Raw genomic sequence first — 72089 nt, forward strand, 5'->3', positions numbered from 1 at the left:
TCTCAATGTGAAAGTAGAACCTCACCTTGTGCAAGTTGTCATTGGTTTCCTTGTCTGTTACCAGCCACTTGAGGGTAATGCTTTGTCTTTGTCTTCCCAGCCCATACTAATGGGCCTATCACTGAGTAAAATTCTCATTAATCACTTGTTGGATGAATGAATGGCTTGCAAAGGAAGTGAATTGCAGGAAGGTGACTACCACCCAAAAGTTGACTTGTACCATGACACTGACATGAGAGAGTTTTCCCGAAGGAGTGCTTAGCCAGCCAGGATTGGAACATCCTTGAGGTGCCAAACTCCATGGTTCCAGAGATTAAACAGCTCTGTGCTTCATATCACCATCTTTCCTGGAATAAGAATTATCCACCCCAGTTGTTAGATTCTGGCACAACAAGTAGGGTGAATTGTGGCAGCTGGATCAACAGGTGACAGACAAACTAGGCCAAATGAGATATCACTTCTGGTCCATAAAATAGAGGGATGCTTTTGAATATTCGATATTTCACCCAGCTCACTACCTTCCACGACTGCTGTCATGTAGGAGCCAAGAGTGTACATTGTATATTATAGAAAATATTCCCCTATTATAAGAGGGAATACTCACTATTGATTAATCCACTTACCAAATTTTTGTTGAGTGCCTGCTATGTGCCAAGCATTGTATTGCTGCTGGAGTACACAGGTGGACAAACCAGACATGGTTCTTGCCCTTAAGAAGCTCAGCCTTTGGCCGGGTGCGATGGCTCGTGCCTGTAATCCCAACACTTTGGGAAGCCAAGGCGGGTGGATCACATAAGGCCAGGAGCTTGAGACCAGCCTGGCCAACATACTGAAACCCCATCTCTACTAAAAAATATAAAAGTTAACCAGGCGTGGTGGCACACTCCTGTAATCCCAGATATTCGAGAGGCTGAGGCATGAGAATCCCTTGAACCAAGGAGGTAGAGGTTGCAATGAGCTGAGATCGTGCCAGTGTACTCCAGCCTGGGCAACAGAGCGAGACTCTGTCTCAAAAAAAAAAAAAAAAATTATGGTAGTTTTCATACCATAGCTAGATTTAATATGTTAATGAAGCATATTTATTACTATATCATGAACATTTGTTTTTAAAAAAATATTTGAAAACTACATTTCAAAACTTTCAGTTTTCTTTGCAATCCTATGTATTTTATTTTATGCATTTCAAAACATGATTGTGAGAAGGGGTCTTTAGGCTTCCAGACCACCAAAGGGGTCCCTGACACAAAAAAGGTTAAGAGCTGTCAGACTTATTGGACACAGTCTTGCCAGTTGGATGTAAGAGGAACGTTGGGGACAAAATGCCCACATATCCACTTTCATATGAGACTTTTTTTGCATTCTGACTGAGTAGAAAAAGGGAAAAGGCAATAAGTACTTAACCTCATGCTTGCACAGAAACACATACATAACTTTGTCCAGCTTGTAGACTGAATTTCTGAGAAATAAAAAGACAGTAATAGATCTAGAGAGCTTAGAGAGAGATCTGCGAGAACAAACCCACAATCTTGGGTACATATTGTGCATTTCCATAAACCTTCCCTAAGTAGAGATCTGGGAAAAGAATGGACATAATTTTCTCGAAACTCTGACCTCTAGGACCTGGAGAAAGTCCATTCAGCCAGCCAGAGCCCTCCCTATTCCCTTGGGCGGTAGCCTCAGAGTCCTCTGGGACAACATCTGCAAGCGGAATGCAAATCACTAGCCTGTCTGCCACCCCTCATTGCTCAGCACCTTATGGATGCTATTTTTAGGAAGTCCGAATTTCTCAATAGAGACACAGCATCACCAGCAAGCCCTGAGAAGTTAGCCTTGTTTCCCAAATGTCTGAGGGTGGACCCAGAGTAAACACTCCACCTTCACTCCCTTCTGCTGAAATTAAAATGCTTCTATTTCTGCAGCTTGAAGGGAGGAAAGAGAGAGGGAAGAAGAAATGTTTGTTCATTTCTTCAGGTGTTTTAGAAATTGAACTTGCAAGCAGGGTCTGTCTCCAGTTAATCAAATAAAAACTCTTCTTAGTATCACAAGACAATTTAAAACTAGAAAAACTCAGAAACTGCATCTGACAAAGGTCTAATGCCCAGAATCTATAAGGAACTTAAATAATTCAACAAGCAAAAAACAAACAACCCCATTACAAATTGGGCAAAGGACAGAGACTTCTCAAAAGAAGACATACATGCAGCAAACAAGCATGTAAAAAATCCTCAACATCCCTAATCACAGAGAAATGCAAATCAAACCACTATGAGATGCCATCTCACATCAGTCAAAATGGCTATTATTAACAAGTCAAAAAATAACAGATGTTGGCAAAGTGGCAGAGAAAAGGGAACACATACACTGGTGGCAAATGAGGCCATTCACTCACCCCCTTCCTCCACTTCCCACCCTCCACCACACAAACCGAACGATGGTTTCTGATAATGCCCCTTTCACTCATTCACACAGTCTGGCGGAAGCTCATTCTGAAGTGATGGTTTAATCGCAAAGAGCAAGAAGCCAGAGTCAAAGAATCCATCAGCTTTTCCAAGATTACAATCTTAGACTGGAAGGATTGTGTTTGAATCCTTTTCTGCTACTTACTAGATCTTTCCATCTATAAAATGGAATAATAATAATTACTCCTATACAGTAGTTCTATGAGATAACATGTGTGAATTGAAAAGTGCCTGATCAACGCTAGTTAATGTATAACTGCTATAACTTCTGTTTTCCTAGACAAGTGTGATAGTCTCAAAGGAAGCTTGCTCCTGTTTAATGAATGCTAAAGTATTAGCTGGCGTCCTAGGGCCATTTCTCATTGCCTCGTTTTTTTCTCCTGCAGATTATCCTCTACTGCTTATGTCTTCAGTCTTTCTCCCTCTGCCTCCTGCTGCCACCTGCTCCCACCTTGGGGACCTGCCTCCCTGCAGAAAGCAAGCGTCCTGCTCTGGGCCATGTGGTAGCTTAGTGGTAAAGACTCTCTCCCTGGAGGTGGGACCTGTGGTTTCTGGGCAAGAACTGTGACGGGTGGGTAGGTCTGCCTAATAATTCTGGGGTGCTTGTTGTGACTGCACGGCTCAGCCACGTTCTCGGGTAGCCCTCTATCAGCGATATTTTCCTCTCTGTCTGCCTGACTCCTTTGTCTTTCTTGGTCTGTCTTATAGGATTTAGAACTGAATTAGCAAGTAGGAAGGAGTAATTTGTTAGCCACCTCGAACTCCAACAATGGAAAAATGCCAAGATTTAAGGGACAGGTGGGGAAGAGCAGCCTGCAATCTGATCTGGGTTCATGGCTTTATTCTCACCCTGACCTGGGAGTCCCAGGAGTACCATCTCTTATGCGCCTCCTCCCCTTCCTATGCTCCCATTGAACTGATATGAAGTTTCAGAAATCCTGTTCAACACAGTGAGTCAGACAGCTGATTTCAATCCGTTGGAGCTGCTGTAAGAGATTCAACCTATTTGAAATCCTGGCTTTCATATGCTGCTGCCTCTTAGATCTGTCCTGGCAACCCAGACCTGTGTGCTGACCCATATCGTGAGGGTTCTTCATTGCTCTCAGTACGAAGGGCAAACTGCTTAGCAAGGCATAAAAGGTCCTTTGTCACTGGCCTCAACTACCTGTCACCTCTGGGCCCTTCCTCAGTGTCCTTTCTGTTCCAGCCACACTGAGCTCCTTGTGGTTCCCTTAACAAGCCATGCACTTTAAAACTTTTCCAAGTAGTGTATACTTTACTTGGAAGGGAAGGCCCTCTCTTCGCCATGCTGATCTGGCCAGTTTTCGTTATCCTCCAACTCAGCACCTCTGGCCAGAGAAGCCTCTTCAGGCAAATTAGGGCCTTCTTACTGCCTTAGTCTCTCCTGGCATCATGGTGTAGAGCAACACCTGCTGTGTCATAGTCACTGAACACAGGTTTTTAGGTAAGCAAGTGCAGTTTCAAGGCCGTTATAGGCCTTCCTACTCTCATTTTTTTCTGCCTAGAGGCCAGTTACACAATTCCAATTTTCCAGAAGAGTTCTATAACAATCTGACATAGCAAAGCTGGGTGAATTTCATATAATGAACAACAGTGCGAGAGGTCAACCTAGATTAGATTCCTGAAAGGGATGAGATTTCCTTGTGTTTCCACTATTGACTCTGGCCCCTCAATGAAGATAATGATGAGCCAAGTACCAGTCATTCCAAATCTGAGCCATCTGTAATATAATGGAAGCTAAATTCTGTAAGAACAAGTTTAGCCTGGAATTTTCCTCAAGACAATGTATACATGACATCATATGCACTGCGGTGTTAATGGGTGTTTCTGGATGGATTCTCAGACAAATATTAGATTTGTTTGGACCTTGTCTTGGGCTGTAGCCTCTTTACTTTTGCTCTTTACCTTACTATTGGATATCTTGCAACATCTCAGATTCAGGTATTTTTTTCTCCCCAAGTTCCTTTATTTTTCCTCCAATATTTCTAGGAGAAAGCACACAGTCTTCAGTTTTATCGCCTGTACCTATGAGAGGTTAATAAAGGCTTTGTGTGTGTGTATATATTAAGATGTGGAAGTATAGTCACTTAGGGAGAAAGAAAATTACTGCTTTTTCTAAAACTTAAAGGAAAAATTAAGGCTTAAAAACTTGGGATGCTTTTAGCTTTGTGCTATATCTAGCATCTAACAAATGCTTGATAAAGTTTGGCCATAATTGTTATTATAATTATTAATATTATTAATAGTAATGATAGGATTTGGTACATGAAAACAGGTTGTATTTATGCCAATGCCAAAAAGCAAGTGTGGGGAGTATACTCTGCTGGCCCTAAGTTCCCCATAGGAAGTAGAGATTGCATATATTAGCTGGAACTCGCCCAAGCTACTTTTGGGACAAACAGGATAATGTGTTCGGAACAGAGGTCAACAGCTGTTACTCTTCTGTGACATTCCGGAGATGTGGACAGATGTATTCAGATTGACCTTCCTTATTTAGTGAGTGTGGGAACTGGTGGGAAGGGGTAGGGGGAAGGGAGATACAGCGAGGGGGAGGATGAGAAGGTTCCCATGGGGGCCTGGTAACATGAGAGACCACTGAGAGCAATATTGAAGTTAACAGTTCTATTTCCTGGAGGTGCTGTACTAAACAACATGTTAGGGGAGGAAAGCCCTTAAAATTGTTCCGAAAGGAGGAAAACCAAGCATGACAGTTTTCCCAAGGCTAGGACAAGATTGCAGTTCCTGAAGGGGTCAGAGGTTTCTTCCTTACCATTCCACTGATTGCACAGTAGGGAATCAGAGAGGGTCAAATCAGGTTCAATACAAGATGTGGAGTGAAATACATTCCTTACCTTGCCCTCTCAACCCTGGTCATATTTAATGAACATTCGTGTTTCCAGAAAATATCCAAGTGTCCTAGTGGCTTCAAAAAAAAAAAAAAAAAAAAAAATCAGCCAAACACAGAACTGTTGATACCTTTGTGGAATGTCAGCAACAAGGCAGGTAGCTGGTCTTCAGTGAACCCAAAAAAAGCATGGCTCAGTGAGACCATTAGATCTTTAGAATCACAGGATTTTTGAGAAGTGTAGATTTCCCTAATACCAATCTCTTTGGGTCCTGAGACTTATAAGTTTACCCTATCATGATAATTTAGATGGAATATGATTGGTGATAGTTTCCCCCCGCCTTTAATGACGGCAATTGACTTTTTTTTTTTTTTTTTTTTTGAGACGGAGTCTCGCTCTGTCGCCCAGGCTGGAATGCAGTGGCGCGATCTTGGCTCACTGCAAGCTCTGCCTCCCGGGTTCACACCATTCTCCTGCCTCAGCCTCCGAAGTAGCTGGGACTACAGGCGCCCGCCACCATGCCTGGCTAATTTTATGTGTTTTTTAGTAGAGACGGCGTTTCACCATGTTAGCCAGGATGGTCTCGATCTCCTGACCTCGTGATCCTCCTGCCTCGGTCTCCCAAAGTGCTGGGATTACAGGAGTGAGCCGCTGCGCTGGCCGCAGTTGACTTTTTTTATATCTGTCATTCCCTCTCTGCTTTTTTTCAGATGATCAAGTGAGTGGGCCTTTTGTCATGGAGCTGTCCTGAAGCTCAGATCAGCACTGACTGGGTTCATGATGTATCTCTCTTGCTGACAGTACACAAATTCATGGTCTGGTCAGGATTAATTTCTCCAGATGATGTCACAACTACACAAGTTTTGCATCTTCTATTGTCTGGATCTACGTGAATATAAAGTCAGCAGGGAAGTAATAAGAACCGCATCATACCCTGGAGTAAAGGAAGACTTTGCAAGTCACACATAGACTTCTAGCTGAATCTTTATAAAGTTGGTGGCTGAAGGTCAGATTTGTTTATTCAGAAGGTACATTTCTCTGTAAAAACCTTGCTCTTAACCTCTGTACTATCTATCAATCACATGATCAAGCTGCTAGTTCGTCAGGACCGTGTCTATCTTTCACATGATGCTCAAATCTAGAGTTCCATTTTTTGAGTCAAAGTTGAGTTCAAATCTCTTCTTTTCTACTTGCTGTATCATTGTGGACAAATTACTTAAGTTTTATAGGATTAGATTTGCTTGTCTGTAAAATGGAGATAATAGTAGTACCAACTACCTAGGTTGTTATCAGGATTAAATGAGATAATGCATGCATAATGCTTAGCACAGTACTTGGGGGCAGGATGCCTCTAATAAATGATAGCTGTTGCTTTTATAACTTGCAGTAATAGGCCTGTCTGTCTAAGTGATCAAAAGGTTTTTAAGTAATTGTTTTAAGCTACTTTTAACCACATTTTTCATGTAACACCTTATTTTTCATGTAATCCTTGATAAAGCCTCATGGATTTTTCCTGCAAATGTGTCTTTTTGCAATATTTGTTTATTCAGTGGGATTAGTCAATCAATATGGCCATTATTTCTGATTTTTCTTTCTGTTAGGCTTAGCATAGTGTTTTTTTTTTTTTTCAGGCTTCAGTCCTGCTGATTTGTGATAATATGCATGACTTTCTTAACTTCATCGTTGTCTATTTTTTTTTGACAAAGTTTTTCGTAGCAACAGCTGGAATAATACCACACAGCTCAAACAGAAAGTCTCAGGCTTCATTGTTTCCCCACAATCACCATGTGACAATTCGAATCTCTGTAAGGCAGAGCTTTGGGGGAAGATTAGAAACTGAAATGAAAGGCAAATTTCTAGCTGGAATTTAGATCAAAGAAGATATTATCCTGGTAGGCTTGCTGTGTACAAGAGAGAGCCATGGGGCTTCTCATTGACCAGCTTGACCACAATAATTCTTAAAGACTCTTCAATGATACTTTGCAGTTTATACTGGTATATGTTATTAAAGGATTGTACATCAAGGAGGAATACTATGCTAATGTAAAAATCGGGTTCTGGTAGCATTCATGCTGTAGAGTAAAATCAATCCACATAAATATATTGAACCTATATTCAAGGATCCATTCTGGCTGTTCCAACAAAGATTTATTGAGCCCCTACAGTAAGTGTGAAATGGAGATTCATCAAACTTTCTTTGTGTCTTAAAAGCAAGGGGAGATTTACACTTTGTGTGAGATATGGACAATATATTGAGTGAGGTATTGTCATCCCTATTTTACACATGAGGAATTGAGGCTGTGACTTTATGAGATTATTATATAACTAGAAAGTGGTCCAACTACATTTGACCCCTAAATCTGTGGGACTTCAAATCTGTGTGTTAGCTACTGGAATTCCCAAGTCAGTTACCTTTCCTGTTCTGCATTCTAGATGGTAAACTGAGTATGGGTATGCATTCTGTGTGGGAAGCTCCTCATCTCTCAAGGTCCAGATGGGAACCACAGGGGCCCCAGGGGAAAGAGGAGGGAGATGCTGAGTGGCTAGGCATGACTCTGGCCTTGGCTGTAGGAGAAATGAGTTGTGAAGGTGTTAGGTCTTTGAGTCTTCTGTATCATTGAGCACAGCTCAGACAGGAATATAGGGTAGAGAACAGACAGGAATATATATGTCCCAGCTAGTGGCAAAATGCTATTTTCAGCAACACTATATCTAGTATTATATCCTTGGGAAACCAGGGATGGGAAGATTACCATGGCCAGAGTACCAGAGAGAAAAAGGTTCACAATTGCAGGCATATTGATTGGAGGTCAGAGAGCAATGGTGGAGTGTTTCATTCCTTCAGTAAATGCCTTATTGAGCCCTTACTATGAGCTAGACACAGGGGATACAGCTGGAAATGAGAGAGACATGGATTCACCCTCATCATGTTTATAGTCTACTGGAGGACATAGACATTAAACACTTAATGGCACGAACACATCTGTAGTTACTTTTTCTTCTTGGCATTCCCAGTACGCTGTATAAAGAGTGCAATGGAGATTATAGCAGGGAGACCTGGTTTAGATGGGTCAGAAGTGGGGAGTGTGTGTGTGTGTAGCCAATAGTGGCTGGAGACAGTATCTTTGAAGAGGTTCTGTTTACTCTGAACCTGGAAGAATGAGGGCAATTTACTCAGATTGGAGATAAAAATCCTGACCAGAGAGCAATAAGTGGTGAAGGCCCTGAGATTCATTCCTCACTCAACTCCCTCACAGGATCTTATTTTCAGCCTTAGTTCCTGTTACGTTTCAAACAGCCTATAGAATTTGGTCACCTGTATTATATTTTTCTCTAACAAGCAATGTGGTCGGGACTTCAATCTGCTCATTGATTGATTAAAGTTGTTTGTTTCATCGTGATGCATATGTCTTTGAATATCAAGGGCTTGTGTGGATTTAACAAATCTGGAATTTCTCTAGAAAAATACAGGTGCACTTTTATGAAGCACAGTTAATTATGACTTCCCGGAGCCGTTTGGGCCACTCCACGGTTTCCTAAGTGACTCCATTTAAGCTCTAAAGAGATACACCATGTTAGATGTCTTGCAACTGAAAGGTAATGAATACCCTTGTTTTTGTCCTGATAACTCTTAAAATTAAAAAAAATATATACTCAGGAGGAACAAATACAGGTTTCTTTTTTTTTTTGAGACAGAGTTTTACTCTTGTTGCCCAGGCTGGAATGCAATGGCGCAATCTCAGCTTACCGCAACCTCCGCCTCCCAGGTTCAAGTGATTCTCCTGCCTCAGCCTCCCAGGTAGCTGGGATTACAGGCATGTGCCACCATGCCTGGCCAATTTTGTATTTTTAGTAGAGATGGTGTTTCTCCATGTTGGTCAGGCTGGTCTCAAACTCCCGACCTCAGGTGATCCGCCTGCCTCAGCCTCCCAAAGTGCTGGGATTACAGGCATGAGCCACTGTGCCCGGCCACATACAGGTTTCTTACATGCATATATTGCATGGTGGTGAAGTCTGCGCTTTTAGTGTACCCACCACCCAAATAGTGAGCATTGTACCCCATAGGTAACTCTTCAACCCTCACCTGCCTCCCACCTCCCACCTTTTGGTGTCTCTAATGTCTATTATTTCACTCTATATGTCTACGTGTACATTGTTTAGCTTCCTCTTTTAAGTGAGAACATGTGTGTTTGACTTTCTGTTTATGAGTTATTTCACTGAGGATAATGACCTCCAGTTCCATCCATGTTGCTGCAAATGATTTCATTATTTTTTTGGCTCTGTATTATTCCATGGTATGTGTGTATGCATTGCTGCAAATGATTTCATTATTTTTTTGGCTCTGTATTATTCCATGGTATGTGTGTATGCATATGTGTATGTGTGTGTGTGTATAATGTATACACACACACACACCACCTTTTGTACGTGTGTGTGTGTGTATATATATATATACCTCCAATGTATAGCTATAGCCCATATTCTTTATTCAATCCTCTGTTGATGGACTCTTGTGTTGATTCCATATCTTTGCCACTGTGAATAGTGCTGTGCTAAACATACAAGGGCAGGTATCTTTTTGACATAATGATTTCTTTCCCTTTGGGTATATACCCAGTTGTGGGAGTGCTGGATTGAATGCTAGTTCTATTTTTAGTTCTTTGAGAAATCTCCATACTGTTTTCCATAAAGGCTGTACTAATTTACATTCCCACCAGTGGTATACAGGCATTCTTTTTTCTCCTCATGATTATTGGCTGTTTTTAGACTGTTTATTAATAGCCATTCTGACTGGTGTAAGATGGTATCTCACTGTGGTTTTAATTTGCATTTCTCTGATGATCAGCAATATTGAGCATTTTTTCATATGTTTGTTAGCCACTTGTATGTCTTGTTTTGAAAAATGTCTGTTTAACAAGCAAATGCTGAGGGATTTTGTCACTACCAGGCCTGCCTTACAAGAGCTCCTGAAAGAAGCACTAAATATGGAAAGGAAAAACTGGTACCAGCCACTGCAAAAACACACCAAAATATAAAGTCACCATGAAGAAACTGCATTAACTAATATGCAAAATAACCAGCTAGCATCATGATGACAGGATCAAATTCACACATAACAGTATTAACCTTAAACGTAAATGGGCTAATGCCCCACTTAAAAGACACAGACTGGAAAACTGGATAAAGAGTCAAGATCCATCGGTGTGCTGTATTCAGGAGACCCATCTCACATGCAAAGACACATAGGCTCAAAATAAAGGGATGGAGGAGTATTTACCAAGCAAATGGAAAGCAGAAAATAGCAGGAATTGCAATCCTAGTCTCTGATAAAACAGACTTTAAACCAACAAAGATCAAAAAAGACAAATAAGGGCATTACATAATGGTAAAGTGATCGATGCAACAAGAAGAGCTAACTATCCTAAATATATGTGCCCTGAAAACAGGAGCACCCAGATTCATAAAACAAGCTCTTAGAGACCTACAAAGAGACTTATATTCCCACACAATAATAGTGGCAGACTTTAACACCCCACTGTCAATATTAGACAGATCAACAAGACAGAAAATTAACAAGGATATTCAGGAGTTGAACTCAGCTCTGAACCAAGTGGACCTAATAGACATCTACAGAACTCTCCATCCCAAATCGATAGAATATACATTCTTTTTAGCACCGCATAGCACTTATTCTAAAATCGACCACATAATTGGAAGTAAAACACTCCTTGGCAAATGAAAAAGGACGGAAATCATAACAAACAGTCTCTCAGACCACAGTGCAATCAAATTAGAACTCAGGATTAAGAAACACTCAAAACTGTGCAACTGCATGGAAACTGAACAACCTGCTCCTGAATGACTACTGGGTGATAACGAAATTAAGGCAGAAATAAAGAAGTTCTTTGAAATCAATGAGAACAAAGACACAATGTACCAGAATCTCCGGGACACAGTTAAGCAGAGTTAAGAGGGAAGTTTATAGCACTAAATACCCGTATCAGAAAGCAGGAAAGATCCGAAATTGACACCCTAACATCAAAAGTAAAGTAACTAGAGAAGCAAGAGCAAACAAATTCAAAAGCTAGCAGAAGACAAGAAATAACTAAGATCAGAGCAGAACTGAAGGAGATAGAGACATGAAAAGCCCTTCAGAAATTCAGTGAATCTAGGAGCTGGTGTTTTGAAAAGATTAACAAAACAGATAGACCACTAGCCAGACTAATAAAGAAGAAAAGAGAGAAGAATCAAATAGACACAATAAAAAACGACGAAGGGGATATCACCACTGATCCCACAGAAATACAAACTACCATCAGAAAATACTATAAACACCTCTATGCGGCCGGGTGCAGTGGCTCACGCCTGTAATCTCAGCACTTTAGGAGGCCAAGGCGGATGGATCACGAGGTCAGGAGATTGAGACCATCCTGGCTAACATGGTGAAACTCCATCTCTATTAAAAACACAAAAAATTAGCCGGGCATGGTGGCAGGTGCCTGTAGCCCCAGCTGCTTGGGAGGCTGAGGCGGGAGAATGGTGTGAACGTGGGAGGCGGAGTTTGCAGTGAGCCGAGATTGCGCCACTGCACTCCAGCCCGGGCGACAGAGTGAGACTCCGTCTAAAAAAGAAAAAAAAAAAAAAAAAAAACACCTCTATGCAAATAAACTAGAAAATCTAGAAGAAATGGATAAATTCCTGGACACATACACCCTCCCAAGACTAAACTACGGAGAAGTTGAATCCCTGAATAGACCAATAACAAGTCCTGAAATGGAGGCAGTAATTAATAGCCTATCAACCAAAAAAAGCCCAGGACCAGACAGAGTCACAGCTGAATTCTACCAGAGGAACAAAGAGGAGCTGGTACCATTTCTTCTGAAACTATTCCAAAAATTAGAAAAAGAGGGATTCCTCCCTAACTCATTTTATGAGGCCAGCATCATCCTGATACCAAAATCTGGCAGAGACACAACAAAAAAAGAAAATTTCAGGCGAATATCCTTGATGAACATTGATGCCAAAATCCTCAATAAAATACTGGCAAACCGAATCCAGCAGCACATCAAAAAGCTTATCCACCATGATCAAGTCGACTTCATCCTTGGGATGCAAGGCTGGTTCAACATACACAAATCAACAAATGTAATCCATCACATAAACAGAACCAATGACAAAAACCACATGATTATCTCAAAAGATGCAGAAAAAGCCTTTGATAAAATTCAACACCCCTTCATGCTAAAAACTCTCAGTAAACTAGGTGTTGATGAAACATATCTCAAAATAATAAGAGCTATTTGTGACAAACCCATAGCCAATATCATACTGAATGGGCAAAAGCTGGAAGCATTCCCTTTAAAAACCAGCACAAGACAAGGATGCCCTCTTTCACACTCCTGTTCAACATAGTACTGGAACTTCTGGCCGGGGCAATCAGGCAAGAGAAAGAAATAAAGGGTATTCAAATAGGAAGAGAGGAAGTCAAATTGTCTTTGTTTGCAGTTGACATGACTGTATATTTAGAAAACCTATCTGTGTGTTTAGAAAACTGTATATTTAGACTGTATATTTAGAAAACCATCTCACGCCAGTTAGAATGGCGATTATTAAAAAGTCAGGAAACAACAGATGCTGGCGAGGCTGTGGAGAAATAGGAACTCTTTTACACCGTTGGTGGGAATGTAAATTAGTTCAACCATTATAGAAGACAGTGTGTCAATTCCTCAAGGATCTAGAACCAGAAATGCCATTTGACCCAGCAATCCCATTACTGGGTATATACCCAAAGGATTATAAATCATTCTACTATAAAGACATGCACATGTATGTTTATTGCAGCACTATTTACAACAGCAAAGACTTGGAACCAACCCAAATGCCTATCAATGATAGACTGGATAAACAAAATATGGCACATATATTGGCTGGGTGTAGTGGCTTACGCCTGTAATCCCAGCACTTTGGGAGGCCAAGGCAGGTGGATCACCTGATGTCGGGAGTTCGAGACCAGCCAGACCAACATGGAGAAACCCCATCTCTACTAAAAATACAAAAATTAGCTGGGCATGGTGGTGCATGCCCGTAATCCCAGCTACCTGGGAGGCTGAGGCAGGAGAATTGCTTGAACCCGGGAGGCAGAAGTTGCAGTGAGCCAAGATCGTGCCATTGTACTCTAGCCTGGGCAACAAGAGCGAAACTCTGTCTCAAAAATAAATAAATAAATAAATAAATAAATAAATAAATAAATAAAATTAAAAAAAAGAAAATATGGCACATATATACTATGGAATACTATGCACCCATAAAAAGAATGAGTTCATGTCCATCGTCTCAGCCCAAAAACTCCTTCTGATAAGCAACTTCAGCAAAGTCTCAGGATACAAAATCAATAGGCAAAAATCACAAGCATTCCTATACACCAATAATAGACAAGTAGAGAGCCAAATCATGAGTGAACTCCCATTCACAATTGCTACAAAGAAAATAAGATACTTAGGAATACAGCTTACAAGAGACGTGAAGGACCTCTTCAAGGAGAACTACAAACCACTGCTCAAGGAAGTAAGAGAGGACACAAACAAATGGAAAAACATTCCATGCTCATGAATAGGAAGAATCAGTACCATGAGAGTGGCCATATGGCCCAAAGTACTATTCAGTACTATTACCATCAAGCTACCATTGACTTTCTTTGCAGAATTAGAAAAAACTACTTTAAATTTCATATGGAACCAAAAAAGAGCCTATATAGCCAAGAGAATCCTAAGCAAAAACAACAAAGCTGGAGGCATCCTGCTACCTGACTTCAAACTGTACTGTAAGGCTACAGTAACCAAAACAGCATGGTACTGGTACCAAAACAGATATATAGACCAATGGAACGAAACAGAGACCTCAGAAATAACACCACACGTCTACAACCATCTGATCTTTGACAAACCTGACAAAAACAAGCAATGGGGAAAGGATTCCCTATTTAATAAATGGTGCTGGGAAAACTGGCTAGCCATATGCAGAAAACTTAAACTGGTCCCCTTCCTTATAGCTTATACAAAAATTAACTTAAGACGGATTAAAGATTTAAATGTAAAACCTAAAACCATAAAAACCCTGGAAGCAAACCAAGGCAATACCATTCAGGACATAGGCATGGGCAAAGACTTCATGACTAAGACACCAAAAGCAATCACAACAAAAGCCAAAATTGACAAATGAGATCTAATTAAAACTAAAGAGCTTCTGCACAGCAAAAGAAACTACCATGAGTGAACAAGCAAACTACAGAATGGGAGAAATTTTTGCAATCTATCCACCTGACAAACGTCTAATATCCAGAATCTGCAAGGAACTTAAACAAATTTACAAGAAAAAAACAACCCCATAAAAAGTGGGCAAAGGATATGAACAGACACTTCTCAAAAGAAGACATTTCTGCAGCCAACAAACATATGAAAAAAAGCTCATCATCACTGATCATTAGAGAAATGCAAATCAAAACCACAATGAGATACCATCTCATGCTGGTTAGAATGGCAATTATTAAAAAGTCAGGAAACAACAGATACTGGCGAGGCTGTGGAGAAATAGGAACTCTTTTACGCTGTTGGTGGGAGTGTAAATTAGTTCAACCATTGTGGAAGACAGTGTGTCGATTCCTCAAGGATCTAGAACCAGAAATACCATTTGACCCAGCAATCCCATTACTGGGTATATACCCAAAGGATTATAAATCATTCTACTATAAAGACATGCACACGTATGCTTATTGCAGCACTATTTACAACAGCAAAGACTTGGAACCAACCCAAATGCCCATCAATGATAGACTAGATAAAGAAAATATGGCACGTATATACTATGGAATACTATGCAGCCATAAAAAAGTATGAGTTCATGTCCTTTTCAGGGACATGGATGAAGCTGGAAGCCATCATTCTCAGCAAACTAACACAGGAGCAGAAAACCAAACACCACATGTTCTCACTCATAAGTGGGAGTTGAACAATGAGAACACATGGACACAGGGAGGGTAACATCACACACTGTGACCTGTCAGGGGGTGGGGATCAAGGGGAGGGAGAGCATTAGGACAAATACCTAATACATATGGGGCTTAAAACCTAGATGATGGGTTAATAGGTGCAGCAAACCACCATGGCACACGTATACCTTTGTAACAAACCTGCATGTTCTGCACATGTATCCCAGAACTTGAAGTAAATTTAAAAAAACAAAAAGAAAGAAAAATGTCTGTTCATGTCATCTGCCTACTTTTTAATGGGATTGTTTTTTTCTTGTTGAGTTGTTTCAGTTCCTTGTAGATTCTGGTTATTAGCCTTTTGTCAGATGTATAGTTTGCAAATATTTTTCCCATTCTATAGATTGTCTACTTACTCTGTTGATTGTCTCTTTTGCTGTGCAGAAGCTTTTTAGTTTATTTAAGTCCCATGTGTCTATTTTGTTGCCTTTGCTTCTGAGGACTTGTTCATAAATTCTTTGCCTCAGCAGATGTAAAAAAGAGTTTTTTCTTGGTTTTCTTCTGGGATTTTTATAGTTTCAGGTCTTACATTTAGGGCTTTAATGCATATTGTGTTAATTTTTGTATATGGTGAGAGGTATGGGCCCTGTTTCATTCTTCTGCATATAGCTAGCCAATTTTCCCAGCACAATTTATTGAATAGGGAGTCCTCTCCCCAGCATATATTTTTGTTAACTTTGTTGAAGATCAGTTGGTTGTAGATATGTGGCTTTATCTCTGGGTTCTCTATTCTGTTCCATTGTTCTATGTATCTATTTTTATACTAGTACCATGCTGTTTTGGTTACTATAGTTTTACCATGTAATTTGAAGTTAGGTAATGTGATACTTCAAAGCTTTGTTCTTTTTGCTTAGGATTGCTTTGACTATTCAGCTCTTTTTGAATTCCACATGATTTTTAGGATTGCTTTTTCAAATTCTGTGAAAAATGACATTCTTTTGTTCTGACAATTCTTAACCCCACTTCAGACCAATTTTCTCATCTGTAAAATGGAGATAATAATAATCTTCCTCACAGGTTGTGTATTAAATGAGATCTGGAATGTAAAGTTCTTAGTATGGAAATGCTATTATTTTTACTGAAAATGTTGTAGGGTCTCAGTATCCTGTGTATTGCCGGATTTAAGGTCCTTATTTTATTTCTGTCATTTCTACCTCTTGGTATATGTGAATGCTATTGGATTTCAAAAGCAAATGTGAAAGGATTCTAATGAAATGGTTTGCTTCTTTAGTGTCATACATGTTAAAACATAGGAAGGCAAATGTCAAAGTTTGTGTTTCTTTTTATTCTATGGAATGAAAATTAAATATGGCTGGTCAAATAATAAGGCCAATAATATTTAATTATTGTTTTGTGAATTTGTATAAGTCAGCTGACCTCTCTGGGCTGCAGCTTCCTTCTCTGCAAGGTAAGGGAATTAGACCAGATGAGAGAACTGTTTCTTTTTCAGCTAAGTTTGACCCGATTACTACTATTTACATAGTATTAACTAGATGCTATGTAGTCATCTTTAATATGCTTGAAGACAGTTATTAGCCCACTCCTTAGCCTTTTGTTGTTGATCATGGAAAACTACTGGGTATCTTTGTTTCTACTGTGTATATTCTCAGTATGTATAATGAGTCTCAGAGCCTCTTGTTTTAAGATCTGGGTAGTCTGGTGGCTCTAGAATATGGATGACCTTTTAGGAAAGGTCACCTTGTCATCTGTAAATTTTCCCCCAGATAGACTTCAGGCCCTGGGGAAGGCATGGGTTCCCCTAACTGGATAGAGGATCAGAGCCAGGAAGGCTGAGTCAAATTCTAGAAGTGAATCTTCTCCAGGACTCAGGGCATAGCTTTGTCACTTACCTATAGTTCAGAAGTGTGAGTGAATCATTTCCAAAGACAAATTTCTCCAAAGGACCAAAAGATGTGTTAGTAAGAGGGGTTCACAAAGACTGTGTTTGTGGGAAAATTGAAGTGTGAACAAAGAAGGTCTACCAGGAGAGGAATACTTCTGATCTGTCATTTATCAGATCAGGAGGGAGGGACATGAAGCCTGCCTCCTCTTACAGCTAGGTCATCAAAGAGTTTGACTATAGCATTTTAAAATAGCGAAGAAAAAAAGGTAACAACACTAGGGGTTTGTTAAACAATTTATGATATAATTAGAGAATGGAATATTATGCATCAATTACAAATAATGTTTATAAAGATACTTAAATGACATGGGAAAATGTTCAAGATATAACAAATAATAGTACATATCTGATGAAAACTATAAGTAAAACATGATATTAAACATGTAAAAATCTTAACAGACAAACAGGTGGAAGGCAGTGGACCAGAATATTAGCAGTGTTTATATTAGGGTGGTAAGAATATGGATGAATCTTGTTTTAATGCTTATAATTTTCCTAAACATTCTCAATGAAATATGCCTTACTTTTATAGTCAGAATAAAAAGCAATACAAGTTATCTTTTAAAACAACCCACATACACAAAACCCTCAACTAGAGTAATTGCACAAAGCTTAGATTATCAAAAAGAAGAAAAAAATTACTGGAAAAGTTTTGAAGAAGTCATTGAGTACAAGATACTGATGTAGGTGCCGGAAGAAGAGAGCAGTTGGCCGTGCTGGTGGAATAACCCTCTCTGCAAAGGGCCTGGGAGCTGAAGAAGGGTGCAGTCGGGTGGTGGTTATGAATCTCAGAAATCCTGCCACGGAGCCTCCTTTTGTGCCCTATTACTTAACCTTGAGGGACATAGAGAGCATGAGACACCAAGGGGCTTTTGGTTGCCTTACTGTCCCACTAAGAACATAGAATGTTGTTTTGACTTTCCCTTTGCTTAGGGAACCTCCCCCAGATACTCAGCTGGCTGGCTGCTTGCACGTAGAATGGGTTTTGCAAAGTTCCTAGAAGTGAGTTGGAGGAGGCTTGACATAAATCAAGCACTGTGTGCTAAATGCTCCAGAGGGCTACCTTATGTCCTACACAAATGTTACATTTCTAATATTTGTAACTCCTTTAAACATTTATGCAGATGTTTCCCGATTCCTCAGTAGAATTCTTACCATTATCTTTTTGACACAACCTGTCCCCATCCTATGAAAATCTCTCCTCTGCTAGAGACTTTATTCTTTCTTTCTCTCTCTCCCCCTTCCTTCCTTCCCTCCCTCCCTCTTTCTCTCTTTCTTTCCTTCTTTCTTTCTTTCTTTTTCTTTCTTTCTTTCTTTCTTACTTTCTTTCTTTCTTTCTTTCTTTCTTTTCTTTCTCTTTCTTTCTTTCTCTCTCTCTCTTTCTTTCTTTTTTCTCTCTCCCCTTCCTTCCTTCTTTCCTTCTTTTCTTTTCTTTCTCTCTTTCTTTCTGTCTTTCTTTTCTCATTCTGTTGCCCTGGCTGGAGTGCAATGGCATGATCTCGGCTCATAGCAGCCTCCACCTCCTGGGTTCAAGTGATTCTCCTGCCTTAGCCTCCCTAGTAGCTGGGATTACAGGTACCCACCATGATGCCTGGCTAATTTTTTGTATTTTCAATGGAGACGGGGTTTCACCATGTTGGCCAGGCTCGTCTTGACCTCCTGGCCTCAAGTGATCCACCCACTTTGGCCTCCCAAATTGCTGGGATTACAGGCGTGAGCCACTGCACCCGGCCTGTTCCTTCTTAAGAACACTTTGTCTCCCCTTTAATCTCTGCTGGATTTCAAGAACCCCTTTTACACAACTCTTGATATCCATCAATAAAGAATAATTCCCATAAGCCCATCATGTAGTGACCGACTATTTTTCAGTGACAAAAAAAAAAAGTCTTTAAAAATAGAAGTAAAAGTCTAAAGTCATCAAAACAACGTTATATCCTGTGTGAAATGCTGCAGTCAGGATGCCTTGTGGTTTGAGTGCCTTGATCATGTGCCCTAAGGGGATGGTGGCGGTGGTGGTGGCCGTGGATGACGGAGACTCTCAGGCCTTGGCAGGTGCGTCTTTCAGTTCCCCTCACACTTCGGGTTCCTCGGGGAGGAGGGGCTGGAACCCTAGCCCATCGTCAGGACAAAGATGCTCAGGCTGCTCTTGGCTCTCAACTTGTTCCCTTCAATTCAAGTAACAGGTAAACAATGTTAATGTCTTTCTTTCTGTAAATATTTTTTGAGGTCTTCCAATTGGCTTAGTTTATTTTAAATTTCTAACAATGTGTGAAATTTGAACATTTGAGGTGTAGTTTTGCTGTAATAGGGCAATGTGTTATTTTGAAAATCATTGATTCTCAGACTACAATATAGTATCTTAACAAAAGTCCCTTGGAAATAAATTTTCTAAGCTATTAGTTTCTCTAGCTATTAGTTGATAGTGTCCCAAGAATTTATTATTATTATTATTTTTTAAATTGAGATGGGATTTCACTATGTTGCCCAGGCTGGTCTCAAACTTCTGAGCTCAAGCAATCCACCTGCCTCTGCCTCCCAAAGTGCTAGGGTTACAGGCATGAGCTACCATGCCCGGCCAAGAATTTTTAATTTATGTATCGTTTTTCTTTCTTTCTTTCTTTCTTTCTTTCTTTCTTTCTTTCTTTCTTTCTTTCTTTCTTTCTTTCTTTCTTTCTTTCTTTTTTAATTTAAGAAAGCTGCTGTAAGTAGATTGGTTCTGGAAGCTCTGAATTTAGGTTGCCTATGTTCCTAACACAGGTCCAATTCTCACTAGCTAAGCTTAGGCTTAGCTATTATTTAAACTCTCCAAACCTCAGTTTCCTTATCTGTAAAGTGGGAATAATAATAAACCTCACCTCAAGGTCATTGTGAGGTAAAATGAAATAATCCATGTGAAGGGCTTAGCTCAGTCAGTGCTTGGCTTGCAAGATAAATGTGAACTGTAATCACTCTATCTACCGGAATTGAATGAGTTCCAACATGAATCCTGGAGTCACCACAGAAGCTGCTACAACACCAATATTAATAAATTAGTTTTCTTTTACAATTGGCCAAAATGTATTTTCTTAGATTAAAATTCTTTAAGTTCCCAATGACGATGATGAGGAGGATAATACATCTAGCACTTTGAGCAGCACACAGTTCTCGTAACTAGAAGGTAGGTATTACAGTTAACTTGATTTCAGATGAAGAGACTGAGGGGTAGGCACATTAAGGGATTTGCCCAAGGATGTACAGGTGGCAGCTATAGGAGGCAGGGTCTGAACCACCTTAGTCTGACTCCAGAGCCGGTGTTGCTGATTATTATGCTATTCCATCTAACATGGTGTGTTTTGTAATTTCATGGACTCAGGTAAATCCAGGGTTAAATTAACTTCGGAAAATCACTAGCACAATTCCTAACAGAAAGAATTTGTTACTTGGGTGGGCTGGAGTAAGATGCTCATTTAACTTGTTCTCAGAGTTAGAAAAAGGCCCCTGCTTGGTTCAAAAACTGGACTGAGAGGGGTCAATAGTCATGCTTAAATAAGGACAGTTATTTTTCCCTGAAAGATACATTGAAAAGCCAGTATCTTCAATTTTCTTTCTTATTTTGGCAGTACAGAGACTGCATTATTTGTTGTTATTCTTAAACATTAAGTGTACATAGCCCAAAGAGTATAATTTCCCAATCTGCAGAGGTACAGTAGTTGCATATATACCCGTTTATTTTATGGTCTGACGTACCAGTGAGCACAAATTGTGTATATTTATAAAACGTGTTGATATAATGAAAGACATGAGTTGGCAGTGAGATCTGGTACCAAGCGTTTACAGCTACCAAATATATTCTACAAGAATCTTTAACATTTATTTTAAAAAGGTCTAAACCTTATTTTTAAGAGATCTCTCAAACTTAAAGAATATTTAAAATTTCTTAATTTGTTAGACAGTCAAGGGAAGCCCACCCTGACTGAAAACTATTTAAAATTGGTAATTGTACACTAAATACTTTTCTGATGTGCTTTGTGGACACCTATCTGTCATCAACTTATTCACTCTCTTTTGAAGAGTTTTTGGTAAGACTCAAAACTTTCTATGTTTTCTTTAGAACATTTATTAAAAGGGGACTAGCTAGATAAGTGGTTGTAGAGTTCACACACATAGGGCCTTTGTTTTCTACTTTGAGATATATTTACTTTTCAAATGCCAATTCACTTTTCTAATAACTTTTAGCATTTGATACTGAGTGGCTATCTAATGAAGAAGGAAAGAGATGGGAGTGAAGGGGACACTTTTACAGTCTTTTCTAGTAAGAAAACTTACAAGCAAGAAAAGAATGACCACATAAAAAATGTATGATTTGGCCTGGTGTGGTGGCTCACGCCTGTAATTGTGGGACGCTGAGGCGGGTGGATCATTTGAGGTCAGGAGTTGGAGACCAGTCAGGCTAACATGGTGAAATCCCATCTCTACTAAAAATACAAAAAAATTAGCAGGGTGTGGTGGCATGCGCCTGTAATCCCAGCTACTTGTGAGGCTTAGGCGGGAGAATTGCTTAAACCCGGGACGCGGAGGTTGCTGTGAGCTGAGATTGCACCCCTGCACTCCAGCCTGGGCAACAGTCTCAAAAAAAAAAAAAAAAAAAAAAATTATGCTGCATTCTAATCAAATAGTGCAAAGCTTCTTGTGTGCTTTGCCTTTCTCTGTATACACCTTCCATTAAGAAATTATAGATAGGGAAATTCTCTGGTCAAAGTGTAATTGTCCTTCCTAGGTCTGAGAAACCACTGTTATGCCTGTGTTGAGATGTGTATCTGTGTGCGTGCATGTGTGTGTATGTATGTATATGAAGAATAGTTCTTTTTTCCATTAATTTAATAATGTGTGTGCATATATGTATATGAAGAATAGTTCTTTCTTCCATTAATTTAATAATGTAACTTATTTGTTTATAGCATAGCTTAAAATATTTATTCTATAAAGGTTAAGTCTAACCTGATTACTTACGAGTTGGATGACAGTGTAGAGAGATATTTATGGCTAAGTTAAAGAAGTGTGATTTAGGAAGAGTGAGGAAACCTTAACTTAGATAAGCCCTTTGCATGTTTTCTACTAGACTTGGATAATTGTGCAACTGAGATCCACAGAGAGGATTTTGCTGGACTTTGGGATAGGAGTCCAGCCCAGAACTACAGAGCCTTAAGAGGGAAATGCTCTGGGATTGATGATAGAAGGATGGTATGCACAAAATACTTGACATTGGTCACATGTTTCAGGCCATATTGGCTATTTTTTAGCAAGCCTAATCATCCAGTATGAAGAGAAAAATCAGCATATTACCACTTATTTTTCCATGAGATCATTCCTTTTCACTTCTTCAAAACTTGGGCAAAAAACTGTCAAAATGGCCAGTTTGGACAAAGCTAATTTCTCCAGCGCCTTCCCTTAGCACTTATTTTTCTGAGAGAGGCATGGAAGGCAGGAAAATAACTGACATTTAATAAAAAGTCATCAGCAAAGCAATTAAAAATTTTATTTGTACGCTAGTCTTCAGCCAATGACTCCCCTGAGCTGGTTGTATACGGAAAGAAGTAATTTGTTTCTCACAGTTAAGTGTTGCTCTGAGACTGAGCTTGGGAAAGTAAGGTGAAAAGATGAATGTCAAAAAATCAACAGATTGCCGTATTTACATGACTTCCAATATGCTGTGGCCAGTTTTTCTGTTAAAAGAAATTGACTGGATGTTTTTGTCATTTCAAGTAAATTTGATGGATATTTCAAAAGTATAGGCATTGCTTAAGGATTTGTTTTACTCTACTACCGTGCCCTAGTTAACACATTGTGTTTTTTAAGGCAACCATCCAGCAAGGACGTTTACAGCAAGGACTGCAAAATTAATATCAATATATCAATACCAGGAAATGGAATGAGTCATTGCCACAGATAGATTAGAAATAGAAATGAATCTGTGATTGTAACTCCAAAGCTCTCACATTCAAACTTTTACTATGGGTGGGGAGAGGATCTCGCTGCCTCCCCTTCTTTAAGACATAGACCCTCCTCCTTTTTAACGTCTTATGCCTTTTTTCAAGGGTGGAGAAATGCCATATGATTACCATTTGGCTTTTATCTTGTGTGGATATCTTCCTCCAAGTATTTCCTGCAAGCAGTGTGCTGACATTTACAAAAGGAAAATTTTTATGCCACCAACATCCCAGAAGAAAATTTGTTGTGGTTTATCATCTCTAACACAAAAGCCCTTTATTAACTAATGTAGGCATTGATGAGGATACGCAATTCATGTCAGACTTGGTTGTCTAAAAATCAGAGGACGGACACTCCTTCAAAGCACAATTGTTTCCCAGCAGGTCATGGCAAGGGATAGAATCTTCTTCTCTTTCTCATGTTGGTTAAATTTTTGTTTGCCTTTTTCTTCAAGAAATTTATTATTTATGGAACTTCACAGAGGCTGGAACTTTTCTTCTCAGTACATAGTTGAGCTGAGCATCTGGAAAAATTACATCTGGGTGGTTTTGTGACTGACTGAATGGCTCTCTGGTTAAGCTGTGTTAAGATATCTGTGTCTCTTTTACGGTGATTTATTTGGCCGTTTTTGGCCAATTACAGGGTGTTAGCACCAAAAACCCAAAACCAAAAAAACCAAGACAATTCACTCAGAGCTTTGAGCCTGATAATTATAGCATGAGAATTGGTGCCTGAAGCTGGGGGGAAGGTAACCCAGGCCCCACAGAGAGGTGGTTGCATGCAAGTGTCTACCTTTTTCCTTGTTAATCTCATTTTGAGGACTCCAAACACTAGAAGAGAAGTGCACTGGATAGGATCAAGAACTACTCAGTCATTTGGTAGAGGCTTGGAAAAAAGAGTTTAGACTTCTCACTATTTCAATGTTAATTTCAAAGGCATGTTTATTTAGTCTGGTGTCACCATGCAGGTTATATGTGCTTCTGTTTTCATTGCTGGAAGAGAACCTGCAAGGTGGTGGAGAAGTTCTTACTTAACTTTGAGCTGCTCCCTTATCTCTGCATCACCATTACTGTCATCTTTTTCTTTGTCATCATCTTCATTATCTTGGGTATTGTGGCTGACAATACAACCAGGTTAATGGTTCCTGATGGTATCATTCAGAATTACTCACTCATAGTTCACTTTGGCCTCTGATCTAATTGTGAGCCCCTTTCTGCAATATCTGAATCACCTCATTGGCTCACAGTCCACCATGTAATCTACTTGTCTTTCATGTTAGACTTTTGGTGAAAGATCCACCTCCTCGAAGAAGCTTCTTGATACTTCAGCCTTTATTGTGGTCTTGGAAGAGGAGTTCTGATGGAAGTGTAGCTCAACTTAACAAATATTTATTAAACCTCTCATATTTTAATCTCCATCAGAGTTTCAGAGAATATAAAAAGAAATATAGGCCGGATATGGTGCCTCATACCTGTAATCCCAGCACTTTGGGAGACCAAGGCAGGCAGATCACCTGAGGTCAGAAGTTTGAGACCAGTCTGGCCAATATGGTGAAACCCCATCTCTACTAAAAATACAAAAATTAGCCAGGCGTGGTGGTACACACCTGTAGTCCCAGCTACTGGGGAGGCTGAGGTAGGAGAATTGCTTGAACCTAGGAGGCAGAGGTTGCAGTGAGCAGAGATTGTGTCAATGCACTCCAGCCTGGGTGACAGAGCGAGATTCCGTCTCAAAAAAAAAAAAAAAAAAAAAGAAATATAAAATCAGTACACAAGTATTGTGTAGTATAAGTAATTAGGTAGTTAACTGAGTTCTCTCTGCTTTTACAGCCCCTATGATTTAGTTGAGTAGGTTATATATAACAGGAGGATGTAACATCTGGAAACAGATAAATAACACTTGGCAGTCACTACCTCACCATGCTATTTGATGACTTAAGGACTTTGGTTTGCATACATTATTTTTATAATCTGAAATGTCCTCTATACCTCTCACCTGAAGAAGCCTTCTCTGAGACCCCAAATGGCAAAGAGAGGGACTTCCTTCCCTCTCAAGTTTCTCCAAATTATTATTGTGTATTGACACATTTATTTTCTTTTCCACTAGACTATGAACTCCTTGAGGGCAGAATCATGTCTTATTCATCCTTCTAACCTCTTTATTAGGCACAATGCTGTAAGCATATAGTTACTCAATAAATATTTGTTGAAGAAAGAAATGAATGAATTAGTAACAAAATGAGGAAGCATAAAATAAATACTCTGGTAAGATTAATGTAGAAAGGTAAGCCTTTATGGAGAGTTGGGAATTAGACTGGACAGTAGACAAGATTTGAATGAACATTGTTATTAATAATAATTGCTAGCTAACATTTATTTTGCATTATAATGTGCCAGGTAGTGTTCTGCCTGGCTTTCCCTGTATTAAGTCATCTAATCTTCCCCCAAGTCCTATGAGGTAGTTACTATGATTGCTATGATTATACTATTTCATAGATGGGGAAACTGAAGCACAGAGTGGGTAGAGCATCTTGCTTATGGTCACAAAGCTACTAAGTATGTAAATCCAGATGGTCTTGCTCTGGGGTTCACGTTCTTACCAATGCTGTGTTGTCTCAGGAAGGAAAAGGTGGATTAATAAAGAAATTAAACCAGGAATACTGTTTCATGTTCTCAGAACAGATGGCAAGTCTGAATGTGTGAGGTTATGGAGAAGCAGCGGAGAATCCAGTTAAGCAAAGGATAGAATACTGATAACAGAAATTCAAACTTTATTTTCAAGTCATTTTGAAGTAATGGCCTGGGTAAGAAGAAAATATTTCAGAATCCTTATCTTTGGAATGAAGCTGGAGTTATGGGAATGGATGGCTAGTCGAAAGGAGAGGGCATAACTGTAGAAAAACAGAGAGTGGAGCTGAATCTGGAAACTGGCTCTGATGGGAGTCAGCTGAAAAGGATGGTTAGCTAGTGAAGGAGACAGAGAAAGTGGTGAGAGAGGCAGGGGGACACAGTGAGGCTAGTGGAATGCCACTAAGCCGATGAGGGAAAGAGTTTCAAAAAGATAGTGGTGAATAGCATTAAACATAAGAGGGAAAGGAGTGAATAATGGCTTGGGATTTGGCTGAAACGCCAGCTGGGACTTTTGAGTTTAGGCAGAGACGTGGAGAAGGAAGATAAGACTTCACAGGATTAAGAAAAAGTGGAGGGGGACAACACAGAGACAGTGAAAAGGAGAGGAAATAGATAAGGTAAAGACAATTAGGAACTTATATCACCTAAAATGTCTACCATGGTATTTTGTGCATGTAATAATAAATGTTTGCAAATGGCTGAGTGACTTAAGTATGTTTGACATGTGGAAGGAGCCAAGTGCTGGACCTGAGAAAGAGAGAGAGAGGGAGAGAGAGAGAGAGAGAGAGAGAGAGAGAGAGAGAGTGTGTGTAGCATTGCAGGGCTTGAGGGTAGAGAAGGCTATTATTAGGAAAGAAAGGAGGAGGAGGGAGAGGAAAAAAAGAGGGTGGGGGTAGTTTTCTCAAGGAGATAAGGAGGGAGATTTGTTGCATAGGAGATGGGTGTATTAGAGAGAGGAGGACAAATCTCTAAGAAGATGGGGAGGAAGAGAAGAGACTTATAGGGGTAGAGATAAGTTAGAATGAAGCTATGGTAGATGAGTGATTCTATACTGGTGAACCTGAGGTTAAAAACAAACAAATCTCTCAGAGTAGGTCATGATGTTAAACCTATATCAACAAGGGCTACTGGGTAATACACGCCTTCTCTCTCAAGACTTTGCCCATGTGTACTTTAAATTCTTGCTTGAGTCCTCAACAATGCACACTATGGCTAGGCTTGACCTCAGCTCACTGCTGAGATCACAGGGTCACGGGGTTCAAACCAACCCTGCCCAACATTATGGGCGGGGCTCCAGTTTCCAGTCAGGGATGTTAATCTTAGCATTTCCCTGTGTGTTTTGGAACAAGGATATGGTTGCTTGACCTTGGCTTGGGGAGGCCAGTCCGCTATTCTTTTGCCCTCTCTTTTTTCAAACTCAAAAGCTAATCCCAGGGATTTCTCAAGGTGGGGGATGTGATTAGGAGTATTAGTCTGTCATACTGTGACAGAACTTTTCTAGGCCTCGGTTTCTTCATCTGATACATGAAGAGTTTGGGCTGGATGATATCTCAGGTCTACTTTCTGGCTTAAAAGTGCTTCTGAAGTGGAATTTTTAAAAAAGCTAACTTTTGTCGGGTCTAACAAGGCAGCTCAACTACCCCATCCCCTTGTGGATGCTCTTATGACCTGATAGAGCAAATACAGGAAATTACAAACCAGCCATCTCTGAAATCCCTTGCAGGGATTGCTAACCAGGATCCTAGATGCTGCTAATGTGCTTAGAAATGACTGCTGGACTTCGAGGGGGCAATGCTGCCTTTGCTGTCTCCTGTTTTCCTATGCAATGTTAAGGTCCAACACAGTAATTATTTAAACTTCTGGGCCATGACATTTACCTGGAGGTTCTGTATATGACAAGGTGATCCTGAGCAGATTCTTCAGAGGTATGTGATTTAGGCAGAATGGAACAGACAGGAAAAATGTACTGTTGTCTTCATTACAGAGTTGTTTTGAATGAGGGATCAGGATAATTGTGGCTCAGGAGGAAAATATGGCTCTCAAATCTGGTTACTAGATTAAAACATATATTTAGAAAATAATAAATTAATAGAGGAGGTCTCTTTGTACCTGTGGGTTTTCTTTTGATCCGTTAACTGAATTACTATAATAATATATATGTACAGAAAGCTATAATTGCCTGGTTACCTCCTATTTAGACTACAGGCAACCTTTTAGAATAGTAAGATTTGATTTTGGGGAGTTGTTTGGTGGCTCTTGGTATGGGTTCCACTTTCATGTAAGTTAAGGTGCTCTTGCTATGTTGTCCCCTTAGATTGTCTTTCTAACATTAGGAGATCAGAGGAAAATTGCAGAGCTGACCTGTGAACGGTAGGGATTGGGTCACACTGCATCTGAGTTTATGTTGCTTTGGGTTTAGGAAGTTTTGGTCCCAGAGCACTCACATCCTGCACTGCTGGGTGGCGTCTCTGAGTGGTAGGGATGGGTTACAGCACAAGTGATGGTTTTTAGCAATTTTAATATTAACTGTCATCCTGATACATATGAACTTCCTAATGTACATTTCTATCCCCAACTGGCTTCCTCGAACTCTAGTCCTATACTTCTAACTCCTTCTGGATCTTTCCTCCAGGATGAACAAATTTCCTCTTAACTTACCTCATTTTGTCAATGGTGCCTCCACTCATACCCTTACCCAGTGCGTGAACTCCGGATCGGTTTCCATTCCTGTTCACCATCAGTCTGTAAAACTGAGCACCAATGCCTTGTTTGACCCTTTCATACCAGCTGCCACCTCCGCAGCTCAGGCCTTATGAACTCACATCAGTGCTATTGCATCAGCCTCCTGATTGGTCTCTGCCTCAGCTCTTCCCTTGCTCCAAGCCAAGGGCAGTCAAGATTGCTTGCTGCACTCCTCAAGGCTGTGCTAACCTTCCCAAAGCAGCATGTACCACAACATTCTCAACTCAGACATCTTCAGCATCTCCCATGGCCTTTCTGGTAAAATCTATGTGCCTTTTCTTGGCTTCCCATGACTGGTATCGGCCATCTTCATCTGTTTCCATCCTACATAAATGGAATACTCTGCCAGTTCCAAATAAACTCTCACACTAAGGTCATTTCCATGATCTTAGCCTGTCTAAATTTGCCCCAGACCTTATGGCCCAGCTAAATGTGAAGTCTCTACAAAAGCCTCCAGAATCATCCTGTGTGGAAACAAGGCCTCTTTCGCGTGCCTGTCAATGACCCTTTAAAGGGTTCATGTACCACAGATGGCTTCGGAGAGTAGCTAATTGTGTACCTGCCTTCGGATTTCTCCTAGAATGAAACAGCTCTGTCTTTTACATCTTCCCATCTCCTAAGAATCAAGTACATTAGGTCCCTTATTTATTTGATGAATAAATGAATGAATGACGCTGTCACAGCAGAAGTCAGAATACCAAAGGACGATTCTGTGACACACCAAAATTTCTTCTCAGAAAGTACTCATTGATTGTTTTTGATAACTTTTCCCTCTCAAAAATGAATGCCTTAGGTCTTGGTGCTCAAATGGGACTTTTTGCTACTGAACTATCTGACCTTTGACTTACTTTCTGACAGTTACATGTAGCACAATAATTTTTTTAAGACGACAAGAACAAGTGTCCTCTACATTATAGTGTCTGCCTGTGTAGGAACACAAATAAAGGTTAAAGGTGGGGCTTAGATTAGTGCTGACCAAAAGCAACTTCTGTAGTAAATTATTTATTTATTTGAGATGGGGTCTCACTTTGTTTCTCAGGCTGGAGTGCAGTGGTGCAATCACCACTCACTGCAGCCTTGACCTCCTGGGCTCAAGTGATCCTCCCACCTCAGCCTCCCAAGGAGCTGGGACTACAGGCACATGCCACCACAGCCAGGTACCCCCACACCCAGCTAATTTTTGTATTTTTTGTAGAAATGGGGTTTCGCCATGTTGCCCAGGCTGGTTTCCATCTCCTGGGTTCAAGTGATCCACCTGTGTCAGCCTCGCAAAGTGCTAGGATTACAGGTGTAATCCACCGTGCCAGGCCTTTAGTAAATTTATTAATCAGGATTCTATTTCTATTTCTATTGTTACCTATAATCATTTGTCCTTGTTCAAACTAAAACCTCTTTAGATTTTGTTTTAAAACCATACTTTCTGTCAAGAACAGTTAATGTGCTTGGTATAACTGATAGTTGTGATATACACAATCTTGGCCAAAGCTGGTTGCTTGGTCTGCTTCTCTTGATGGAAGTCATTGCTTCTGTCATGGTGGCCTCCACTACACAACTCTCTTGCCTTCTGGTTCTGGTAACTTCGCTGTCGCCTGGTCTCTTTCGACCTAAGGGTGGTCATAATTCTGCTGCTGCAAGTCACAGGCTCTGGCACTACCCCTCGTGGTTCTGCTATTGCCACACCTTTGCCAACAGTCCTTTCATAAATAACCTTCCTACTCTTGCCCAATTTTGTGTGTGCCATCTGTTTTCATTTGGGATCTGGAATGAGACAACATATAGTTGGCCCACCATATCCACGGGTTATGCATCTGTGGATTCAATCAACCATGGATCAAAAACAGTATTTGTGGGATGCAGAATCTATGGATACAGAGGACCAACAATTGCATGACTTGAGCTTCCATGGATTTTGGTATCTGCAGGGGTCCTGGAACCAACACCCCATGGATCCAGAGGACCACTGTATATGCATGTTTATCAAGCTTATTCAAAGCCCCCTTTTTTTGTGTGAAGAGATTTTCCTTAAATCTTCATTTCTTGTGAAAATGGGAAGACTTTCAAGATAACAGTCAACAGAAAACTGGATGAAATGACCACAGAATTATTTTTAAACCATAACCTGCATTATTATCATTATTATTACCATTTTTTCATTTTAACATGAATTTCTGGGAGAGAAAGGCTGGGTTCATTCAAAGCATGGTAGGTCATGAATAGCTTTGTTTTTATCTTCATTGCAGCTCAGAGAGGATGGTGAAAGGTGCTACAGTCTGGTGAATGTTTTATACTTCTCTTTCTCTTATCAGAAGGAAGCCAGGCCACCAGCTAAGGTTATCAGAGCCATAGACTGTTGAGTCCCCCTTTCTTCTCAGGGAGCACAGTTTGTCTCACAGTTTCCTGAGCAACCACCGGGTTGTCTTGTGGGGGAGCCTACCCCTTACAGAGCCTGAAAAGGAGCCAGTGGTCAAATGGTCACGTGTTGAAGGGCATCCTGGGCCTGAACAGGAAATATATTCAGAGGAAAGTTACAGTAACTTAACCAGCTCTGTGGTCAGGAGGGAGGTGCTCTTCTATGCCAGGGAAATCAGCATCACCTTCACAGTATGCTCACAAATATCACAGGGCAAGATGGCTGAAAGTAGAAGCTTTCATTGTTTTTAGTTCCTACCTAACATGTGAAATTCTGTTCAGTCCGAATTTTTAAAAGGAAACAAGATAATTAGAATCTTACAACCTGATTTTTCAACTGCAAAAGAAAGTCAGACTATGATGTGCGTAAATGGAACCTGATAAAGTTCTTAAAGATTCTGGAGGAAAATCACATTTTGCTAATTAATCATGTATTCCAGCTCTCTAACTGCTTCTTTAGCTTCCCAGTACGTTTTATTTCTCTATGGTGCTACGATAAAGAAAAGGAAAAACTATGACAAACAAATGTAATTCACAAAAGCCCTGAAGTTAAGGATTTTCCTAGTGAAGTTCAGACTGAAATGTGACTTTATGTGTTGACTCATGTCTATGTTCAATCCCTTTTGTACACTTGGGTAAGCTAGAATGGAAGATCTCAATGGTATAATTATTACTTGTGCATCAGAAATAATTTGTAAGATCATTTGATGTGATCATACTGTCTGTAAGCCTTATCTGGGATCCATCTATGACCTTCAGGAAATCTTCAAAATTGTAAGCAAAATGTTTTGTATATGTGCATTAGAGGCAAAAAATTTGGAAATGTATTTTTTTCTAGATATGAGCATGAAATAAATTCAGTCTTGCTGAATGAACAAAGTTGTTTTTCTGTCCATTTATGATTTAAAACATTACTCCTAGATGTCTAAATAAATAAATTACATCTTAGCTCTTCCATTATTTGTGTGACCTTGTTTGAAAAGTCATTTACTTCTTCTCTTTTATTCCCCCCAATAGCCTCTTCTTTAAAATAAGGAATTGGCGTAGATCATCTCCAAGTTCCCTTCCAGTTGAGTGTGTTTTTTTTGCAGGATAAGACTCTAATAAAATAGTGGGGAAAATGAAATGTATTTTGTTCTGGTCCTCTTCCCATTCCATTCACTCCCCTACTTAATGGTAATCTCCTCCCTAACCCTCACTCCAGACATCTAGTACCATCCTCCCTATCAAGTCCAACTCTGAGAGGATCTAGAACCAATCACTGCAATTGTGTTGAAATTTTGATGCAACATGGCAGAAGGAAATGAACAATAGATTAGAAGTCATAAGTTATGAGCTTAAATTTCAAGGATCACTTATGTTTCCTGTAACCTTGGACAACTCATCTACCTCTTTGACCTCAGTTTCCCCATCTGTAAGATGGGCATAAAGATGACTGTCCTGCCTATTTACTTCACAGTTGAATATAGAGTTCGGATGAGATAAGAGACAGCATTTTATAGCCCTGTGAATGTAAGCCATAGATACTAAATTACGCCAATGTGTTTCCCATATTGCATTTTGGGTTTCATTTTCTTTGGAAATCTAAGCATTAACTGAGCTGGTGGGATGGTCCTTTTAAGGTCAGGGTTCTTTGATGCTGGGAGCCACACCTTAGAGGTGGTTACCACCCCACCTATGCAGAGGGTTGACCTCATTACTAAATATGGTAATTGACCCGTTTATAATAGGTGTAAATGGCAAGAGTTGTTTTTTTTGTAACCAAGCTTCCCCACCACCCACTGCCATTCTCATGGAAGTTCAAGCAACTTTCAATTTTCCCGAAGTCGGCTGTATCGCAAGATTCACAGATTATCTGTGGGAAATCTTTTAGCTCTCAGTACCTTGCTCACAAGCAGCAGATAAGTACCTTCTCACCTCCAATCTCACTCTTCATGTTGCCTGTTGTTAAGCAGGAGCTGTGAGGGAAAGAGGTTTGAGGTTAGTGCTTCCTGTCTCCACACCTTTAGCTGGTTTAGCTGCTAGGAAAGGCTTTGAAAAGCAAAGCACTAAATTCATCTTCAAAACAACTTGTCAATTCAGTTAGAGAAATGTCAGTCAGACCAATCTTTTGATAACGTAAGCAAAGAAAATGGATGGGTTGACAATGTTTCTTTTAACCTAGTAGGTTTGACCTAGGTAGACCTTACCTGAACACTCACAAGAAGTAAAATCAAATATTCACAGGGAAAGGGCTGGGTCTCCTAATACCCAAGTAGCCTAAGAAGAATGCCTTCCACTCCTAGCATGAAATGGAAAGCAAAAAGAAATCAAACACAAGTTAGGACGAGGGAGCTACATATTTGGGTTTCTTCTGAGTCTAGATATGTCCTTACATTTGTAATATGTCCTTACATTATTTGAAGTACTGTGGATTTTCAGAAACTCAGAGACCGAAAATACATATCAAAGCCAAATGTCATCTGATATTCTGATTATCAGCTACTTTGATTTCTCCATGTTTTTACTTCATAGAGCAAGGGGTGTGCATTTTTACACATGCCCCATTTTAAAAGAAAATAAGAGAAATCAGAATTATTGTGTTTACTCAAAGTCACAATGATCACACATATTCAGTATCACTTAGAGTCACTGGTTATCTTTTTCTAGCACCAAAAGTAAATTTCTCTCATTTACTGTCTTGCAAAGCATATAGAGATTTTGAGGTCCTGTGAGATAGTTTCCCACTTAGGCTTCTCTGAATTATTGACATGAACCAAGGTGGGACCAAATGCTATGAGGATATAAATATTGAGAAACGAGATTTTATCAGCCAACCTTGAACTCAGCTTGAACTCTAAACTAGGAGGCTGTTAGCTACATGTTAACACATAGTAAGCAAACGATTTCAAGCATAGTATCTGTGTTTGAGAGCCAGCTAATTTAAAAATGATCTATGTTGACAAAGAAGAGGGAGGAAAGTAAACATGAACAATAAATTGGATGGCTTTTCCTCAAATGGCCTTATCGAAAACAAATAGTTTTCAAGCTCTTTTCCAGCAAAATCTTAGCACTTTTCCGCATAAAAGCCTTCAGTAGATCTTCATCACCTTCAGAAGAGAGCCCAAGCTCTCTAATGGAGTGAACTATGCTTGCTCTGACAATCTTGTCTTTCATAACTCATGGCCCAGCAAAAAGAAGGTAGCTGTAATTCCCCAAGTCGGCCACACTCTTACCCTCCTCATCTCCCTTGCCCAGACTACTCTTTTTCTCTCTTTGTCTTATCCTCCCCACAGTCCCCTAACTCACCCCAGCCCAAACACACACTCTCCCACCTCACCCCAGTCCCCAACACAAAGACACATCTTAGCCAGGCTAACTTTTACTTAGTAAAAGTTGGTCAAATCCATGTATGCATACTCCTTCAGGACTCAGGTCAGCCGTCATCTCCTGAGATCCTTAGCTGGTTTCCCTGTTGCCCCTGGAAGTTTTGTGCAGATCACTGTGTCACTATGTTTAAAGTAGGGTCTATTTATATCTTTCTTCCCCATCAGATCATGAGCTGCCGTAGGACAGGAATTGAGTGGCATTCATTTTTGGGAAATCAATTCTTCTCTCCCATGTGCATCTTAGGAACATGTCACACCCTGAGTTAGACAGGACATATTCAGCAAACCACTGGACTCTAGATGCCACAGCTTTTCTTCCTTCCTCTCTCTCCCTTCCCTCTCTCCACCTCACTGTGTGTGTTGGGAGAGGGAGTCAAACTGGGGAGCCATCTGGGGTTTCTCTCCAGCCCACCCACACTCCCTTTTTTGTTTCCACAAAGAAGTCCTATTCTCATTCTCATCTTTTTCTTTAAATCAGCTCACAAAGGCAGATCAGGAAGAATTTGAATGTGCATTAAAACAGAATCCAAATAATTAGCAATAGAAACACAATTCCCAGGGGGGTGAGCAAGCAGAATACAAATGCCTAACCTGCACTCACTCTCTGAAAAGGAGGAGAGATGCAGGCATTGCTTGCTGGAGTTGGTTGCTCTTCCAATTAGAACTGACCTAATGACTCCTTCTAAGTAAAAAAAAGGAAACAAACAAAATAAATCAAAAACAAAAAAACAAATTGGATGTTTGTATTAAGACAGGTCGAACTTTTTGATTCTTTGCATGTCTATTTTTCAGTGCTTTTGCAAAATATTTGTGGAACAAATAATAAGTGAAGTTAAAGTTGTTGACACAGGTTTCCAAAAAGGATTTAATGAGATGGTAGTCAAACCTAGCCGCTGATAACAACAATACAGCCGAATCACCATCTTTCATTCAACAATTATTTAATGAGAGTCTATTAGTCATACTGTGTTATGTAAAGAAGCATAACATGTGGTCCTTTCTGTCAAGAGACTTGGAAACCAGGGGCCTAGGGGAAATGCACATGAATCCAAAGCTAAGCAAATTGAAACATGTGAAACAAGAGTTGTTTAAAAGGTAGAACTCGACCAAATGTCAAGTGAGCGATACAGATAGTAATCATTTTGAGACCTGAGAAGGGAGTGGTGCTCTGTGCCAAGGAGTTAGTAGACAAAGCATGGAGGTAGGAATGCTCACAGTCTGTTCTTGGGATGTTGGCTTAAATGGTCTAATTAGGAGGGCTTCAGTTTGAGGAAATGAGGTTGGAAAAACCTGTGGAGGCCGATTTGAGGATAAGAAGTTAGTTTTCCTCTGTTAGGCCACTGGTTCTCAAATTTGACTGCCATCTAGAATTACTAGAGAAACTTAAAAAATATGACTGGATGCCTGGGTCCTATACCTAGAGATTCTGATTTAATTGGCCTTGGAAAACCAAAGGCTTTTAGATTTTTCCAGGTCATTCTAAATATGTTGTCAGGTGAATTCCACTAGGCCATAGTGTCTTTCAACCCAATTGAATACTAGAATCAAGTGGGAGAACTTTTAAGATAATATGAAAGACAATCCACAGAATGAGAGAAAACATTTACAAATCACATATCTGATAAGAAACTTGTATCAAGGCTGAGGCAGGCAGATCACCTGAGGTCAGGAGTTTGAGACCAGCCTGGCCCACATGGAGAAATCCCATCTCTACTAAAAATATAAAAATTAGCTGGGAGTGGTGGTGGTCACCTCCAATTCCAGCTACTCGAGAGGCTGAGGCAGGAGGATTGCTTGATCCTGGGTGGCAGAGGCTGCAGTGAGCCAAGATCATGCCACTGCACTCCAGCCTGGGTGACAGAGTGAGACTCTGTAAAAATAAAAAAATAAAAAGTATAAAAAATGTATACAGAACTCTAATAATTCAATAATACAAAGATAAATAGCCTAACCAGTTAATAAATGGGCAAATGATCTGAATAGAGAGTTCTCTAAAAAGAATAGACCAATGGCTAATAAGCACATGAAAAGATGCTTAGCATCATTAGTTATTAGAGAAATAGCAAATCAAACCATGATATCACTTCATGTCCACCAGGATGGCTATAATAGAAAAGATGAACAATAACAAGTGTCGGCAAGGGTGAGGATAAATTGGACCCCTCATTCACTGCTGGTGAGAATGTACAATGGTGCAGTTGCTTTGGCAACAGTTTGACGATTCCTCAAAAAGTTAAACATAGAGTTACCATATGACCCAGCAATTTTACTGCTGGCAAATACCTAAGAGAGTTGAAAACATACGTCCACACAAAAATCTGTATGCAAATGCTCATAGTAGCATTATTCATAATAGCCAAAAAGTGATGAATAGAAAAACAAAATGTAGTATAGCCATACAATGGAATATTATTTGGCCATGAAGAGTGAAGTTCTGGTGCATGCAACAACATGGATGAAACTTGAAAACATTATGCTAAGTGAAAGAAGCGAGACACAAAAAGCCACATATTGTATGATTCTACTTATAAAAAAAGTCCAGAATAGGCAAATTCATAGGGCCAAAGTAGATTAGTGGTTTCCAGGGATTTAAGGGAGGGAGGAAGCAGGGTGATGGTAAATAGGTATGGTATTTCTTTATGGAGTAATGAAAATGTTCTGGAATCAGATAGTGGTGATTCATTCATAACTTTGTGAATATACTAAAAAAATCTCTGAATTTTACACTTTAAAACAGCAAACTTTATAGTACCTGAATTATATCTCAATAAAGTTATTATCTAAAATAAAGAAAAAAAATTTAGTATCAATCCTTCCCCCCAGCCTAGACCAATTAAATCAGAATTTCCGGAAGCGGGAGGACTTGGGCACAGATATTTTTTCATTTTAAAGTTCTTGATATAAAGCCAGCAATGATTTTTTAAAAAGAATTTTGTAGAGATGGGTTCTTTCTATGTTGCCCAGGCTGGTCTTGAACTCCTGGGCTCAAGCATTCTTTCCGCCTTGGCCTCCCAAAGTGCTAGGATCACAAAGGTGTGAGCCATCATCCCCAGCCAGCATTATTGATTATATAGGAGACAAAAAGCTACTATTAATTTAGTTCTATGCCATTTCCTTCTTACCAAAACCAAAACAAAACACCTGTGTATATGAATTCAAATTCAGTTAAATTGTAAATTTCAATTAAAAATGAATCTGATTTTATTTGGCTCTTCAGTGTGGGTATACGGGATGTTGCTTCAAATAAACTTAAAAGAAATGCAAGTAGGTAAATAATTATTAACATACTCCAAAACAAGAGCAAAAAAAAATGCTTTTGTTTGCATTGAAATTTGAATCAAAGACACAAAGTGGTTTGTTGTTTTAGAAAAATTCTTGAGGGCCAGGCGCAGTGGCTCACACCTGTAATCCCAGCACTTTGGGAGGCCGAGGCAGTGGATCATCTGAGGTCGGGAGTTCGAGACGAGCCTGACCAACATGGAGAAACCCCGTCTCTACTAAAAATAGAAAATTAGCCGGGCATGGTGGTGCATGCCTGTAATCCCAGCTACTCGGGAGGCTGAGGCAGGAGAATCACCTGAACCCAGAGGGCGGAGGTTGCAGTCAGCTGAGATCGCACAATTGCACTCCAGCCTGGGCAACAAGAGCGAAACTCCGTCTCCAGAAAAAAAAAAAAAAAGAAAAATTTTGGAAGGTGTCTTGGTTGCAAAGTTGATTCTCAGTTTCTCAGTGCTTCAGTAGTCTATTTCTCAGGTGGTCATAGCCAACTTGGGTTTTAGTTCTGGCTTTGCTCACCATTTGTTTGGTGACTTCAGACAAACCAGCTAATGTTTCTAGGCCTTATACAGTCATTAGAAAAGAAAAAAAAAAAAAAAGAAATAATATTGTCCTGTGCCAACAATGAGGATACCATGGGAAATGAGATCAATGTGTTCTCTTCACTTATGGAGTTGATAAACTAGTTTCAGGTTCTTTGCTTTTAAAGATTGAACTAAATGGTCTCCAGATTCTTTGATCTTTTATTGGGATAGCAGTAAAGGTAGATGATGGACCAGAGAGATAACTCCCCTCTGGAGTCTTTCACCTTTCATGATTTAAGGGAATAGATCTATGAATTTCTTGGGGAGGCTATTCTCTGAATTTGGTGCGGAAAACACATTAAAGCAAACTCTTGGGTTATATTTTTTCTTATCTCTTCATCCCACTCTTGCAATGGGCAATAAACAAAGTAAAAATGTTTCAAAATATTTTAATTCCTTTACAAAAACCTGTATCACAACTTAAAAACAAATCTATTTGTAGGTTGGGCATGGTGGCTCATGCTTGTAATCCCAGCACTTTGGGAGGCCAAGGTGGTCAGATCACTTGAGGCCAGGAGTTCAAGACCAGCCTAGCCAACATGGTGAAACCCCGTCTATACTAAAAAAAACAGAAAAATTAGCTGGGCGTGGTGGTGCATACCTGTAATCCCAGCTACTTAAGAGACTGAGGCAGGAGAATTGTTTGAACTCGGTGGGTGGAGGTTGCAGTGAGCTGAGATTGCGCCACTGCACTTCAGCCTGGGCAACAGAGCAAGACTCTGTCTCAAAAACAAACAAAGAAACAGATCTATTTGTGTGTCTGTGTCAGGCACTAAAGCCACCTCCAAATATATCACTCAGTCAGGAAATTGGCCCAATGCATGATTAATATTAATGTCTCAGGAATATAGATTTAAAAATTGTGAGTGCCTAGCTGTGGTGCTCAATGCTAACAGAAAGCCATGTACTGCCTTCTGGGTGAAAACATGCTCCATTGTTCCATTCAAAAGAGGATGAAAATAATATTGAAATGTTAACTTTTGAACTCTCAGTATAATTATCCCCGAAGAGGTCCTACATCTTCTGCCAAGAGAAAACCTTTGCTGGAGATCTGTTCACTTAGTTAATTAATATATTTTGCTTTCAGGAAGAAAAATTATCCTTATATTCTTGTTCTAAGCAAATGATTTTTTTTTCCCCCAGGAAACAAGATTTTGGTGAAGCAGTCGCCCATGCTTGTAGCGTACGACAATGCGGTCAACCTTAGCTGCAAGTATTCCTACAATCTCTTCTCAAGGGAGTTCCGGGCATCCCTTCACAAAGGACTGGATAGTGCTGTGGAAGTCTGTGTTGTATATGGGAATTACTCCCAGCAGCTTCAGGTTTACTCAAAAACGGGGTTCAACTGTGATGGGAAATTGGGCAATGAATCAGTGACATTCTACCTCCAGAATTTGTATGTTAACCAAACAGATATTTACTTCTGCAAAATTGAAGTTATGTATCCTCCTCCTTACCTAGACAATGAGAAGAGCAATGGAACCATTATCCACGTGAAAGGTAACATACAACTTTACCAGTGTACCACCCTAAAGTAATGGTTTTCAAATGCAGTCCTGAAAACTGGGTCGTGGTCAGTGGTGGGGTTGAATAAGGCCTAAGTGATTTGATACTAACAAAGACAAATAATGTTTACAGAAAATTTTTTCCCTTTACCGTAGAGGAGATTCAAGGTTATATTTTGAATATCTTTATTTTCCTTTGCTGACATTGAGCGGGAGAGTAAGTGATGAAGTTACCGCATGTGGGAACAGATCATTTTTCTCCATTCCGGTGGATCATGGCAGAAAAGAGGTTACCATTAAAATGTAAGCCCAGGTGCCCTCAAGTAACAGCTGGGTCTAATGGGTTAAGGCTCAGGAAGACTCAGTTCTATTTCTAATTAATTCTTTTTTTGTGCTCCATAATCTTCCTCTGTAAAAGTACCTTTCCATTTTCTTTTTCCTTCCTTCCTTCCTTCCTTTTCTTTTCTTTTCTTTTTCTTTTTCTTTTTTTTTTTGAGACGTACTCTCGCTCTGTCGCCCAGGCTGGAGTGCAGTGGCGGGATCTCAGTTCACTGCAAGCTCTGCTTCCCGGGTTCACGTCATTCTCCTGCCTCAGCCTCCCGATCAGCTGGGACTACAGGTGCCCGCCACCACGCCTGGCTTATTTTTTGTATATTTATTTATTTATTTATTTTAATCAATTAATTTTTTTTTTGAGAGGGAGTCTTGCTCTGTCGCCCAGGCTGGAATGCGGTGGCGCGATCTCGGCTCACTGCAAGCTCCGCCTCCCAGGTTCACGCCATTCTCCTGCCTCAGCCTCCTGAGTAGCTGGGACTACAGGTACCTGCCACCATGCCCGGCTAATTTTTTGTATTTTTAGTAGAGACAGGGTTTCACCTTGTTAGCCAGGATGGTCTCGATTTCCTGACCTCGTGACCCGCCCGTGTTGACCTCCCAAAGTGCTGGGATTACAGGCGTGAGCCACCGCGCCCAGCCATTTTTTGTACTTTTAGTAGAGACGGGGTTTCACCATGTTAGCAAGGATGGTCTCAATCTCCTGACCTCGTGATCTGCCCACCTGGGCCTCCCAAAGTGCTGTGATTACAGGCGTAAGCCACCGCGCCCAGCCCGTACCTTCCATTTTCTAAAATATACAAAGAATGCTGGACTAGAAACCGGGGGACATAAAATTTGCTATTAATTAACTGTGTGATCTTGGATAAGTCACCTAACTTTTTCATAGTCAAAAACTCAGTACAACTGTTAAGCAGTATTTGTGAATTAGTGAAAATAAGTCTACTGAGCTTTTGTTGACGTTATGTTCTGCCTAAATGTTAGGGAGAAAAATCATGATTCCCCAACTCAGAAGAATACAGTATTGGTAGCAACAAGTAAAGTTTGATTTTTTGGTATACTTTGTGGATATATCATAGCTTTTCATTTTTGTGGAATGATAATAAGAAACACATATGTTCAGTTTTGTACTGAATCCTAGCATAATGCCAATAAATGGTTTTTCTTCAATGCTGGAGCAGAGCCATGCTGATGAAAAATAGGATACTAAATAAGGAAAGAATTGTTAATGTGGCAGATAAGCTTTTGTGTTCTGGCAAAATAGAGACAATTAATGTGTGAATATTTTGTTTGCTGAGTCCTATTTAGATTTCTAATATCTGTAATATCCAAACAGAATATTTTAATTGTATCAAGTCAAAGGTTAAAAAATTATGCTATTTTGCTTGTAGCTAAGAGTGAAATATTTTTTCCTATATGAAAGACATGCTACTTTAGGATAGTATTTTATATATATGTATACACACATATACACATATCATTTATGTTAGAACTGAGAAGGACACCAATGATCCTGTACTTAGTAATTTTCAATCCTATCTGTATATTATAAATCTGAGTAGGTTTTAAAAGAAATACCAATGTCTAGTTCCAGTCCTGAGATTCTGATGTAATTGATATGGGTTGAGGAAGGGGTCCTGGACATCATTATATTTTCAAACTTTCTCAGATAATTTATTGTGCAGCTAGGATGGAAAATCAATGGACTAGAGGATTTTTGGTATGCTTTCTAGTTCTAATTTTCTCTAATTTTGAATAGAATTCTATAGGTTCCTTCTCATCCCCTTTTGATTCCTAAAGATATAAAGTGATTTGTTTGTCATTATATAATCTATGAGACAGGGTTGGAACTAGAAATTTATCCTCTGATTAGCAGTCCAGTGTTCTGACTGCCATATTAGGCTGATGATTTTCTTAAGGCTTGAAAACATGTATATTATTTAACTTATTCCAAGGATGCAGTTTAGGGTCTAGATTAACTATCTTCTGATGGGAGAAAGGGATAAAGTTAGGTTAAGGCCATTGGAAGTCACCATTTTGAATCACACAGTAGAATCCTCAAAGTCAAGTGAGTACAAGTCTACCAGTGTACCATCCTAACGTAATGGCTTTCAACTGTGGTCGTGAAAACTGACCAGATCATGGTCAGCGGTGGGGTTGGGTAAGTCTCAAAGAGGAAATCTATTCACTCTAAGCTGGTGATATGTTTAATATTTTTATTTCTTTCACATTTTTCTCTGATGTTCACAAGGAAGGAAATGCACTCAATTGCTATTCCTGTATCATTTAATCCACTCTATTTTGTTTTTCAGGGAAACACCTTTGTCCAAGTCCCCTATTTCCCGGACCTTCAAAGCCCTTTTGGGTGCTGGTGGTGGTTGGTGGAGTCCTGGCTTGCTATAGCTTGCTAGTAACAGTGGCCTTTATTATTTTCTGGGTAAGAGAAGCAGCACTGCTTTTATGTAACTTTTCCACTGCACATGAAATCTGAACACATTCAAGAATTTTGCCTATGTGGTTTATTTTCTGTTTAATATAGGATGATGATTTTCTTTTCCCCATGCTTGAGTAGGTTCTCTTTTAGCTTGTTCAACTCTATCTGAGATAAAAATCTGATATGAGTTAGATTTCCCAGAAGGCATTGAGTAGGTGGTGAGGCAAAATAAGAAGCTAAATGGGTAAATTAGGGTGGAGGGATTAGGAGCAGTTGCCTTTCTTCTCCCCATTTTGCAATATAATTATGACACATAAAACAGTTTTAATGCGTATATATGTATAAACACCTAGGCAACCTGGGAAGCTAGGCAACTGAAGCCAATGGACAATGTTGGCTTGATCAAAAGTCATGAGAAACTTGGCTACTGAAATTGTGTATTCAAACCTAGCAAAGAAACTAGATCTGTTTATCTGAGTCATAATTTTTTCTCCTCTGAAGCAGTTGAATTGTGTGAGGCCAAGTATGGTGCCGTCATTATGAAACTATAATGGGAGTTAGAATTTTCTGAGCTCTCACCACTGAATTGAAGTACTAACTTTTGCAAATGTTTACGTAATAAATGTGGTGTATTTTTCTTTACCTTCCTCAACATTGAATTTTTGGCCTGGGTTTGAACACATTTTGATGAACGCACCTACAGTTAAGAACGTACCCCTGAGTGACCCTTGTTCTTACTCAGAAACTTCTTAGGTACATAGTATGGTATAGAATGTATTGACTCCATGTTGTCTTTGAATTTTTTTCTAGACTCATGCATGGATGAGTCATTTCTTCAATGAGAAATGTATTCTCAAGCATAAAAGACTATTTCTCTTGATAGTTTCCAAAAGACTATTTCTCTTGATATTCTCCATTTGGTATTAAGTACATTTGGTGCTTAATGAATGCTTATTGAATTGATGAATTGATAACCTCCAGAGAGGTCAAATTAAGGATTTAAATGGGTCTGCCTGAAGTATGATACTCATCTTTAAGGCATAATCCATATATGTACCTAATTCATAGATGGGTCAGTGATTTCTGAAAGCCATATCATGTGAAGTCATTCTGTTTACTATCAGCTTGGTGACTGCGGGTACAGACCTGGATCCACAGTCATGCCTTCCTATTATCCAGTCTTAGATTCTTTTAGACTCTTCTTGGCCTATTGCCAAAGCTTACCTTTCAGTTGTTCCCCACATGCTCCTTGCAGTTCAGAAGACCCTAGGGCTCAGATGGACATTTGTCAGGCTGCCTGTTGCTTACTCTGTACTTGCCGCAGGGTAGGAAACAAAGTGGTTGCTTGTTCCTGGAAATTCTTTATACTAGGTATCATCTTAAGAATTTGCCTGGCTTGCCTTCTGCAAGTTGCCCAACCCTGAAGGTGGGGCTTTGGTATTGTAAAATGTTGCCTGAATTCTGTCTCTGATGTTAGTTGACTACTTTCATCTTTCCAGATCTTGGTATCTTCATCCAACTTATCTTCTAGCTTTGATCCTCTGGTGTTTGCTGATAATTTTCGAGTTTTTAGAATTCTTAGTTCTTGTTTCTTCTTAATCTCTGGCCATTGGCTTTTATGCCTACCATATGGCTTTTCAGTCCTCTCATTGGGAATCTCAACTTTCTAACTTAAAGGCCAGGTGCAGTGGCCCTTTGGATACCCCTCCAGGAAAGGCATTCCCCTGTGATATGCTGACCTAGGTCAAAGTAATTTACTAGCTCTGCAGAAAGTAGTTTTGGGAACTACTTTAACCTTCAATGGCCAGAGGACACTGCTTATTATTGAAAACTTATTATAAATATTCATTAGAATGTCAGTTACTATAATGAGACATCAATTTGTTGAGTGACTTGAGTCACCCAAAGGGACAAAAGCAGCTTCTCACTTTCAATGAATTTAAACCGTTCACTTTCAACTCAGACACATCGTAGACACACTGGGTTTTTCCTTGGCAGTACTACTAATTCCTAGTGAGATTCATCTTGCTTTGTTTTAAAAAAATTTATTTTTGTTTTACTTTGTCTTACAGACCCCCTGTGAATTGGGCAGTCCTGTCATTTGTGGCCTCTTGTAGTCAATTCGGTTACCCAATAAAAACTACCACTTATCTGCATCTCAAACCTGGGTCTTTGTACTCTCTTACCAAAAGAGTATAAATACAAGTTTGTCTATATTTCGTAGAATAACATAGTATTTTTACTCTGGGTTCATCTTTTCCTGCTGTTGCTATTTAAGCAACAAGTACCTTGCTGAGTTGGGCATCTAGGCCATTATGGATCCCTGGAGTTTAGCTATTTCCTGGGTAATTTTCTGACATCCTATTTTTGGCTGGTCTGCAGCGTGCCTTGATGTAAGTTGCTGTTTTCCGGAACTTCCTGAGGGCCTATGATATGCTGCTGTAGGCAGTTCTGGGTTGAGTGGGTTTCTAGGCTGAGCGGGTTTCTGGGAGCAGCTGCAGATTCTATCTCAGTTCCTGACCTGATGTTGACATTTGAGTAAATAAAGAGCTCCCTTTGGTCAAGCTGTCACAGGCCAGCACCTGTCACTGTCTTTCAGTTCTCCATTCATGCAGCTGTGCTGGTAAAGCTGCCCGTTTTCCTAAAGAAATCTTTTTAAAAAACATTATGTTTCCCACTGCACATCATAATGTGAGGAATGTAGATAGTGTGTGTACAGGTAGTGTCTGCTTTTTATAATAATCCAGTAGATTCTTGAAGACCACATACTTAAGTAGATTACCTTGCATATGCCCTGCGTATTGCTGCTGTTCCCAGGAAACAAGTGGGTAAGGCTGGCATGGGGAGAAGGGCAAAGGAGGAATGGTCCAGAAATCACGTATCGTTAGCTGACATTCACTGTTGAAGGGGTGGAGATGACACAGACACGTAGAGTAGGTACTTCCTGCACACATATGCATACATACTCAATGCACATGGGTGCTGTAGGTTCTGCGTGGTGTTTGTTCCCAGCCATGCATCTGTCATTTTCATCCCACTGCTGTGTTTAGAGTTAGGGTGATAATAAGTAAGTCTGCCATCTGACAATCACTTGAGGATAAGCATGGGAGCTGGCTGCAACAGACCTTTCATTATTTTATGTGCAATGTAAAGAACCTGAGAATCAAGACACCTTTATTGCTGTGGCCTCTCTACCAGCTATGATTTGGTTTGGGTGTCCGGAGGCAGAGGCTGACACTTGGAGGTTTGGCAAAGGGAGTCCTCAGGGTTGGAGTAAGTACTAAAAATGCTTCCCAGGTTATCAGCTGTTTTCTACACTCATCTGGGGACAGACATTTCCTCGGCCTCACCTCTGCCCTGCTGTGATCTTGTGCTCAAGACAGCTCTAGTCTTTCATTTACAGAAAGGATGTAGAACCAAAACAATTCTTCATTGCATTGTAGGATGTTTAGCAGCATCTCTGACCTCTACCCAGTAGATGCCAGTAGCATCCCTCCCTGTTGTGATGATCCAAAATGTTTTTAGACTTCACTAAATGTCTCCTGGGACAGGGATTAAGGGAGCTTGAGGTGTCAAGGATGAAGTTAGGAGGTCTGTCTTGGGCAACTGTATATATGGTAGTGTCATTCACTCAGATGAGAAACACTGGTAAAAAAAAACAGCATTTGGGGGAAATCTTGAGTTTTATTTTAGACATGTTGAGTTTAGAGTGGCTTTGAGGTTTAGTCCAGAGATATAAATTTGGGTGAGTAGGTGGTAATTGAAGCTGTGAATGTGGATAAGATTGCCTAGGGAAAGAGGATAGAGTAGAGAATAAGGCCTAGGACCAAGCAGTGAGAAATTCTAACGGCTGGTTAGAGAAGGATGAGCTTGCAAAGGAGGCAGGGAAGGAGTGACAAGACAGGTAGGATAAAAACTGGGATGTTATAGATGGCAAAGAGAAATAGTATCACAAAAAGAAGAGAGTTATCAATAGTATAGAATACTGCAGAATACTGCTGAGAGTTGAAGAAGGTGAGGACTGAAAACATGTTAGCTGTGTTTAGTAACATGGAGGTCAGTGTTTTTCAAACCTTTCTTTAGCACTTACTCATGCCCCTTTGACAAGGAAGGTGTGAAGTGCTCAGGCAGGAGTGTATGGAAACAAAACCAGGGCTGAAATCATTCACTTATTTATTCATTCAGGTATCATGTCATTCATGTACAGCATTATCTACTTAGGTATCGGCCTGTGTGCCAGGAACTAGGCACTTTTTTCATAATAGAGAATTCTGAATCCAGAAATCTGATGGCTTTCTGTTTTTAGATGTTTTCTGGGTCATTTGTTAAGAAATGTAGAATTTTGCTATCACATTGATTCAGAAATGATGTTCCTAACCCTTAGTCAAAAATTTTGCTAAGATTCGTGGTGGGTGAAACTATTGCCCTTACTTCCCTCACTTCTGGTGGAAATTCATCCTGATGGAGCCAAGCCTATGAAAGAGAGTTGAGTGTAGAAATACATACCCATAAAGACATAGGAATGTACTAGTTGTCTAGAACTGTAAATTGCCATTAGTTTGGACTCCATCTTTACAAATTTGTGATTATTACAGACTCTGGAGGAGTTGAAAGTCCTCTCTGGTTAATTATGGAAAAACAGCTTGTTAAGCAAATGCTAATGTAAGAAGATCACAATGTGGGTAGGCTTAACCTAGTCAAAGGAGGAAGGGCCTTCAAGTATATTTACATATCAACAGTGGATATGTTAATTAGTGTGCATTTTTAATTCAGGTCAAATGACAGCATTGAGAGTAACAGGGATGCATTTCTCTAAAATACTTTCTTTGAGATTTTTCAAGTTCAATGTGAAGAGTCAGTAGTTGGGTGTGATTAGTCATTACCCAAGTCCAAGGTGCTCAAAAAAGGTTAGTGTTTTAATGTCTCTGTCATTTGACAGTTAATATTATGAATAGTTGTGTCCACAGTCTTAGAACTCCTTCCATGTCATTGTCCCTCCATACTGACACTTCTCTTTCCTGCAGGTGAGGAGTAAGAGGAGCAGGCTCCTGCACAGTGACTACATGAACATGACTCCCCGCCGCCCCGGGCCCACCCGCAAGCATTACCAGCCCTATGCCCCACCACGCGACTTCGCAGCCTATCGCTCCTGACACGGACGCCTATCCAGAAGCCAGCCGGCTGGCAGCCCCCATCTGCTCAATATCACTGCTCTGGATAGGAAATGACCGCCATCTCCAGCCGGCCACCTCAGGCCCCTGTTGGGCCACCAATGCCAATTTTTCTCGAGTGACTAGACCAAATATCAAGATCATTTTGAGACTCTGAAATGAAGTAAAACACATTTCCTGTGACAGGCCAAGTCTTACAGTGCCATGGCCCACATTCCAACTTACCATGTACTTAGTGACTTGACTGAGAAGTTAGGGTAGAAAACAAAAAGGGAGTGGATTCTGGGAGCCTCTTTCCTTTCTCACTCACCTGCACATCTCAGTCAAGCAAAGTGTGGTATCCACAGACATTTTAGTTGCAGAAGAAAGGCTAGGAAATCATTCCTTTTGGTTAAATGGGTGTTTAATCTTTTGGTTAGTGGGTTAAACGGGGTAAGTTAGAGTAGGGGGAGGGATAGGAAGACATATTTAAAAACCATTAAAACACTGTCTCCCACTCATGAAATGAGCCATGTAGTTCCTATTTAATGCTGTTTTCCTTTAGTTTAGAAATACGTAGACATTGTCTTTTATGAATTCTGATCATATTTAGTCATTTTGACCAAATGAGGGATTTGGTCAAATGAGGGATTCCCTCAAAGCAATATCAGGTAAACCAAGTTGCTTTCCTCACTCCCTGTCATGAGACTTCAGTGTTAATGTTCACAATATACTTTCAAAAGAATAAAATAGTTCTCCTACACGAAGAAAGAATATGTCAGGAAATAAGGTCACTTTATGTCAAAATTATTTGAGTACTATGGGACCTGGCGCAGTGGCTCACGCTTGTAATCCCAGCACTTTGGGAGGCCAAGGTGGGCAGATCACTTGAGATCAGGACCAGCCTGGTCAAGATGGTGAAACTCCGTCTGTACTAAAAATACAAAATTTAGCTGGGCCTGGTGGCAGGCACCTGTAATCCCAGCTGCCCAGGAGGCTGAGGCATGAGAATCGCTTGAACCTGGCAGGTGGAGGTTGCAGTGAGCCGAGATCGTGCCACAGCTCTCCAGCCTGGGCGACAGAGTGAGACTCCATCTCAAACAACAACAACAACAACAACAACAACAAACCACAAAATTATTTGAGTACTATGAAGGATTATTTGTCTAACAGTTCATTCCAATCAGACCAGGTAGGAGCTTTCCTGTTTCATATGTTTCAGGGTTGCACAGTTGGTCTCTTTAATGTCGGTGTGGAGATCCAAAGTGGGTTGTGGAAAGCGCGTCCATAGGAGAAGTGAGAATACTGTGAAAAAGGGATGTTAGCATTCATTAGAGTATGAGGATGAGTCCCAAGAAGGTTCTTTGGAAGGAGGACGAATAGAATGGAGTAATGAAATTCTTGCCATGTGCTGAGGAGATAGCCAGCATTAGGTGACAATCTTCCAGAAGGTGTCAGGCAGAAGGTGCCCTGGTGAGAGCTCCTTTACAGGGACTTTATGTGGTTTAGGGCTCAGAGCTCCAAAACTCTGGGCTCAGCTGCTCCTGTACCTTGGAGGTCCATTCACATGGGAAAGTATTTTGGAATGTGTCTTTTGAAGACAGCATCAGAGTTCTTAAGGGACTGGGTAAGGCCTAACCCTGAAATGACCATGGATATTTTTCTACCTACAGTTTGAGTCAACTAGAATATGCCTGCGGACCTTGAAGAATGGCCCTTCAGTGGCCCTCACCATTTGTTCATGCTTCAGTTAATTCAGGTGTTGAAGGAGCTTAGGTTTTAGAGGCACATAGACTTGGTTCAAGTCTCGTTAGTAGTTGAATAGCCTCAGGCAAGTCACTGCCCACCTAAGATGATGGTTCTTCAACTATAAAATGGAGATAATGGTTACAAATGTCACTTCCTATAGTATAATCTCCATGAGGGCATGGCCCAAGTCTGTCTTTGTCTCTGCCTATCCCTGACATTTAGTAGCATGCCCGACATACAATGTTAGCTATTGGTATTATTGCCATATAGATAAATTATGTATAAAAATTAAACTGGGCAATAGCCTAAGAAGGGGGGAATATTGTAACACAAATTTAAACCCACTACGCAGGGATGAGGTGCTATAATATGAGGACCTTTTAACTTCCATCATTTCCTGTTTCTTGAAATAGTTTATCTTGTAATGAAATATAGGGCACCTCCCACTTTTATGTATAGAAAGAGGTCTTTTAATTTTTTTTTTAATGTGAGAAGGAAGGGAGGAGTAGGAATCTTGAGATTCCAGATCGAAAATATCGAAAATACTGTACTTTGGTTGATTTTTAAGTGGGCTTCCATTCCATGAATTTAATCAGTCCCAAGAAGATCAAACTCAGCAGTACTTGGGTGCTGAAGAACTGTTGGATTTACCCTGGCACGTGTGCCACTTGCCAGCTTCTTGGGCACACAGAGTTCTTCAATCCAAGTTATCAGATTGTATTTGAAAATGACAGAGCTGGAGAGTTTTTCGAAATGGCAGTGGCAAATAAATAAATACTTTTTTTTTTAAATGGAAAGACTTGATCTATGGTAATAAATGATTTTGTTTTCTAACTGGAAAAATAGGCCTACTAAAGATGAATCACACTTGAGATGTTTCTTACTCACTCTGCACAGAAACAAGAAGAAATGTTATATAGGGAAGTCCGTTTTCACTATTAGTATGAACCAAGAAATGGTTCAAAAACAGTGGTAGGAGCAATGCTTTCATAGTTTCAGATATGGTAGTTATGAAGAAAACAATGTCATTTGCTGCTATTATTGTAAGAGTCTTATAATTGATGGTACTCCTATAATTTTTGATTGTGAGCTCACCTATTTGGGTTAAGCATGCCAATTTAAAGAGACCAAGTGTACATTATGTTCTATATATTCAGTGATAAAATTACTAAACTACTATATGTCTGCTTTAAATTTGTACTTTAATATTGTCTTTTGGTATTAAGAAAGATATGCTTTCAGAATAGATATGCTTCGCTTTGGCAATGAATTTGGATAGAACTTGCTATTTAAAAGAGGTGTGGGGTAAATCCTTGTATAAATCTCCAGTTTAGCCTTTTTTGAAAAAGCTAGACTTTCAAATACTAATTTCACTTCAAGCAGGGTACATTTCTGGTTGGTTTGCTTAACTTCAGTCACAATTTCTTATCAGACCAATGGCTGACCTCTTTGAGATGTCAGGCTAGGCTTACCTATGTGTTCTGTGTCATGTGAGTGCTGAGAAGTTTGACAGAGATCCAACTTCAGCCTTGACCCCATCAGTCCCTCAGGTTAACTAACTGAGCCACTGGTCCTCATGGCTATTTTAATGAGGGTATTGATGGTTAAATGGATGCCTCATCCCTTATCCCAGCCATTTGCACTGCCAGCTGGGAACTATACCAGACCTGGATACTGATCCCAAAGTGTTAAATTCAACTACATGCTGGAGATTAGAGATGGTGCCAGTAAAGGACCCAGAACCAGGATCTTGATTGCTATAGACTTATTAATAATCCAGGTCAAAGAGAGTGACATACACTCTCTCAAGACCTGGGGTGAGGGAGTCTGTGTTATCTGCAAGGCCATTTGAGGCGCAGAAAGTCTCTCTTTCCTATAGATATATGCATACTTTCTGACATATAGGAATGTGTCAGGAATACTTAACCATCACAGGCATGTTCCTACCTCAGGGCCTTTACATGTCCTGTTTACTCTGTCTAGAATGTCCTTCTGTAGATGACCTGGCTTGCCTTGTCACCCTTCAGGTCCTTGCTGAAGTGTCATCTTCTCCCCTAGTTAAACTACCCCACACCCTGTCTGCTTTCCTTGCTTATTTTTCTCCATAGCATTTTACCATCTCTTACATTAGACATTTTTCTTATTTATTTGTGGTTTATAAGCTTCATGAGGCAAGTAACTTTGCTTTGTTTCTTGCTGTATCTCCAGTGCCCAGAGCAGTGCCTGGTATATAATAAATATTTATTGACTGAGTGAATGAGTTTTACATGGCCTTATGAATTAACGGTCAGTCTAAATGTTATAATCATACTTTGAGAGGGAGAAAGCCAGTTCTATTTTCTACTTTCCTCTTAAGAAGTTCAAAAATTCATTTTATTAAAAAACCAGGAGGTAAAATATATACACAGCCAAATCTAGTGAAAGAAAATCTGATGAATATAAGTTCATTTATGTTTTAGAAATTTTTGTGCAGTGAGGAAAACCAATACTGTTAGAAAAGTCATGCCAACTCAGCCACTGTCCGGAGTAAGTTGATTTTCCATTGAAGTCCCCAAATTCCCTCTTAATGGAGTATTGGCTATATCTTAAACATATCTTTAGTTTAAGACTTCTGAAAATGTTGTCTTTGTCTAAAATGTTAAAATCCCATCCTACTACTGACCTGCTACTCTTTTTTCTGGGGTGATTTTACCCCCAACTAATTCTATAAATGCCTTCTCTGGCTCTGATTCAAAAAGTGCTCACAAATGGAAATGCTGGGGACAGAAAATTTCAACTTCTTCACCTGTCATACTCATATCATAGCTGAACACTCTAATAGCACACACACACACACACACACACACACACACCCCTATCATCTTCTGGGTAGGGGAAGGGAAAGGCGCTTGAACAACAGACACAAGAGCTGGTCTAATAATTCATGTAGCACCTTCTGTTTCCTTCGTTGAAATTTTACTCTGAAGGTGACTCAGAGTCAATTAAATCGGTGTGCAATGAGTTCATCTCTAAACTGATTCTTTTCTTTGGTGAAATGAAGCTTATTAAACTTAATAAAGGTAATTAAACTTGAAAAAGATGAGCTTATATGTCTCTTACTACTCCAAGAAAGACTGAACTCAGCTGGTTACTCATGGATAGTTCAATAAGACAAATCAAATTGATTGGAAAGGAACGAGATGGGTAAAAAAAAAAAAAGTCAGCCATTAAATGAATCTGCTCAATAAGCACTCCTTTACCATGCTAATAAAAATAATGTAACCCAGTTCTGTAAAAAGGTTCTAGTACCTTGAAACTCAAGTTCAAAACAAAATAAAATGCAAACTTCGCTTCACCTAACACTTCCCACAACATTCTAGCTACCCAACAGGGTGAATATTGTAATTGCCCACAACCCCGAATTCACTTTTTCCCTCCAGTATGATAAAACAGATTGATTCCTTTTTAAAGCAGTACCCTTTCTTCTCTCCCATCTTGTCGGGATCAGAGATAATGGATAGGTGAGAAAAAATTAAAGAAGCTTCTGGATCCATTGTAATGGGGACCTAACCATCACACTATGCAGCAGCAAATGGGATGGTCTGGAAAGCAGACCAGAACCTTGTCTGGTAACTTTGCTTCTAATGTCTGTTTGTGTTTCCTAAACTGAGGCCTAACTCTTGACTTTTTGACAGCGGTGCTCATAAGAAAGTTTGGGGCTGGGCACAGTCACTCATGCCTGTAATGTCAGCACTTTGGGAGGCTAATGCAGGAGGATCACTTGAGTCTAGGAGTTCCAGACCAGCTTGAACAACATAGGGAGACCCTGTCTGTATTAAAAAAAAAAATTAGCCAGACGTGATGGTGCAGGCCTGTAGTCCCAGCTACTTAGGAGGCTGAGGCTGCAGTGAACTGGGATCATACCCCTTCAAGAACACATGTGAATGGTGGGGCCTCTCAGCTTTCCCTGATTTGGCAACCCAGAAGAAATAGGTGCTTTCTCTTTGAAGATTCACAGGATCCTAGCACTTAGAAACCTAGGCCACTGTCCAGAGCAGAAGGTCACATAATTTCTCAGAGTGACTTTTGTTCATTTCAGGGTGTTGACACTGGGCCCAACACTTGAAAATTGCTTGAGATGATAAATTGCTTGAGGTGATCAAAGAATATATCAGCTCTTCAAATCTGACCTCATTCTTGGTGCAACTCTCAGGGCCAGAATGTGTGCTTCCCAAAGCTCATTTTCCTATCTGATTTGCCTGTTGAAACTCTGTGAAAGACCCTTGAATGCTAGGAATTTGAAGGGACAAAAAGTTGAAGAAAGGTGAATGGATTTCAGGGTGGAAGTGGACTGGATTTTACTCTCACTTCATCAGGCAGAGCTATCTCAATGATAAATTGAAACTCTCCTCTAATCATGAGCTGGGTGGAAATGTCAGTTGAGAAGAAGAGCAGCAAACAGCTTTGTTTTCCTATAGTTGTGGTTTTACATGGTGATGATGACACACGAAGATGAAAATGTGCAGCATGAACTCCAGTTGTTATCTGAGTGAGCATCTCTGCCAACACTGAAGGATATGTGTGGGTGTCACCTGAAAACAAAGAGAAAGACAGAGAGAGAAAAAGAAGAAAAGGAGGCCCTGTTTCGGAAAGAAGAGCCAGTTAATCAGAGATCAACAGTGACAAGTGGCGCTGTTTATTTCATGAGCTTTATATGTGATTTCCTTCCCCATGCTAATCTCCACGTCTGAATTTATTCTCTGGACTAAATATATTTGCATCTGGTGACTGAGGAAGGGGTGGAAAAGGTGACCTTGAATGGGCATCGGGGTAGTTACCGTAGTTATTTAGTCATTTCTTCAGTCTCTTGGGCACACACTTAGCTTCCCGAATGGAGGTTTCTGCTAACTTTTGAGAACCTGTGACATATTACACAGGGAAGACAAACTTCAGGTGGTTGTTGGGGACCCTCTTTTATCCCCAACCCTATGCAATGCTTGTTTCATTTGCTTTATGTTTCTCCTTCCTCTCTTCTACTTCATTCATTCTAGAACTAGTTAATGGGCACCTGCCCAGCACTAAGATGTGGGCTAGGTACAGGGATGTCGCAGTGTGCAGCACAGATATTACCTCCACACTTCCGAAGTGTAGAGTGTCTGCTTTGTATATTACTTCAGTTTTTTTTTCTTTTCCTGCCCCCTATATCCTGCTTCTAGGGGTAACCACTTAGTCTTGATTTTGGGACTTAGATGTTAATGTGGCTACTTGATAGCCTTTGTTGGTTTGCCTGAAATTGATTTCTTTGACATGTTCCTATTTAACATCTCTAACTTTTTCAATGTCGTAGATCAGGAATCAGCAAATTTTTTTCTGTTAAGGGCCAGATAGTAAATATTTTAGGCTTTGTGACTATACTGTCTCTTATAGATAATAAGTTTTGCCACTGTAGTGTGAAAGCAGCCATAAACAATATATAAACAAATAAGCATGGCTGCATTCCAATAAACCTTTATTTATGGATATTGATATGTGAAGTTCGTGTGATTTTCATGTCATGCAATATTACTCTTCCTTTGTTTTTTTCCCCCAACCATTTATAGATGGAAAATCCATTTTTAGTTCATGGGCTGTACAAAGGCAGGTAGTGGGCTGGACATGGCTTATGGGCTACGGTTTGCTGATCCTTGACTTAGATCTAAGCTGCAACCTTAGCTATAGGCTTATTTTTGAGTTCCAGCCACCTTCTACATTTTTAGGGCCAGAAGGAATCGGTTTGAATGTGTGTAAAGGCTTCTTGAGAGTGCTGAGAGTCAAGCATCTCTTTTGAAAGAAGGACATGGATCAATAAAGAAGAAGGAAGAGATTTCATCTAAGGAAAGCCATTTGAGGTAGAAGAAATGGGAAGTTATAAGCAAAGGGAATGAGAAGCTGTTTCAGGAAGACAGAGTCTTCTGTATATTATTATTATTAATTTTGACAGAGTCTTGCTCTGTCACCCAGGCTGGAGTACAGTAGCATGATCTCAGCTCACTACATCCTCTGCCTCTCGGGTTCAAGCGATTCTCATGTCTCAGTCTCCTCAGTAGCTGGGGTGATAGGCACATGCCACCACTCCCGGCTAATTTTTTTATTTTTTATTTTTATTTTTATTTTTAGTAGAGATGGGGTTTCACCATGTTGGCCAGGCTGGTCTCGAGCTCCTGGCCTCAAGTGATCCACCCACCACGGCCTCCCAAAGTGTTGGGATTACAGGCGTGAGCCACTGTGCCTGGCCTATATTATTGACGAAAGCCTAAACATCTTGGGAGCTCTTGTTACTCTTTTCTCAAGTCCTTTCTGCTCTTTTCCCTCTTTTCTAGGCATCACATCCTTGTAATCTCCAAGGAAACAAATTTTCTTTCTTTTTTTTTTTTTTTTTTTTTTGAGACGGAGTCTCGATCTATCGCCCAGGCTGGAGTGCAGTGGCACGATCTCCGCTCACTGCAAGCTCTGCCTCCTGGTTCACGCCATTCTCCTGCCTCAGCCTCCCGAGTAGATGGGACTACAGACGTCCGCCACCCACCACCACGCCTGGCTAATTTTTTGTATTTTTAGTAGAGACAGGGTTTCACCGTGTTAGCCAGGATGGTCTCGATCTCCTGACCTCGTGATCCACCCACCTTGGCCTCCCAAAGTGCTGGGATTATAGGCATGAGCCACCGCGCCCAGCCAGGAAACAAATGCACAGAAGGAAGGGGGCAGAAAATGGTCTGTGTCCGATGTGATGAACAGGCTTGACTTCCCTGCTAATTCTTCCCTATGTAGTACATCCAAATCCAACTCAGGGTGGGTAGAGATCAGAAGCAGCTGTCTCAGAATTGGCCTCCTACTTTCTACCTATCTCATGTTTCCAGTCTGCATTTGGCTGCCATTTATGAGTGGCCAAGAGTAACCCCTCATGAATCTACATTAAGGCTCAGCATTTCACAAGTAGCTGATGAAATCAGTATTACTCAGATCAGAAAGGCACCGACCTAACCCTTACCATCCCTTGCCCCCATTCCTCACTCCAGTCTTGTTATACCCAAGGTACAAATCGTTCCTGGAAGCAGCCCAGCATATGGGGGCACCCTAAGCCACACACCCAGTCATACCATCTGGGCAATTTAAAAATAGGGCCAAATGGAGCATTTAGACTGGTCTGTCCAGCCAAGATCAGGAAATTGCCTCTAAAAGGTCAGATGATTAAGATTATTGTGCCAACAGTCTAGGATGTCAGTCATGAAAAAAAGCTTCTGGCAGAATGAATTCTCCTGACTTTACACATGGTATTCCAGTTCTGAGTTGGGGTGAACAGCTTCGGGAAATCCCAAGATTTTTCTACTCCAGAAAATAGTGCTACTATGTACATTTACGCACTGTGTGCCTTGCACAAAGGCCCCTAGTGAAGGGAATGAAGAGGGCTGAAATCTAGTCAAGCTCCCCTTATCAAGCTCTGCACCTGCTTAATGAAGGAGAGGGCGCCTTCTCTAATGCCCGCATGTATGGGCTATTGAGGCCCTGATAGAATGCTAGCCTTTCTGCCATTTGGTTACTGAGCTTTATAGAAATTATATCCCCATTCTCAAAGCAGGAATTTTCTAGAATGAGTAATAGTTAAAACAAAATAAAACTACCCCCTCCCCCACAAAATGGAATGGTTCTAAATATCACAAAAATTTATCTCCTCGGTCCCTTCTTTAGTCTTCCCTTCACCTTAGCTCTGCATGTTTTAATTTAGTTGGTTGGTTTTTCTTGACTTACACTGGGTGGGTATGTCTTTGGAGAGTAATGAGAGAAGAAACTTCCCAGTTCGTGTCCTAGTTTGGCTCTTAGAAGAAAAACAAAAAATGTTTTTGTGACCTGAGGAATACTAGGTGATATAGCTTGGATATTTGTCCTCTCCAAATCTCATTTTGAAATTTGATCCCCAGTGTTGGAGATGGGGTCTAGTGGGAGGTGTTTGGGTCTTGGGGGTGGATCCCTCATGAATGGCTTGGTGCCATTCGTATGGGATTGAGTGAGTTCTTGCTCTTAGTTTTGGGGAGATCTGGTTGTAAAAAGAGTCTGGCATCCTATTCAGTGCCTCTCTTCTCCCCTGCCTATTTCTCTCTCTTTCTCACTCTCTCTTTCTCTCTCTCTATCTCTCACTTCCTGCCATATGATCTTTACATACCAGCTCCCCTTCCCCCTTCTGCCATGACTGGAAGCTTCCTGAAGTCCCTGCTAGAAGCAGAATAGAGTGCTATACTTCTTGTACAGCCTGCAGAACTATGTTCCAAATAAACCTCTTTTTGTTATAAATTACCCAGCCTCAGGTATTCCTTTATAGCAATGCAAATGGACTAAGACACTGGGTTTGGGGTTAGTTTTGGGGATGTACCTAGAACCCTTCAGTTAATGTAGTCTACTCTTATTTCTTAGTTATCAGTACATGAGGGGACCAGACTAAATAACCTCAGAGCTCGTTCCTATAATTGTTTTCATACTCCATATTATAACTCTCCTAGAATTATCTTCCCATCATGAATACCATTGTTTTGGGTTTCTCCACTATCATATTTCTAAGTCTTACAGATATAAATATTTTATGTTTGAGATTTGTCAACCAGGATTATTTGAATAAATCTATAATTCTCTACAACTGTTAAGTTTACTAATTTATCAAAATTGTTTCCATCACTTTTTCTGGAGAAAATAACGAATTCTAAAGTTTAGTTTAAAGTTAAAATAATGAATTTTAAAGTTTAATGAAGTTTAAGGTTTAAAAAATGAGGTAATAGTGTACTATGTAAATACTATGTAAACTATTACATCATTTTTTAAAGCTTGTCATTTTCCAAATAAACTTCTTATACATTATTGAAGTCTTCATAGTAAACTACATCTTGCATGTGATGGGTGCTCAGAATATCTTAATGAGTGAATCAATGGATGGATGGATAAATGAATGACTATCTTTCATTTGATAAATATCCGCAAGCTATTTTGGTTTTTGACAAATTAGATGAAACAGGTATTATGCAAAGACTTGGGAAAATTGAGGACAAATTAGTTAACTAGATACTATGAAAAGACTTGGGAAATTCATATTTTTAAAATTATTGAAATGTATTAATTAATATGCATTTTAAGACATTGTTTAGGCATTCAGAAGCAAAAACTGTTTATCCTTCCTTGGCAACAAATAGAACTCTAATTGTGTTCAGTTATCTACTCTCCATGTGCTCCGGGGAGTTCTGGGGAGTTCCAGGGAGAGGATAAGGATTAGTTTAAGCCAGAATGGTAGTCCTAGCCTTCTCATCAGTGATTGATTTAGGCATGGACACATGATAAAATTCTGACCAATAGCCTGACGGGTCTCTGATAAAGTTTCTTTTTGCTCTTTTTTTTATTTTGAGACAGTCTCACTCTGTTGCCCAGGCTGGAGTGCAGTGGTGCCATCTTGGCTAACTGCAACCTCACTGCAACCTCCAGCTTCCTGGGTTCAAGCAATTCTTGTGCCTCAGCCTCCTGAGTAGCTGGGACTACAGGCATGTACCACCATGCCTGGCTAATTTTTGTATTTTTAGTAGAGACAGGATTTCACCATGTTGGCCAGGCTGGTCCCGAACTCCTGACCTCAAGTGATCTACTTGCCTCGGCCTCCAAAGTGCTGGGATTACAGGTGTGACCCACCGTGCTCAGCCTCTCCTTGCTCTTTAAAAAGAGATGTTTGGAAACAAACAGTTTCCTTTCTGCTATAGAATGTTATGTCTGCAAGAAGCATCTGATATAGCCTCTTTGTGACCAGGGGAGGAATTGGCCTGAGAACATGCTGAGGCAGGAAGAGCAGAAAGAGGGGAGGAACCTGGATCTTGGTGACATTATTGAGCTGCAGATTGAGCCGACTTGAATTCTCCTTGCTTCCTTCCTTCCTTCCTTCCTTCCTTCCTCCCTCCCTCCCTTCCTTCCTTCCTTCCTCCCTTCCTTCCTTCCTTCCCTCCTTCCTTCCAGTTCTTGTCATGTGAGACAATAAATAACTTTATTGTTTAAGCCCTTTTGGGTTAGATTTTCTATTGCATGAAGTTTAAAGCATTCTGATAACTTCATGTTTATTGATGTGTATAAATACTAATATATTCTATTATTTGGGGGATACAAAGAATTTGACTCAATAGTATCTTGTTCTATTGACATGTTCAATTATTAATCGCTGATAACCCTGAATAACTAAATGTTATTACCACATTTAGGACAATATCCACGTCCACTGACATATGAAATTTGGGCAATTTGCTTCTTTGGGAAGCATTATAAATCACAGAACAGCAGAGGATACAAAGACCCCCACAAGAGATCATCAAGATTTTCTTCTTCCCTTCTTTTTGTCATACACATTGCTGACAAGGAGCACCTCCAGGAAGGAACCAAATTATTTGTATTTTTTTTGTTGTTGTTATTTTTAGTTTTGAGACCCGGTCTCACTCTGTCACCCAGGCCGGAGTGCAGTGGTACAGTGGCTCACTGCAACCTCTGCCTCCCAGGTTCAAGCAATTCTCCTGCATTAGCCTCCCAAGTAGCTGGGATTACAGGTGCCCACCACCACGCCCAGCTAATTTTTGTATGTTTTCAGTAGAGATGGGGTTTCATCATGTGGCCGGGCTGGTCTCGAACTCCTGACCTCAAGTGATCTGCCCGCCTCAGCCTTCCAAAGTGCTGAGTTTACAGGCATGAGCCACCAAGTCCAGCCAATATTTGTATTTTGAATTAAAGTATGTATGTGAAAAATGAGAACACTGGCTCACTTCCTGGTAATATAAAATACAACATATCAGTAAAATCTTCCATGATTCTCCTAGTTCAGTGATCTCTTTCTACCCCTGTGTTACCTAATGCTGGCCTAAACTCCAGGGGCCTGTAGAGGAGATTGGTTTTTGTAGTTGTAAAATAATATTTTAGGCTGGGTGTGGTGCCTCATGCCTGTAATCCCAGTACTTTGGGAGGCCGAGGCGGGCAGATGACGAGGTCAGGAGATGGAGGCCAACATGGTGAAACCCTGCCTCTACGAAAAATACAAAAATTAGCTGGGCGTGATGGTGCGTGCCTGTAATCCCAGCTACTTGGGAGGCTGAGGCAGGAGAATCGCGTGAACCTGGGAGGCAGAGGTTGCAGTGAGCCGAGATGGCGCCACTGCACTCCAGCCTGGGCAACAGAGCGAGACTCTGTCTCAAAAAAAAAAAGTCACGTTTAAAAATTCAAAGTATACTTATATTTAAAATTTTCTTCTAATGAAATGTTATCATAAGACCAAAGTAGATGTACTGGACCTGGATCTTCATCCTTTCAGTCTGTCTTTGATTCTGACAGTGGCACCTCCAGCAACATTGATCTTCTCTGGGGGCGCTGGGATAACACATTAGCTTCTAGAATGGCTTGGGGATTTCCTGCTTGTGTCCTGTGAAAAGGACACAAACTGGCCACACATGTGTTCAGTCTAGTGATGGGGACTGAGAAGGACAGAAAGAGATTTGACATAGTTTTGACCTTAGCAATTTACTACTTGGTTGGGGAAATAACTCGTCATAAAGGTAGTGTATACTAAGCTCTAATTAAATGATATACAATTCAAGTTCAGAGGTGAAAGACTATCGTGGACTGGAATTCCAATCTGGCCCTGAAAAGCAATACACAGCTTTTCAAACTTGTGGGAAATAGAATAGCTTTGAGAAGGAGTACTTGCATTTTTAATTTTTAGAAATATTGCCAATTTGCTTTGCACAGAGGTTATATTGATATACACTCCCATCAGTCATGTATGAGAGAGCCTTTTACCCTATTTATTCTCATTAGCACAGTGTTAACATGTTTGATCTTTGCCAGTTTGATAGTTTGAAATGATATTTTATCATTGAGTTGATTTGTGTTTCATTTTTATGAATCAGATTCATCATCTCTTCATTTCTCATAAGAGTCATTTTTATTTTTTTCTGTGAACTGTCTACTCATATCCTCTGCCCATTTTTTTTTCAGTTGTATTGTCAGCTTTTTAATGTAGAATCACTTCAAAGAAACTATTCCTTTGCTTGTAACTCCTTCATTTTAGAGATGAATAGATGTAAGAGGTAAGCTTATTGTTTCTTTGTTTATTCATCAGCTTTTATTAAGTATCCATTCCATGCCAGGCACTGCACTTGTCACAGGAATTAGATATAGATCCTGTCCTCAAGAAGCTCCCAGGCTATGGGAGACACAAAGCTTTTCACATGGTTTTCAGGTCTGTGATAGAGCTACACATAGGGAGTTATTGTGGCTCAAAGGTGGGGCATCACCTAACCATGCAAGGAGTTGGGGAGGCTCAGGAAACTATTTGTAGATGACAGCAGCTGAATCTTAAAGAACAAGGGAGGCTTAGGCAAGTGACAAAGCGGGGAATTACATTTCAGGTAGAGAGACTAACTTGTGCAAAAGCGCAAGCACGGTGCCTTTGAGGAGTTCAATGTGTGAATTCCGGGTGGCTGGAGAATAAGTTAAGTCCAAGCGAGTATAAGAGATGAGACCACCTCTATTAAGACAAACTCTTTATTCCTAGGAATTTGGGGCTTATCCCAAGGGCAAGGGAAAGCTAATACAATATATAATTTTAAAAATTTGCTTAAAATTATTATTTATAATATATAACCAATAATCTTACATTGCAGAAAGCTATAAAATGAAAACTAAATGTCTTCCTCCTCCTTGTCCCCTGTCCCACAGTTCTATTTTTCAGAGGTTAACATTTTTTTTAAGTTTCCATTTACCTCCATAACTCTCAATATGTTTATCTCCCTGTTTCTTGATTTGTCAAACCGAACAGTATTTACAGACTCTCCACTATGAAGATGAAGAATTCAGCTCACTTCTACTAACTCCCACCCTTCCAATTTTTTGGAAGGTTTTAAGCACAAGAGGGACCTGATTAAATTTGCATTTTGGAAAGATTATTTTGCTAGCAATGTGAGGAGTGGTTCAACAGCTGTTGCAGTAAATCAAAGAACATAAGTTGGAGGGATGCCTTAGTGGAAGGTACCTAGAGGACAGAAAGGTGAGGACTATTGGAAGACTAGAAGATAGAGGGAAGGAGAAGGTCACTCCTTGGTTTTATTTATTTATTTATTTTTGGAGATGGAGTCTTGCTCTGTCGCCCAGGCTGGAGTGCAGTGGCATGATCTCAGCTCACTGCAACCTCCGCCTCCTGGGTTAAAGCAATTCTCCTGCCTCAGCTTCCCAAGTAGCTGGGACTACAGGTGCCCGCCACCAGGTCCGGCTAATTTTTTTTGTATTTTTAGTAGAGACGGGGTTGCACCATGTTAGCCAGGATGGTCTCGATCTCCTGACCTCATGATCCACCTGCCTCAGCCTTCCAAAGTGGTGGGATAACAGGCGTGAGCCACCGTACCCGGCCACTCCCTGGTTTTAGACTAGTGCAGGTGGTACTTTCACTCTCTGAGCTAGAGATGCAGGAGGAGAAATTAATTTTAGTAGGGGGCATGATGTTGAATTTCACTTTGGACATGTTGAATTTGGCGTGTTTGTGAGAATCCAGGTGGAGATGCCTTATGATGCAGCTGGACAACTAATACAGTTGTGGCGGTCAGGAGTGAGCAGAGGCTAGGGAGATAGATCTATGAGCCAGCCCTCAATGTATAGTTTATTCATTTTCTCATTCATTTAATAAGTATTTATTGAATACCATCTAAGAGCTAAATGCTGGGTATAAAATGATGAGAGAAGAGACAAATTTCCTCACCTCATGGAGCTTTTAAGCTGGCGGAGGAGACAAACATTAACACAGAAACTCACAAATACATATGCAATTATGGGCTGTGGTAGGTGCTACAAAAAAGAATACAGGCTTATGTGATAGAATAACAGCATGCACCAAATTTAGACTGGGGCCTGGGAGGGAAACAGATGGGCAGGCAAAGCTTCTTTATACCTAGATCTGCCAGGTGCAGAAGAGTTAAAGAAGCCATGTGCAGAGGACATTTTGAAGTGGAAGTCATGGTCAGAACCAGCCATAATCTTTGTGGAGCTTAGGATAAAGTCCAATCAACGGAGACCCACTAAATATCTAGACATCATCAATCAAGAGAGCTGAGTGTTATTACATATGTTCTATCCCCCTCTCTTGACAAATATATCTTTATGATGACAAATAGAAAAATACACGTAAAGTAAAACTGAAAGTTGGCAAAATATCAATGACAACCAAATTTAGTTATTATCGCACACGTCCGGGTCTTCTGTTATGGGTTGAGATGATTGTATGAGCAATAAAATTAAGACAGATACAATATTCAGTTTCTTGATCTGGGTGCTAATTACTATTCACTCTGCAAATTTTCTGAGCTATATATGTATGACTTGTGTGCTTTTCTGTATTTACTATTCCATAGCAGAAAATTTAAAGGATTTATCAAATACTTACGTCATAACATTTATTTATTTATTTATTTATTTAATTTTATTTTTTTTGAGACAGAGTCTCGCTGTGTTGCCCAGGCTGGAGTGCAGTGGCACAATCTCGGCTCACTGCAAGCTCTGCCTCCCAGGTTCACGCCATTCTCCTGCCTCAGCCTCCCGAGTAGCTGGGACTACAGGCGCATGCCACCACGCCCAGCTAATTTTTTGTATTTTTAGTAGAGATGGGTTTTCACCATATTAGCCAGGATAATCTCGATCTCCTGACCTCGTGATCTGCCCGCTTCGGCCTCCCAAAGTGCTGGGATTACAGGCATGAGCCACCACGCCTGGCCTATTTTTTAATTTTTTTGAGACAGAGTTTCATTCTTGTTGACAGGCTGGAGTGCAGTGGCATGACCTCGGGTCACTGCAACCTCTGCCTCTCAGGTTCCAGCAATTATCCTGCCTCAGCCTCCCAAGTAGCTAGGATTATAGGCACCTGCCACCATGCCCATCTAGTTTTGTACTTTTTAGTAAAGACAGGGTTTTGCTGTGTTGGCCAGGATGGTCTTGAACTCCTGACCTCAGGGGATCTACTCGCCCACCTCGCCTTAGTCAGTTTGGACTGCCATAACAAATTACCCAAAGTGCTGGGATTACAGGCATGAGCCACTGTGCCTGGCCCATAAAATTTATTTTTCTTCCGTTTATTTCAGTATAAATAATGTGGTCTAATCAAGATTTTTCAAATAATTTGTGTATTATTGACTTAATACTATTATAAATTAAACAAGTATTCTTTGTTCATTGTAGTTGTTAGTCTCAATTGAAATTGTGCCTTTATCTCAAACAACCAGAAAATAGTCTCTAGAGAAATTAGTTTCAGGATTATTTATAGGTGAATCTTTTCCTTCATATCCATGCCAATGGTTTTGTGTTTTGTTCTAATTTCTTTATGTTTTGTTGAAATGCTACTTTAGTTGCATTTTTTAACATGTATTTTTTTATTCAGAAAACTCATCCACTCTAAAATAACAATTAAATTTCTTTTTAAAATAAAATATCCACATTTAGATTTGTTTCTTTTTGTAGTAATAAATAGTAAGTAACAATTCATATCAAATAACTGGAGCTAGAACTAACACAGAAGTAATTTCATTTTCTGACAAAGACTGCAATTTGTTGAGGATCTTCTTCTGTTGTTTTACTTATCTTTGCTAATGTATTCTATAGCTTATCTAAGTTAAATCTAATTGCTTTAATAGTGTTTGTTGGCATTCCCATCTGTCTTAGTCAGTTTGGACTGCCATAACAAATTACCATATGCTAGTTGCTTAAACAACAGAGATTTATTTCTCATAGTTCTGGAGGCTGGGAAGTCCAAGATCCAGTGTCTGGTGAAGGCCTGCTTCCTGTTTTGCAGATGGTCATCTTCTTGTGGTACCTTTATAGGGTATGAAATAGAGAGAGGAAGCAAGCTCTTTCGAGTCTCTTCTTAGAAGAGCACTAATTGCATCATGAGAGCCTCACCCAAATGACCTACCGACTTCCTAAAGTCCTCACCTCCTAATAGCACTCCATTGGGGGTTAAGGTTTCAACATATGAATTCTGTGGGACACAAACATGTGGTCTGTAACAGTCATGTTTTCAAAAGCAGTTGTAAGGACAAATTTGATGTGTGTTTCATCAAGATTTCTATCTGTTGGCAGATTCATAAAATATTGTGTGTAATCTTTGAATTTTTCTAAAGAACATTGTCATTATCAGCACATTTGAAGTCATGTCTCCTAGTGCCAAATATAAATGATGAGTCATATGTGGCTTCTGTATTTTTGGCCAAAATTCTGACTTATGTGCATTTTTATGTACATTCTTTCCAACCATGGTAGTGCCATTCTCATAGGCTTTCCTTTGATAATTAAAAAAAAAAAAAAACAAAAAAAAACCCCAAAAAAACATTAAAAGGCCAGGCATGGTGGCTCATGCCTGTAATCCCAGCACTTTGGGAGGCCGAGGCGGGTGGGTCACCTGAGGTCAGGAGTTCAAGACCAGCCTGGCCAACATGGTGAAATCCCATCTCTACTAAAAATACAAAAATTAGCTGGGCTTGTTGGCGGGCGCCTGTATTCCCAGCTACTTGGGAGAGTGATCGAATAGAAAAAAGAGGATCATTCCTCTCAGCTTCAGCCTGAAAAGTCTCAGGGAACTGTTCTGACTTGTTCACCTTAGATCAAATGCCAATGGGGAGGACTCTTTTATGGAAGAAGGGGAGAAGCGTACAGACATGATTTCTGGAAAAATAACTGTCTGCTGAGCTGCTGCCCCATTTTTGTCTAAGACAGGTCTAGTTCTTCATAAGAAAATAAGAAAATGGAGGTTTTGGAGTGTATACTGTTTCATTCACTGGCAAGGTTTCATGAATCCGGCTCCATGTTTTTTTCCTTATGGGTATATTCTGGGCTTGTTCCTATTATATATCTGAATCACCACTAAATTCAATTGTTCATAACCTTTTGATGGAACATGGACCCTTTTGGGAATATTTTAAAAGTTATGGAACTTCTTCCAGGGAAAAAAGCATATAAACATACTTTTTTTCTATTGTTTCATGGTATTTATTTATTTATTTATTCTTTTGAGATGGAGTTTTGGTCTTGTTGCCCAGGCTGAAGTGCAACGATGTGACCTCGGCTCACTGAAACCTCTGCCTCCCTGGTTCAAGCAATTTTCCTGCCTCAGCCTCCTGAGTAGCTGGGATTACGGGCACCTGCCACCATGCCTGGCTAATTTTTGTATTTTCAGTAGAGACAGGGCTTCGCCATGTTAGCCAGGCTGGTCTTGAACTCCTGACCTCAGGTGATCCACCGACCTCGGCTTCCCAAAGTGCTGGGATTACAGGCGTGAGCCACTGCACCTGGCCTGTTTCATGGTATTTATTAAAATTCTTAAACTTGTGAAGTATTCCTGAACAAGCTCATGCAAAGGTCACACTTTTTTTTTTTTTTTGGGATGGAATCTCACTCACTCTGTCACCCAGGCTGGAGTGCAGTGGTGCGATCTCAGCTCACTGCAACCTCCAACTGTGGGTTCAAGCTATTCTCCTGCCTCAGCCTCTTGAGTGGCTGGGATTACAGGCGTGAGCCACCATGCCCAGGGAAGGTCATATTTTAAGAAGGAAATTGTGTGTGATTATGATGTTGTGGATTTGGACATCTTAAAAGATATCAAGAGATCTACCTTTGGTTGCTCTAGGAATGTGTATTTTTAAAAATAATTTTATTTATTTATTTTTATGGGTACATAGGTGTATGCATTTATGGAGTACATGAGATATTATAATATAGGCATGCAATGTGTAATAATCACATCAGGGTAAATTGGGTATCTATCACCTTAAGCATTTATCCTTTCTCTGTGTTATAAACATTTCAATTATACTCTTTCAGTTATTATAAAATGTACAATAAGTTATTGTTGACTGTAGTCATCTTGTGCTATTGAATACTTGCTCTTATTCATTCTAACTATATTTTTATTTCCATTAACCATCTCCAATTCATCCCCCTACCCCATACCCTTCCCAGCATCATTCTATTCTCTACCTCCATGAGTTCAACTGTTTTAATTTTTAGCTTCTACAAATCAGTGAGAAGGTGTGAGGTTTGACTTTCTGTGCCTGGCTTATTTCACTTAACATGATGTCATCCAGTTCCATCCATGTTGTCGCAAATGACTGGATCTTATTCTTTTGTATGGTTGAATAGTACTCCATTGTGTATATGTATCACATTTTCTTTATGTATTCATCTGTTGATGGACACTTAGGTTGCTTCCAAATCTTGGCTATTGTGAACAGTGCTACAATAAACATGGGAGTGCAGAGATCTCTTTGATATATTGATTTCCTTTCTTTTAGGTATATAATTAACAGTGGGATTGCTGAATCATATGGTAATTCAATTTTTAGTTTTTTGAGGAACCTCCAAACTGTTCTACACAATGGTTGTACTAATTTATATTCCCACCAACAGCATATGAGAGTTCCCTTTTCTCCATATTTTCACCAGCATTTGTTATTGCCTGTCTTTTGGATAAAAGCATTTTAACTAGGGTGAGATGATATCTTACTGTATTTTGATTTGCTTTTCTCTGATGATAAGTTATGTTGACCACCTTTTCCTATACCTGTTTGCCATTTGTAGGTCTTCTTCTTCTTTTTTTTTTTTTTTGAGATGGAGTCTTGCTCTGTCACCCAGGCTGAAGTGCAGTGGTATGATCTCAGCTCACTGCAACCTCCGCCTCCCGGATTCAAGTGATTCTCCTGCCTCAGCCTCCTGAGTAGGTGGGATTACAGGTGCGTGCCACCACACCAGGCTAATTTTTGTATTTTTAGTAGAGACGGGGTTTCACTGTGTTGGTCAGGCTGGTCTTGAACTCTTGACCTCGTGATCCACCCACCTTGGCCTCCCAAAGTGTAAGTCTTCTTTTGAGAAATGTCTATTCAGATCTTTGTCCATGTTTAAATTGGATTATTGTATTTTTTCCTATTGAGTTTTTTGAGCTCCTTATGTAGTCTTGTTATTAATCTCTTGTCTGATGGGTAGTATGCACATATTTTCTCCCATTCTGTGGGGTGTCACTTTGCTTTGTTGATTGTTCTCTTTGCTGTGCAGAGCTTTTTAACTTGATGTGATCCCATTTGTTCATTTTTGCTTTGGTTGTCTGTACTTTTGGGGTATCACTCAATAAATCTTTGCCCAGACCAACGTCCTGGAGATTTTCCCCAGTGTTTTCTTTTAGTAGTTTCATAGTTTGAGTCTTAGATTTAAGTCTTTAATCCATTTTGATTTGATTTTTGTATATGGTGAGAGACAGGAGTCTAGTTACGTTCTTCTGCATATGGTATCCTGTTTTCCCAGCACCATTTATTGAAAAGACTCTCTTTTCCCCCATGTATATTCTTGGCATCTTTGTTGAAAATGAGTTCACTGTAGATATATGGATCTATTTCTGGGTTCCCTATTCTGTTCCATTGGTCTATGTGTCTGTTTTTATGCTAGTACCATGCTATTTGGATACTATGACTCTGTAGTATAATTTGAAGTCAAGTAATGTGATTCCTCCAGGTTTGTTCTTTTTGCTCAGGATGGCTTTGGCTATTCTGGGTCTTCTGTGGTCCCAAATAGATTTTAGAATTTTTTTTCTATTTCTGTGAAGAACGCAATTGGTATTTCAATAGGGTTTGCATTTAGTCTGTAGATTGCTTGGGTAGTATGGACATTTTAACAAGATTGGTTCTTCCAATTCATGAACATGGAATATCTGTTCATTTTTTCCTGTCCTCTTCAATTTCTTGCATCAATGTTTTATAGTTTTAATTGTAGAGATTGTTCACTGTAAGTTAAGTTTATTCCTAGATATCTTATTTTATGAATATTTGTAGCTATTATAAATGGATTTTAAAAAAATTTCTTTTACAGATTGCTTGCTCTTGGTATATAGAAATGCTGAGTTTTGTATGTTGATTTTGTATCCTGCAACTTTACTGAATTTTGTTTATCAATTCAAATAGTTTTTTTGGTAGAGTCTTTAGGTTTTTCTAAATATAAAATCATATCATCTGCAAACAAGAATAACGACTTTTTCCTCTTTAATTTGGATCCCCTTTCTTTCTTTTTTTTTTGTCTGTTTGCTCTAGCTAGAAGCTCCAGTATTGCGCTGAATAACAGTGGCGAAAGTGGGCATCCTTGTCGTGTTCCAGGTCTTAGAGGAAAAGCTTTCAGCTTTTCCCCATTCAGTATGCTAGTTGTATGCCACGTATGGCTTTTATTGTGTTGAGATACATTCCTACTATCCTTAGTTTTTTTATCATAAAGGGATGTTGAATTTTATCAAATGCTTTTTTCAGCATCAAGTGAAATTATCTGGTTTTTGTTCTTCATTCTGTTGATACAATGTATCACATTGATTGATTTGCATATGCTGAACCATCCTTGCATTCCTGGGAGAAATCCCACTTGGTCGTGATGAATGATTTCTTTAATGTGTTGTTGAATTTGGTTTGCTAGTATTTTGTTGAGGATTTTTACATTAAGGTTTATCAGGGATATTGGCTTGTAGTTTTCTTTTTTTGATATATCTTTGTCTGGTTTTGGTATCATGGTAATACTGGCCTCATAGAATGGGTATGGAAGTGTTTCCTCTTCTTCTATTTTTTGGAATAGTTTAAGTAGGATTGGTATTAGTTCTTGTTTAAATGTTTGATAAAATTCAGCAATGAAGCCATTGGGTCCTGGGCTTTTCTTTGCTGGGAGATTTTTTATTATGACTTCAATCTCATTACTTCTTATTGGTCTATTCAGGTTCTGGATTTCTTCATGGTTCAATCTTGGTAGGTTGTATGTATCTAGGAATTTATTCATTTATTCTAGTTTTCCCAATTTATTGGCCTATAGTTGCTCATAGTAGTCTCTAATGATCCTTTGAATTTCTGCAGTATCAGTTGTAATGTCTCCTTTTTCATCTCTGATTATATTTATTTGGGTCTTCTCTCTTTTCTTCTTAGTATCACTAAAGATTTGTCAATTTTGTTTATCTTTTCAAAAAACCAACTATTCATTTCAGTTATCTTTTGTATTTTATTTTTGTTTTAATTACATTTGTGTCTGCTCTGATCTTTATTATTTCTTTTTTTCAGCTAATTTTGGGTTTGGTGTGCTCTTACTTTTCTAGTTCTTTAACATGTATTATTAGGTTGTTTATTTGAAGTGTTTCCTTTTCTTTTCTTTTTTTTTAGACAGAGTCTTGCTCTGTCGCCCAGGCTGGAGTGCAGTGGCCGATCTCGGCTCACTGCAAGCTCTGCCTCCTGGGTTCATGCCATTCTCCTGCCTCAGCCTCTCGAGTAGCTAGGACTACAGCCACCACGCCCAGCTAATTTTTTTTGTTTTTTGTATTTTTAGTAGAGACAGGGTTTCACTGTGTTAGCCAGGATGGTCTCGATCTCCTGACCTTGTGATCTGCCTGCCTTGGGCTCCCAAAGTGCTGGGATTACAGGCGTGAGCCACCGTGCCTGGCCACAATGTTGTAATATTCTGTGTACTTACTATTACCAGTGAGTTTTGTACCTTCAGATGATTTTTTATTGCACATTAATGTTCTTTTCTTTCAGATTAAAAACTCCCTTTAGCATTTCTTATAAGACAGTTCTGATGTTGATGAAGTCCCTCAGCTTTTGTTTGTCTGGAAAAGTCTTTATTTCTCCACCATGTTTGAAGGATATTTCCACCAGATATACTATTCTAGGATAAAAGTTTTTTTCTTTCGGCATTTTAAATATGTCGTGCCACTCTATCCTGGCCTGTATGTTTTACACTGAAGAGTCTGCTGCCAGACATATTGAAGCTCCATTATATGCAATTTATTTCTTGCTGCTTTTAGGATACTTTCTTTATCCTTGACCTTTGGGAGTTTGATTATTAAATGCCTTGAAATAGTCTCGTTTGGGTTAAATCTGCTTGGTGTTCTATAATTGTCTTGTACTTGAATATTGATATATTTCTCTAGGTTTGGAAAGTTCTCTTTTTTTTATCCCTTTGAATAAACTTTCTACTCCAATCTCTATCTCTATCTCTTCTTTAAGGCCAATAACTCTTAGATTTGCCCTTCCAAAGCTGTTTTCTAGATCTTGTAGGTGTGCTTCATTCTGTTTTCTCCTCTCACTGTGTATTTTCAAGTAGCCTATCTTCAAGTTCATGAATTCTTTCTTCTGCTTGATCAATTCTGCTGTTGAAAGACTGATGCATTCCTTAATATGTCAACTGTATTTTCCAGATCCAGAATTTCTACTGGATTTTTTTTTTTTTTTTTTTTTGAGACAGAGTCTTGCTCTGTGGCCCCAGGCTGGAGTGCAGTGGCGCAATCTCGGCTCACTGCAAGCTTCGCCTCCCGGGTTCATGCCATTCTCCTGTCTCAGCCTCCTCAGTAGCTGGGATTACACGTGCCTGCCACCATGCCCAGCTAATTTTTTTGTATTTTTTAGTAGAGACGGGGTTTCACCATGTTAGCCAGGATGGTCTCGATCTCCTGACCTCACGATCCACCCGCCTTGACCTCCCAAAGTGCTGGGATTACAGGCGTGAGCCACCGCACCTGGCCTGGATTTTTAAAAATTATTTCAATCTCCTTGTTAAATTTATCTGATAGGATTTTGAATTCCTTCATTATGTTTTCATGAATTTCACTGAGCTTCC

The 72089-nt window shown here is 39.9% G+C and overlaps 1 protein-coding gene across 2 annotated transcripts; it reads left to right on the forward strand.

Annotated features, from left to right (window-relative positions):
* Positions 1 to 19227: 19227 nt before the first annotated feature.
* Positions 19228 to 52490, forward strand: CD28 (CD28 molecule). Of its 2 annotated transcripts, none has more exons than XM_004033082.5 (4): positions 19228 to 19454; positions 39391 to 39747; positions 42398 to 42522; positions 47544 to 52303. In XM_004033082.5, exons 1-4 carry the CDS (start codon positions 19403 to 19405, stop codon positions 47670 to 47672), a joined length of 663 nt encoding a protein of 220 aa, XP_004033130.1. In that variant the 5' UTR covers positions 19228 to 19402; the 3' UTR covers positions 47673 to 52303. The 2 variants fall into 2 exon arrangements, with proteins under 2 accessions (XP_004033130.1, XP_018877318.1); XM_019021773.3 differs by having other exon boundaries at positions 19230 to 19323; positions 47544 to 52490.
* The last annotated feature ends 19599 nt before the right edge of the window (positions 52491 to 72089 follow it).

Source organism: Gorilla gorilla, chromosome 11, assembly GCF_029281585.2.
Source record: "Gorilla gorilla gorilla isolate KB3781 chromosome 11, NHGRI_mGorGor1-v2.1_pri, whole genome shotgun sequence".
Lineage (NCBI taxonomy): Eukaryota > Metazoa > Chordata > Mammalia > Primates > Hominidae > Gorilla > Gorilla gorilla.

Coding starts and splice junctions, on each gene's coding strand:
- CD28 (XM_019021773.3), top strand. CDS start 19,230: ATGCCTTGTGGTTTGAGTGCCTTGATCATGTGCCCTAAGGGGATGGTG. Junction 19,324..39,390: donor AGACTCTCAGGCCTTGGCAG/GTGCGTCTTTCA, acceptor TTTTTCCCCCAG/GAAACAAGATTTTGGTGAAG. Junction 42,523..47,543: donor TGGCCTTTATTATTTTCTGG/GTAAGAGAAGCA, acceptor TCTTTCCTGCAG/GTGAGGAGTAAGAGGAGCAG.